Genomic DNA, 72089 nt, shown 5'->3' on the forward strand with positions numbered 1-72089 from the left:
TGCAATTCTGTTCTGGTCAACACAGCAAGTAAGATAATTTTATTGGTAGATTATTATTGCAGCTTATAGGTACATTACATTAGAGCTGTCCTTAAAAATTAGATTTACTTTGGATGGGTCTTATTTTGTTCATTAGTGGCTAAAACTAACTTATGAGAAATTGAAGGCATTACTCCATGAACTCAAGAAGAGCTTGCACAATCATTGGGAGCTACTCAAACAGTAATTTCAAAAAGTTTGCGAGCAGTAGTATTCATCCAGAAGCAGGGAAATTGTGTAACATACGAATTGAAATCAAGAGGCCTTGAAAGATGATTTTGCATGTCCGAAAAGAAAATCATTTCTGCACCGAATCATTACTTGCGATGAAAAATGGATCCATTACAATAACCCGAAGAGTAAGAGATTGTATTTGAAGTCCGGCCAACCAGCCGAATCGATACCAAAGCCAAATATGCACGTTGGTTTATTTCTTTTAAATAAACCGGATACTTTTGATTGCAAATAAAAGCCGTTTATTAGTTTGAAAATTGTAACAACTCTTTATTTATTTAAAATGTACAACAACAGAATTAAATAGTCACTCAATGTTTTTTATACACGTTTTAAATTCGCAGAAATACAGACACACTTTATAACGTACACGAATTCACTTGAAAAACACAGCACCCTTTGAGGCACTCAGTTGATGTTTATTCGAATAGCGTCTCTGATAAACCGACTAACTACTGCAACCTCTGCCACTATTGATAACACTGCCATCTGCACTCTAGATTGCTCTTTAACTGTCTAAAGCTTTCTAATACATACGCCATCTGTGGTGTACTTTCTACAATGTTCTATAACTGAATATTCGAATTCGAATATACGGTCGCAGCAAACAACGTTGCCATACTTACGATCAATGGTCAACTGAAAGCTTTTATTCAATGTTAATAATGCCCACAGATATGTTACAGTTTGCTATTACAGCACTGCTATTTGAAAGCATTCTGCTACTTTTAAATCTGCCGTTAAAATCGTTATATTTGAATTCAAGTACAATTTCATAACAATATTAAATAGCTACCGGACCCATCCAAAGCAAATCTATTTTTTAAGAACCGGTCTAATGCATACATCCATACATATGGATATGTATGAATTCATATACATGTGAAAATAATAAAAACTATACTGATATACACTACTACTACGTCTACTTAATATTAATGAAGTGATTTATTACATTTTCAAATTAAAAAAGAACGTTTGTTTTCTCTTTTTTCCCAACCACATTGTTTGATTGGCCAGTTAATTGCAATCAAGTTAAATGCAACCAGTTATTTGGACACTTGAACAACACTGCATCCCAAAAAAAAAAAAATAATGAAATATAAAATGTATTTTACTATAAATACATTGTAATTGTTTATGGCTATTTAAATTTAAAATAAATGGTCGGGTTGCATAAGTAAGAACATTTATAGATAAATTATTTATTGTATGATCATTAAACAATTTGAAAAATTGTTTCCATTGATGTAAAATAAAGAATGAATAGAAAAAGAATTTTTCAATTATTTATTTAACAGAAATATTGATTATATTCAATATTCACTAGCTAATGACAAAAACGTTAAATAGATTGTAATTTTTTATTAGTTTGTTTGTCACAGATTGAAAAATTTTGATATTTACATACATACAAAGTCATTAATTAAACTGAAAAAATTATTGTGTCCCAGAATAAGTCGCTCTTGGCTCATTATAATCTCTTACATGTTTTAAATTTCAAATCATTCTAAACTATTTTCGTGACAAAGGTCTTAGCGGAAATGAAAATGTATTTGAATATGGTTCATTGGTTTGTTCACATGATAGTCTAGTTCATTCTATTTCATATATATCGTCCTATAGATATACATCCAGGAATATGTGTGTGTCCCTTCGAAATTTCACCTACTTTTGTGGCCATTGTCAAAATTTTAATGTCGTCCTTCCAGATTTTAACTAAGTAGAGCCAAGCTGATTTTCTTGTTTTATTATCGAAATATTTGGTGTATTCACATGGTCTACTATTTGGTCATATTGTCATAATATTTTATGATAGTTTAATCAAAATTTTTTTGTGTTTCAAACAAAAAATTTCTAAACTAATAAGACTATTTGAACTATGTTTATTGTTTTGTCATAAAATATTACTTTTTTTTGTTTAAAACACAACAACAACTATTATAATATATTAGGACATTATGACAATATATTGATTTAAATGCAAATAGTAGTCAATTAGTTACTTTATACATCCCATGTAATCTAGCGTGAAGACAATTATCACGTAAATGTCTCTAAGTAATCTAGATTGTAGTCACTTTAAACTTTTATTTTGTTTGTGTTCATTCATAAAATCAATAGGTTATTTAATTTTCATAATACAATGTCTTTCTATATTATTTGCTATTATTCTCTCGCTATATAGTGAACAATTCTGATTATGGCACCCTTGAAAAATAGGATTTTTTAGAAATTTTAGACGAATTCACAAAGAAAAATAGTATCACTTCAATAATTTATATTCGTGAGTGACTTCCGGAAGTGGGCCTTATATGGGAGCTATGACCAATTATGGACCGATCACCATGAAATTAGGTCGTGTGATTTATATCTATATGAAAGTTATTTTTGTTGAATTTTGTTTCTATACCAAACATTTTTTAAGAGATTTATGCAAGTTAAAGTGATTTTCGAAAACGGGCCTATATGGGAGCTATGACTAATTATGGACCAATCGTAACAAAATTTGGTGACATGAATTTTTTATATTTAAAACTAATTTGGAGCAGAATTTGGGTAGATACATATATAAATTAAACATTTATGACCGATAAAGTCCAATTTTGGGAGGACATTTGCATGGGGGCTAGGTGAAATAATGGACCGATTTTAACCAGTTTCAATAGGGTTGGTCCATAGGCCGAAAAAATAATATGTACCAAATTTTATCGAAATATCTTCAAAATTGCGACCTGTACTTTGCCAGACGGACGGACGGACATCGTTTAATCGACTCAGAAAGGGTGAATTCCAAAACGTCTGTATGCAATGCAACCTTAAAAAGTCGAGCGATTCATAACGCAACCATTCATATCGCAAAATGTATGAAATAGTAAAGTGTTTTTAAATTTTAACTACGCGTTTGCTTGCTTTGTCTTGATAAAGATATGACTGTATTGCATACAGACGTTTTGGAATTCACACAAAGTGATTCTAAGTCGATCGGTATATTTTAAGGTGGGTGATAGACTAATATTTTTGGGCGTTACAAACATCTGCACAAACTCATTATACCCTCCCCACTATGGTGGTGGGTATATTTTGCAAATTAACCTGTGCAAAATATTGTTACGTTTTTACCTTTTAAAAAATGTGGTCTATTTCATTTAAATAAACCGTATTCTTTTAATTGCAAATAAAAGCAGTTTAAAATGTAACAACTTCAAATTTACACAACAATTTAAATAGTCACTTTCTTTCAATACACACACTTTATAATGTACAAGAATACACTGGTAATGCAGTTGATGTTAATTCTAACAGCGCCTATGATAAAACTGACTGACTGCAACTTGCTGTAGCTATTTATATACAGTGCAATCCTCTAGAAGTTTCATGAATTATCTAACTGACAAAACTAAAATGTTCTATTTCTTGAGCTTTCAACAGCTTTAACAGTTAATGTTGGCAGCACTTTTCTGTCAATTATCTACTTATGACAATGTATACAAAAGCTGTTAGATGTGGAAACCCGTGTTAAAACCGTAAAATTCAAATTGATAGTGCAATTTCGTGATAATATTAAATTTACGGATATTGTTTAAAATCTTTTTTAAAAATAAAATATTGCAAATTTTTGTCTATCAAAATAAAGTCTACACGAATTGGTTTCTTTAAATTCGGCTTTTAAAAACATTATAGTTTTTGGTTTGGCGTAAATGCACTATTATACTATTGTCTTGATGTTCTAAATAAAATGGTTCGAGGTATCATTAATCAACTATGAGTTACTTGAAATATTGGAGGTAAAAATCGGATATATCTCGCTCATTTTGCATCCTACGTGTTTAGGAGTTATTGTTTGACATGTTATTAATACATTGCAGCATAAGCCTCAGCATTATCCAAATAAACATATTATTTGCATAATATGAAACTCATTTCAATATTAAACACATCCTAATATAATGACAATATTATTTGAATACCAATCCCCCACAAATTAACAATTACCAACAGTCCCCCTTTATAAAAGGCCAGGGATGTAAGAAATTTTCTTGACAATTTTAATCCTTATTTATCTCTTCCAACAATCTTATTTATGAGTGAGAGCAACACTTCATAGTTGAAACAAATTTCCGCAATACATTTCAACAAACCTTCTCAGTATATAACACAGACATATCGCTTTTATCCTTTGAGTGCATATTCATCCTTAAGCACTTAACATCATTCTTAACACCATATTGAATATTGTTTAGTAAAGTAGTTTCCAATGATTCTGCTTACACAAACATGTTTATACACAAAATTTTAATAAATGTAACTAAAAAATACATAACATAACAAATTTACATAAAAGTACCAATACCCGCTAGGAAATATTTGTAGTCAAATTAAAAATTAATATAAATATAGTCCTAGTAAAAAATTATTTATTTTAACTGGCTTAGGGAGGGGTTTTGACTTGAAGATTGAATATTCTTCTTCTTCTTCTTTATTTACTCATCCGTTATTCGGATATTAGTAATCGTACAATTCTATGTTTATAAACATACGATGTTTCTCTTCTGCCTTTACCATGTCCTCCTTAAAATTTTCTTTTAAGAATTCGTTGTAAAATGTTGTGTTTCTTGTTTCTCAATACGTGTCCTAAAGTTTCCGTTTTTTTATTGTTGATATTAGTTGTCATTTGCCATTCATCCTTCTTAATACTTCATCATTAAAGACTCTGGCAGTCCATGGTATTTTTAGAACACGACGGTATATACTTCGAAGATCCTAATGCAGCGTTGTTCTTTCTCATTAATTCCAATAGAGGTTAGAATATCCATTAGTTTGTCATGTTTGATCGTATCGAAAGCTTTCTCATAACCGACAAAACACATGAAAATATCTTTCTGGGCATCTCGACAGTTCTGAATTAATATTTGAACACAGAATAACGCATACATTGTCTGACTCCCCTATAGCTACTTCGCATTCGTTATAAATCCTTTTGTGAATAATTTTTAGAAATATTTTTAATGCATGACTCATCAGGCTAATTAATCTGTATTTACTGCATTTCTTTGCATTACATTTCGTTGCTATGACGATGAATGTTGTTTTAAGCCAATCTTCTGGATAAAGACGCGTGTTGTATATATTATTAAATAGTTTGACTAGAATTTATACGTTATTGCTGTCTAATAGTTTCAGAACTTCAGATGAAATTTCATCTCGACCTATTGGCTTTTTGTCCTTTAATGATTTGATAGCATATTCCACTTCTTTTCTTGTTATTGGCACTCCTATCATTGGGCTATTCATAGTAAGTTCAAAATCCTATTTTCCATTATTAGTGAAATTCTTTGCTACATAATCCTTCCAAATCAGTTTTCTGCCCGCCAAATCGAATACAACCTCACTATTGTCATCGACTAGATTATTGTCGGCTTCCTTTTTTTTCCTGTGAAGGATAAAGTTGTCGTGCATATTTTGCAAAAGTTAGATTTCCTGACATTTTCGATTTAATACATCGTTCTTCGCAGCCCTTGTTGCCGCCCTTACTTCTTTGTTTATCTCCCAGTATTTCTCATAAACCTTATTCTTATATTTACTTCTTTCCTTCCGTAGCTCTCGAATCTCGACTGTAATCCATTATTCTGTTCTTGTTGGCAGTCGATTTCCTAGGTTGTTTTTCGTTGTTGTGATTATAGAGTAAGTTCGGGTAATGTGGTATACCTATTTTTTATTTGACTATAATTTCTAGAATCTTAATTCGATTGGAACAGTTTTCAGCTGGTGTTTTACTACAAGTGTTAGGTTTACATCCATGAAAGTAAAAAATTCTTTTAAGTTCAAGTTTCAGAGAAATTTGGGAAAAAGAGAAAACACCCATAAACAAACAATGTTCTTTTAATATTGTATACTAAACCGCATAACCGATACATATTATTTTAATTTGTAAATGAGTTGCGTTTTATTTAAATCATCTTTAATGGATGCGGTTAAAGTTGGCGGCTGAACAAGCTTACCAAAAGTTCCTCAATACATTCTTCGCTTATTAGGAGACATTGAATAACTGATGCGAAAAAAATTTCCATTTGTTGTTTCTAATAGCTCAGATAGCGTTCTTCAAATCTTCCGCTGCTCATTTTCATACTTCACATTTCTTTGGCATATTATTTGCTTGAAATTCGTTAGCTATACCACATTAGCCGACCACGTGGTTTAATGAAATTATTATAAAATTAAACATATACACTAAATATACTATATTGTTACATATCGATGGCTTAATATTAAAAGGCCCTAACTCGTGTTTTTTTTTTCTAAGTCCAGATTCCAGTTTATTTCGATAAATGGTCCGATCATTTGACTTCAAAATTAAATTAAAAAATTTTAAACACGTGATTGTAGAAAAAAATTAATTTTTAACAGATCACAAAAAAAGTATACCATAAGATAATGCTGATTTTTTACAACTGACTATTTCTATGACCTGCAAAAATTAAGTACACTCACCCAATGTGAATTTTCTGAGATCATAAAACTCTTATGCCCAGTTTTTGACTTGTTATTTAAATACGTATTTAGTTAATTTTAACTTAAAATTAAGTTGTATTTAAATACAGTTTGAGTTTTTCAGTGCTACATAATTTGTCTTATTTAAATAAGATAAAAGTATGGTAGCACTACTAAATATCAAAAATTTATCGATAGTTTTGCTTAAAACAGCTGTTCAACCAAAACAAAAATTGATACATTTTGCCCAATAAGAAATAAAAGTTTATTAAACAATAAAATTATTGGTAGGAAAATGCACAAAAGAAGCTCCAATTGCCCCGCATCGGAATTGTAGTTTTTGCAAGACGCTTTTTTTAGAAAGACGCTGTTGTTTGTTTTTTTTTTTACTACAATAGAGTGAAAAAAAACCAAACAACAAAAGTCAGCTGTCAAAAACATATGGTAGTTTATGAAACTTAAATAGAATTTAAATGACCAACGTCGGCCATTTAAGTATCATTTAAAAAAGCACTGAGAAACTCATTTTCGCATTTAAATAGAACTTAAATATAATTCATATTTAAATACGAAGTCAAAAACTGGCTCTTAAGCTTGGTACCGCTACTCCTATGCTCTTAGTTTTAGAGAAAAGCAGCTATACCACATTACCCAAACTTACTTATTTAACATTGTTCCACAAATTATCCATGTCATCTTCGTTTATATCTTCGAGTTGAGTTCGGTCCTGTATTTCGTTTTTAATTGTTTCTCGATATCAATTCTGGGCCGAGCACTCCTTCTCCGAATAACTGCGAATTTAGTGAGAATACTCGAAATTAAGAGATTATGATATAATGGAACATCTGCTCCGGGATATGTTGAGCATTTTGTTATACAAAAACAATATCGTTTATTTATTAATATGAAGTCAATTTGATTTCTTACAATGTTTCTCCCATTATCTTGTGGTAATTTCCATATGTACAGTCTTCTGGGGTGTAGGCGGAAAAAAGTGTTCATTGACCGATTTGGACAATTGTTCTTTAATAGTTCATCATAGTCCAACTTAGGTTTTTACGGAAATAATAATTTGCCACGACCACTTTTTTTAATTTATCTAATATTGCTAAACGGTGACACGGATTTTACTATTTTTTTTTTAATAATCGTAGTAATCCAATTTAAGTTTTTATTGAAAGAAAAATTGACCACGCCCACCCAAAAGCAGAGACATGGCTGTGATTGGAGTTAGTGCGGAAAATTCCAACGATGAAGTCACTCAATTTCAAATGGGCCGCTATGTTAGCAGTAACTATTCTTCATTTATTCGTACATCTTTAAAATGGTCAAAGAGTGTACTTTACTGAGGAGAATGTTTGGTATTAGTGAACGTTCGTTCCAATATTTGCGAACTATAAATAGTAAATTGTGTGAAACATATAGAGATGCGTGTCAACGCTTACAATTGTTAGAGAATGATACTCATTGGGAATACACCCTCGGAGATGCTGTGCTTTCGTCAAATGCTCATCAAATACGAACAATGTTTTCGATAATTATCTCAACATACTTCAGCACTCATGTTGCCATTGAACATGAACTGATCGTTTGGGATCAAGTCGGTTTGGTGGTACGATGATTATGTTGACCGATGATATTCGGCAAATATTGCCAGTTATTTCACGGTCATCACCATAGAACTTAATGTATGTTTGAAGTCGTCCGTTTTGTCATGTCAAGAAACTCTAATTGACTGTGAACATGCGTGTCGATCTGCAGAACGATCAAACTGGAGTTATTTTCCAAACAACTGCTGGACATTGGCTACGAAAATTTCAATTTCTCGTCTGCGAAATGGGAAAACAGCTTCTCACAAATCGAACGCATTTTTTTTTTAATTTGAACAGGACAACGTCGGTCGGTTCAGCTAGTTATATATAAAAAAAATTAGATTTTGTTGATACGTTGTTTTGCATTTTATATGGATCCCTTAAGCGTTAAAAGTAACACTATGTTTAGTCATTTGTCTACTTTTATACTCGCCTTATACATAGTTCCTCCATTACTCGTTTTTTATTAGATACCATTTTATCCAACTGGGTTTTTGTACACTGCATATACACAAACTCAACTTTCCAACACTTCTAATGGTAAGTGCATATTTTTTAAACTAAAAAAAAAATAAAATTATATACAGAAGCATCATATAACATTTATGTACTCCCTATTATAGACTTCATTCATTTAATGAAATATGTACGAGTAAATGTGTAGGTAGCATTATTTAAGCACTTCATGGAGCACTAGTTTCGAAAGCAAAAACTACTTCAAATAGATATTGTTTCATACATACCGTGTCCGTGTTTATGTAATTTACGAACAATAGAGTTTTCAATATTGTAGAGAAAAATGTAAACAGGATACAACCATAAACACGACAACTCCTCAAAAACAATATACGAAAAAAAAACACCAACTGGACTAAATAATAGTCAATTTAGTTTTTTTGGGGGTGGTAAGTGTAAATGCACTAAAATAACAAGAGGCACCAGTAATGGCCAACGACAACGAGTATGCAAAATTATGGTTATAAATTAGTTCTCTCTATATATTCATATAAAGTGTGAAGTATTAACAAAAATACATATCTATCTATTTATAGTATACTTAAAGTGACCAGATAGTTGCTTAATATAAAAAGCTGGGTTTCGAAAAATATGTCGAAAATGAGGTATTCTGAATATTATGTTTTGCAAGCACCTCTTTTCTAATTAGATTTTTGCTGATATCACAGCTATTTGTGGTCGATTTTCCCGATTTTAAGTAGCAACCGAACCCGATATATTGATGTATCAATCATACATGTAAGTTATGACAAACTCCTTCTCCTATCCTTTCCACTAATGTCGAAGTGAAACATAAAGTTTAAACGGAATCCCCTTTTTGAAGTTCCTTAAAAATGTGAAAAGTATGGTCACATTGAATATGATATGTAGTACACTACTTACTACACACTAAAAGCTAAAGTGCTTGGTCGATATTCAAAACAAAAAATAATAATAGCAACTACTCACAATTGTGACTGAAATAGCTGCTTTAACAGTTAAGGATACTACTTTCGGCATAATCGGAAGCCTGAATCAGAATATGTTTAAGCAGAAATTCTCGTAAGTTACCTAACAAACTCCAGGGTGGATGAATATAAAATAACGTGATCATCATTTAAGACCTTAAAATTATAATTCAGTATTTTTACAAAATATTCACATTATTTACAAAATAGTTACTTCGCAACATACGATATGAAAAACCTCCTAAACCTTGGTTGTAATATACAAATGTAGTACATGAGTACTGTTAAATGTATTGTAAAATTTGGCCATGGTTTTAGTTCTATACACATTTCCCAGCAGTTATGCAAGTAGTCAATGTAACCCTTAAAGACAGTAATTGTCACAAATGTCTTATCACTTGGCTGACTCCAATTTATATATTTTGGTCATTTGACACGTGTATGCACTTTGTAGTGCATAGATACGACAATTGGTTACTGTATACATCCCAAGTAATCTAGCGTGAAGACAATTGCCACTTAAGTGTCTCTAAGTAATCTGGAGTGTAGTCACGTTTTGTGAGTAATTCGAACAAACTGGTTTTATACAAACTGTGTTGATATAATCCTCATACAGTTTATTTTTATTTTTGCTTAAATATACTGATATCCCATCTAACATAGCATGAAGTCAATAGTCACTTTAGTGTCTCTTAGTAACCTATGGTGAAGTCACTTCAAACTTTTTTTGTACTTTATTTTACCCACCAGAAGCGTTGACTACTTTCGATCAGCTAACATATAGTCACATTGTAATCAAAAGGGTCAATTGACCCCCTGCTTAGGACATGCACGTGTTACTACTTTGTACCAGCTATTAGACAGTCCCATTGTAATCAAAAAGAGACAATTGACCTCCTGCTTAGGGCATGCTCGTGTTAAAATGACTAGTCACGTGGCTATTGAAGTAACTAGCTCCCACCTAAATGATGGGTAAAATCACTAGTTCGGTACTGTCTCCTAGAACTGCTTGTTTCTGTATGTCACATACACATACTATACATTAGGATTGTCCCATATACATAAATGTCCCATAAATATAGTTTTATTTATGATATTTCACATACAATTAATAATTCAGTAAATAAAAATTGTGTCTATTTATTCCACATTATATAGTACAACGCACATCGGACCTGTTAAAAAATAAATGAATAGAAGAAATTCTACTAAATTAATTCATTACAAATTATTTATCAACCTGTACAACCTGTTTTTTGGCTGTAATAACATATTGAGTCACCTACAATCGGTTACTATATTTTGATATCTGATACCCGATTTGAGAATTTTTGCCCTAAAGTTTTATTTTACATACAAAATAAGTGTGTTTTGGAAGGACCTGGTCCCCTCGGTAACAACAATTTTGAAATTGGTTTTCCTTTAAAATATTTTATCAAAACTTAGCTTTCAGAAAGTAGAAATTCCTTATACATCCTCTTAGAAATTTTTTGCGTTAACTTAAAAAGAAAAAAAGTTATTTTTTCCTAAAAAAATAGCGAAAAACGCTTTTTAAAATTTTTTTAAATTCAAATGCATATAACTTTGGACTTAGTCATTATTTTTAAACAGTCCTTTTTCCATTTGACACATGCATGTGTTGTTAGTCCAATAAAGGAAAACGGGAAATCGGGAAATATTTGGATACGCTGTTATCAAAAAACTGGAGTAGGGTGGGTAAAAATGTTGAAAATTTAAATTTCAAATGCGAATATCTCCTAAGCCATAATTGATAGCTACGACGAGTTTTTTTGTAGTGCTCGATGAGAAGATTCTACATGTATAATGTTTTTGAAATCGGAACTCAAACCAAGAAATAATATCGTTTTAAAAATGTAACATACCCGAGGTGTCCTACTTTGAGGGCCCTTGGTCGCGCCTGATGGGCCCATGAGGTCCACGTTCTAAACTTAAACTCGACAACACTTCTTCTTTGCGCATGTGAAATTTAATTCAAACCAATCTAACCATGTAGAAGTTACAGATTTATTTCCCTCTTTTTTTTCTATACCACTGTGTGTCGCTTACGATAAAATTAGTTTACTGTAAAATATAAACATTGACTTACGATAAAATCTTACCCCCTATATTTTTGATGTTATTAACAATTTTGATATTCTGAGAACGCTAAAACATCAGTCGGTCAATAAAATTTTAATTTCTGCAATAAAAAAAAAATTTTAAAAATGTCGCTTACGTTAATTTGGCGCTAAGGGCTCGATATTACGACTATATTTGATCACAATATGTATATTACTAAAAGTTATCGTAATTGCCCAATTCACAATTGGTGTCCTAACGTTGTATCGTTGTATGTCAGAAAACATTATTTAAGATTTTCAGATTTTTCTTTAAGAACAATGATCAGAAAAACTGAAAAAGGACCATTTCGCTCACTGCAGAACAAAAATTTGTTGCTGAGTTTTTCATGTTTTTTGGGTCAACCTAATATTTTTGTATGTATGTATATTGTATACACTTCATATAAGGTGCTTGTCAAAATTATAAGGTTCTGTTCATCTAAAAATACAAATAGTTGCGCAAACGTTGTTCATATAAATGTTTTCTAAACCAAATTAACAAAAATGTGCAAAATGTTCACCCAGAAAAAAACATGGTTGTTGTGGCAAACATAAGCTAAGAGCAACATATTATAATAGGATTTCTGATTGTAGTCCAAACATATTATGATCATTATTAGTATCAGAAAATTTCATATTATGATCAAATATAGTCGTAATGTCATTGTCAAGTAATCATATTATGATCCAAAGCAACCACAATATAACCCAAAGTAATCATATTATGATCCAAAATAATCATATTATGATCCAAAATAATCATATTATCATTAAATTATAATAATAACAATAATACAATTTAAATCAAATACAATTTATATTATGTATATCGATGGCTTAATATAAAAAGGCCCTAACTCGTGTTTTTTTTTGTAAGTCCAGATTTTCGTTTATTTCGATAAATGGTCCGATCATATATCATAATTAGCCAAAAAAAATCACGACATAAAAAAACACGAGTTAGGGCCTTTTTATATTAAGCCATCGATATGTATATATCGCTTGTTGCTATGTATTCCTATTTTAAAAAATTTCTAAAATGTTCGATCATAAGTTAGAATTTTCGAAAATTTTTTGGAAATCTTTTAAATAATTTTGCACCACACAAAACGAACGACCTAATTTTCGTATCTTCAATTGATGTGAGAATTGATTTCGCGCTAGGGTACATAGGATTTAAGTATATTTATGCAAAAAGAAAATAAGCTGCATTTATAGACGGCAATACTGAGTATTAACACTTTTCAAATTAAAAATATTATTGAAATCATTCGGTATGTCAAGAAATCGTTTCGAAAAAACATTTATTGTTTACACGATAGTATTACAAATTTTTAATTTCTTTAAATTTTTAATTATTTTTCTGCAAACTTTATTTTTATATTTGGTCTGTTCAATAACAAAAAAAAAACTATTACGAATTATTACAAATTTTCACACAAAAATTTTAAATTTGTATTGAAAAACTGGAAAATTTATAAACAATTTGTGATAATTCGTAATAGTTTTTTGTTATTGAACAGACCAATTATATTTTCTTGACAATTTTGTTTGCTTTATTTGTATTTATAAACATAGAGAACATAGAGAATATACATAGAGCGGAAACTCTCCTGTCAAAGACCTAACTCAGTTTTCAGAAACCTAAGTGGTGAGAATGTATTAGTAGAAAAAACTATGTGAAAACAAAAACAACACTCGTATGTGTGATTAATTTGAGTAATTTTTTTGAGTAATTGTGATTAATTTGAGTAATGTTTCTCTATGTAGAGAACATAGAGCGGAAACTCAAAAAAAACTCAAACAAAAAAATTACTCAAAAAAGTTACACATGCGAGTGTTGTTTTTGTTTTCACATAATTTTTTCTACTAATACATTCTCACCACTTAGGTTTCTGAAAACTGAGTTAGGTCTTTGACAGGAGAGTTTCCGCTCTATGTGTTTTCTCTATGTTTATAAATACTTACCCGATACCAAAGCGAATTTATTGTACAGGTGGCGTTGATATTACAACAAGTACAACATAGCAAAAACAACATTGTGTTTTATTGTTGCTTGAGGGGCAAATGTGTCAAAACAAAATATGTCAAACAATCAAAAATTTGTGAAAACAATCAAAAGTAATAAATTTAGTAAAAAATAAAAAAGTAATTAATCCTTGTTATAGCATTTTTAAAATGGTTTGCTGTGCAAAATAAGAGAACTCCAAGGCGGACAGCTCCAACAAGATGTGCCTCCAAAGAGGATGTGCCTAAGCCTGCGAAACGCAATGTGGTCCGAGAAAACTAGAGCTTGTCGGGAGAAGTCCAGACAGCAAATTTTGCTCCACTTAAGCAGGCGGTCATCACTTGGAATGCGAAAGAAGCTACCGTTTCCCGGTTTTTGTTTTTTTGCATATGCAGCAATTGTTGATTTTATTTTATTTTCACAAAAATAAATTTCAAATATTTTAATTTTGAAAGTAACATTTTTTTGAAATTGAAAATGTAAACAAAAAACAACTTTTGACATAAAACAAATTCGCCTGTATACAACTTTTGACAAGTCGACCCCAAGGCGAAGAAAAAAAAAGTAGATCAGCTGTGCTGTTAACGCCACCTGTAAAATAAATTCGCCTTGCCCGATACATATATATGTACGAAAATAAAAAGTTTTTGAATTGTTTTAAACAAATTTTGAAAATCTAATACAAATTGTGTTTAGACGATGAAATTGTATTATGAAACTTGAGTTTTGACAAATATTAGATGTATAAAGTAACCAATTGAATTAACTCTGCACTGTACATTGGGGCAGAATCAAAATTTTTTGGCAATAAATCTGGCATTTCTAAACGGCTGATCCGATCTGGATAAAATTTGACGCGGAGAATTCGAGTTGTAAAGTTTTTAAACACATACCATTTTTTTGATTCCTATTCGATTTCAAAGATTTTTAAATTTTTGGAAAGCGCTCGTCGCCAAGGTCTTGAAAAAACAAAATTTTGCCATAGCTTGGTCCGCTTTTTTAAAAATGTTGGTCGTACTTTTGGACTGAATGGGTTCGAATTTACGTTAGACAACTAAGTTATCAATAATACACAAACGATTTCAGAGTAATGTCGATTATAGATCCAAAAATAAACGATTTCGACTTTCTTCAATTGTACGTATAACAGTATAAAATTAATTTTATGTTTTTCTGTAAGGTATCTTTACAAAGAACATTTTGGTATAAAAAACATGCCCCTACGTTCTTCGGAATTTGACCTATTTTTTATCAAAATTTCAACTTTGGGACACAGCCGTTTAGAAATGCCAGATTTATTTCCAAAAAAATTTTGATCCTGCCCCACCGTGCACTGCAAAGAGCACTTACGTGTCAAATGAAACAAAATATATAAATTGGAGTTAGCCAGGTGGTCAGAAATTAGTGACAATTACTGTCTATAAGGGATACATACATTGACTACTTGCTTAACTGCTGGGAAGTTGTAACCTTATAATTTTGACGCGCATCTTATACTTGCATATGCTTTTAAGTATGTGTAAGATTTTATAGGTTATTAGCTTTATAACGTGAAAATACGTGTCATATGTGGTCAATGGTGGATTTCCTGTTTTTGTTTTTATCCAATTTGTTTTCTCTCAAAAAAAATATTTCACTGGTGTCCAACTAAAACCATACCCGTACACAGAATAGACTGAACCCAGCAGTTAAGCGTGTAGTCAATGTATTCTTTATAGACAGTAATTGTTACTAAAGTCCTATCACTTGGCTAACTCTAATTCATATATTTTGGGTCATTTGCCACGTATGTGCTATTTGTAGAGCAGAGAGAAGAAAATTGTCACTTAAGTTTCTCTAAGTAATCTAGAGTGAACGTTTTGTGAGTAATTCGTACAAACTGCTTTTATACAAATTGTGTTGATATATGTAATTCTCATACAGTTTATTTTTATTTTTGCTTAAATATACTGATATCCCATGTATTATAGCGTGAAGTCAATAGTCAGTTTAGTGTCTCTTAGTAACCAATAGTGAAGTCACTTTAAATGTTTATTTTGTACTGCACTTTAGAAAGTAGTAGAAGCAATCTATTGGAGAGTTGTCGAAGGAAGGTTTTGCTTACAATCACTCGTTTATAGGACTGTCTATGATATGTCCTTTTAGCTGAATATTTGAGGACAATTAGCACCTGTCCATGTTAAAATAACTAGTTATGTAGCTGGTCAAGTTACCACTTAGGTAGCTAGTAAGGTAACTACGTTGACTACTTTGAACCAGCTATTAGACAGTATCATTGTAATCAAAAAGGGTCAATTGAACCCCTGCTTAGGACATGCTAGTGTTAAAATAACTAATCACTTAGCTATTGAATTAACTAGTTCCCACCCTAAATGATGGGTAAAATCACTAGTTCGGGACTGTCTCCTAGAACTGCTGGATTTATACATAAATTGTGAAGAAGAGAGGGTCCTAATTTAAATACATAGTATGTACATGTGTATGTTTTAAAAAAGTGTGTTTAGTTTGGTTTTGTTTAACTTGGTTATGGCAGCTCCTATTATTCGGTGTTGTTGATAACAAAACCATTTAGTAGATAAAAAAAAGGTGCTAAAATTTCGGCTTATAAAAGGTGAGCATGGTTTAATGGTAAATTTTGTGTTTTTAAATTGTGTATATTGTTTGTCGTCTGTGCAACAGTCTAAAACTACTTAAGCTGAGTGCTAATGACAACAATTGTGTTCTTGTTAAAGGAATTTTGGTTATTGCATCATGTTTGTTTAAAACAAATGTATACAAAAGCGCCCATTGTGATAAAAACTCTTTTCAAAATTGGTTCATAGATAAATACACATATGTAGATCGGACACTCTCTTGTCAAAGACCTAACTCAGTTGACAAAAACCTAAGTGGTCAAATTATCACTGGAGGTTACGGGATTCCGTTCGTTTACTTTTTGTGCAAATTATCACTGGAAGTTACGGAATTCTGTTCGTTTACTTTTAAAAACTTGTAACGAGAGAGCAAGAGAGTGTTAAAAGTGACATATCGTAGAGTAAAAAATATCAACATAAAAAATATGTTTAAAACATATGGTTGCAAATCTAAATAAAACTAAAAAGTTCAAAATTAATACAATTTACAAGTTTTGTAAAGAAAAGAAGTAAAATAACACAAAACAAACGTTTTAAATTAAATAAAATACAACTTATTTTTACAAATTGTTGTTCGCGTACTTTTTTTTGTTTATTTTTCAGATTGAGAGTATTTATTTTTACTCTCTAAAATACCGTTACTGGATATTTTTTACTGGAAAGTACGCGAACACACCTAATGTATTAGTAAAAAAATTATGTGAAAACAAAAACAACACTCGTATGTGTGATTATTTTGAATAATTTTTTTGTTTGAGTTTTTTTCTGGAAAAATACGAAAAAATTTGTATGAAAAACACTCAGTTTTTAAAATTCTTTCGAATAGTTTTCATACAAATTTGTTCGACTCATTATTCTTTCGACATCGTGAAACATGCCTTCTGAAAATACTCTATGTTGGGGTTGGTATTAAAAATGGACTTAGACTACATACAAATGTCCGCCCGGAATACAGTATTTATATTTGATGTATTCGTCTGATATGCCAACTAACAATCGCACTCATACATCAACATTTGCTGATGATACTGCTATTCTAAGCATTCATGAAAACCCTCAAGAAGCGTCTCGTTACTTACAAAACCACATATTTGAATTAGAAAAATGGTTAAAACAATAGAAAATTAAAGTCAAAAATGTACACACATAACATTTACATTGCGTAGAGAATCATGCCGCCCTATTAATATCAATAACCAAACAATAATTCAACAATCGGAAGTGAAATACCTCGGAATACATCTCGATCGTCGCCTTACACGGAAAAGTCATATAGATGCAAAGTTGACTCAAATGAAATTGAAATCAATTCAAATTAATTGGCTTATTGGCAGAAACTCTACGCTTAGTTTAGATTGTAAACTTCTACTTTATAACATGATCATAAAACCGATATGGTGTTATGGCATACAGTTATGGGGCACGGCCTCAGCGTCAAATGTAGAAAAGATCCAAAGACGCCAAAACAAGTTTCTAAGAATGATCACAGTTGCCCCCTGGTATATCAAAAACGCGAATATACACAAAGATCTAAACGTGCCAATTGTAAAAACTGAAATCTCGAAAAATGTACAAAAATATTTAAAAAAAACTTGAAGTTCACCCAAACCCGCTGACCCGCAACATATTAGATAACCGTGTCCACACTCGATTAAGAAGGAGGGACACAGCAGACCTAATCTAGAAGGAAGAATGCCAATTTAACCAAAACAACCATGAACACAAAATTTTTTCGTCCGGCACTGGATGGACTAATTAAATAATAATATTAGATATAAGATTTGAACCACTTATTGTTAGTTCATTAAATAATGAAGATTCAATAAAAAAAAAAAAATACAGTATGAGTAGTCATAAATACATATGTTGATTATGTGGCAATCCAGATAAAATTTTGCACGAATTAGTTCTAAGTTCTCTGAAATTATACAGGTTATCTTTCCTGTGTTCTTTAATTCTTTTTTTATAAGATACCAATACCTTTCCACAGGCCGAAGTTTTGGACAGTTGAGTTGAGTCAAACCAAAATTACATTATTGTTTGAATACCACTCAAGGGCCTTTTTTCGATAGTGGCATGATGCCAAATCAGGCAAGAAATATTAAGGCACTCTGTTCTGTGCTGATCAGTGTTGCCACAACCTCAAAATTTTTGTAACCAAGTTTGTTTAAAAAAATAACCAAAATGCTAAAAAAGTAACCAAAAAAAATGTATTGCAAACGTCATGTTTTTATACTTCAAAATAAATTTTATGTCAAGATTTCACCATTTACAATATTATGAAAATTAGTTCTTAATCATAAAAAATTCAGAAAAATCTACCAGAATAATTTGCAATTAAATATATATATTTTTTTTTTATTTTTCTATTTTACACAATTATTATTACTGAATGTAAATCTTTTAATTTTTTAAAAATATCTGACTTGAACATCTTGCGTTTGTTGATGCCTGAGGTAATGTCGGGTTAAGGAGAAGAAAATTTTACATGATATTTTGTTGTTGGGCAAGAGATTTGCGCAACTAAATTGCCTAGTGTGAAAGGCGTCATAGCTTTTCAAATATTACACTTTTTCTGTGGTTTTGCTGAACATTTTTCATTTTAAAAATATCTGCATGCAGCTGTGGCATATGATATTGGTAATTTTCAAGAATGATAAACTAAAGATTACGCCATCACGCGCACATAATTAAATCTTTCTGCTCATGTAGAACTCAAAGAAACTGTGTTCCTATTGGTTAATAGTCAAGTAATTGTAATTCTAAGGTTGCCAACTCTGACATAATACATAAAATGTTTCGCCAGAAATTGTAATTTTCACATATGAAACAGAATGGAATATCTACGTCATTTAATGGGAAATCGTGCGCAAGGCGTAATCTTTAGTTTATTATTCTAAACAAATAGCTAAGGTTGAAGCTAGCTAACTAAATATTATATTTAAACTTTCTTGTTCACATATTTTTAATCTTATTCAATTTAAAGAATCGATCAGAGGAACAAAATTGACAAATTATTTTGGTGCAGCGAAAAATATAATTGAAAACACATATGTGGGACATTTATTTTTAAAACTTTCTTTATTTTTGGTTATTCTTCTGTTTATTCTATATGTTTCTTCTTATTGGTTAAATATTGCATAAATTGAATAAAATGTATAAATAAATCTGATACAAAAAAATAGTAGTGTAATACTGTACTCGGTTTTTTGCGAACCGGTTAATTTAAAATGTTGATTTTCGGTTAACCGGTTTATCCGGTTTTTATCACTCGGTTAACCGGTTTTTAAAATTTAGGTTTAAAATTAAGAAATCTCATGGTTTTGTGTATTTTTTTATATTCATTGTACAAACATTATTGGTCTGATTTGAAACCTAAACTGCTGATTTACAATATAAACCTATTTAGATTGATATTTTTAAGAAGTAAAATGATTCTAAATAGTAGAGGACGATGAGTTTACTTAAAAGCTTGAGTTTACATAATCAAACTATAAAAATTAAATTCCGCAGAATTCTAGAAGTTAAGCAAAATCTTAATAATGATTCATTATAAACTTAGTGATGATTTTACCAAACGTCAAGTTGAATTTGATGTGCATACCTTCTTTCAATCAATTTGACTTCATTAGTGTGTTTTGTTCTTAAAATTTTATTTTATTATTCATTTCGTTAGCTTAGTGTACAAAGTCCTTTTCAGAAATAACAACGTTCCAAAATCCATAATTTGAAATATTTTGAAATCTGATTCCATATCAGAAAAATTTAATGAATAAACCAATAATTAAAACAAGTATATTATATATTTAGTAACATATTTATACTCAATTCCATTTGACTGACATAATAATTTTGAAATTTTTACAAAATAAAATGGACTTAGCACTTTTGTATATTCATAGGTATTTAATATTAACCATTCCTGACTACTAAAAACTACAAATTTTAAAGCTGTATATACTTTATTGGACATTTTATGTTTTCTACATATATATGACGGTTAACCGGTTTAACCGGTTTTTTCGATGTCGGTTAACCGAAAAACCGGTTTTCTAAAAAAGCCCAATTTTCGGTTAACCGACAAACCGGTTTTTTAAAAAGTCGGTTTTTTATAAACACTAATCGTATATTGAAAAATCTGTCTATAACAAAATGTTTTGAAAAAAGTAACCAAAATGAAAAATAAATACACATCTACACATCAGGAATAAAAATAACCAATTTTGGTTATAAATAACCAAAACGGCAACACTGGTGCTGATTTAAGAAAGGTAGAGACTCCGTAATATATATTTCTGTGCTTATCGTGGCTGGTGTCATAAATGTTTGACTTATTTTGCCACAACTGCAAATGGCTGTCACACAAGAAATTTCTTAAATCTTTTTTTCTTCTGTTAGACCTTTTATTCTTCCTGATCCAGGTTTCCTCTCAATGTTCAAGAATTCCTTATACTGAATTCCTTATAAGTCCATATTGGATTTTTTTTTAAAGTTTTAAATATTTTTTCACATACATTTTTATAGCTGACCATTTTGACCGATATAACAGTTGAAAATTAATGATTTAGTAAAGAAATAGTTTTAAAAGTTAACGTGATTAAAAAAACAAGTAAAACAAGTAAGAGAGCTATATTTATACCCTTCACCAAATTATAATTCAAAATACAAATTTTAAATATTTTTAGGTAAACAAACTTTACTTTTTTTCCCAAAGTTGTTTTTTTTCATTTTTTTAAAAAAAAAATTTTTCCAATCATTTTAAATTTTTTAAATTTAAATTTTTTTAAAAAAAAAAATTTTTTAATTTTTTTTTTAAATTTTAAAAAAATGTTTTTTGTTTTTTGATTTTTTTTTTGGTGAAAAAAAATTCGGGTTAAAAAATATTTTTTCATTGTAGGTCCAACTTACTCAGCCATTTGTGGACCGATTTTTCTGATTTTAAACAGGAAACTTCTCAAAAGCATGTCTGACAGAATTATTGAAGATTTGGACCCCGAAGATATCTGGGGTCTTCAGAAAATTGATTTCAACAAACAGACGGACAGACAGACATACAGACGGACATGGCTTAATCGACTCTGCTATCTATAAGGATCCAGAATATATATACTTTATAGGGTCGGAAAATTATATTGTGGAAATTACAAACGGAATGACAAACTTATATATACACTTCTCTCGAAGGTGAATGGTATAATAAAAACAAATAATTTTCACATAAAATAGTCTACAGTTTAACCCCCACATTCATAATCAATGTTTGAATTTATAAAAGTCTTATAAAACAAAATTACCGTACAAAATCTGTTTTATAAACCTTTGGTAAATTTAAAAATTGATTATGAATGAGGCCTAAAATATTCCATTAAAACGAATAAATCTCTATAATAAATAAACTTCCCTAACATATATTTTCAAATTCAACGGTTTTTTCTTTATCCATTTTTTATCCAAACACTCTACTTTTTATTTTAGTAAAGACAACAACCTTACAAATATATTTTAATACTTACCCACACTTATTGTTTTACAAATATATTTTATCATTTTACAACACTCTTCAAAAGACCAGCTGTTCGACATAAACGAAAAATCTGTGGTGGTTCTGCGTCTTTAAGTGTTTTCACAATTTTGGAAATATATTTTATGTAAAAAGAATATAGTTTTGTTCGTTTCAAAAATCTTTAAAAAAAAATACAAACTAAAAGTGTTACAAATGGAGGAGACAGCATTGGAAAATGATATTATTGAAACCACCAATAAATTAAACAATGTTTCAATTGAAGACATACAATCACGACACCGCAAGGAGCGCAAAGAATTGCAGTCTAAAATTCAAGCTCTTAAGAAAAATGCACCCAAATCGGATAAGAAGAAACGCAAAGAAGTTTTGGAGGAAATAGCCAAATTGGAAACAGACCTGGAAAAGAAACAAGAAGAAGAAATTCAACAGGCGGAAAATGAAGTTAAATCAGAACAAGTAAAGTCAGCTCAAGAAGAACCGCCAAACGGTAATCACAACAATCAGACGAATAACGTGGACGAGGAGATCAATGAAGAGAAAGAGCCACAACAACGCGTAACTAAAGCACAAAAACGTAGAGACAAGAAGGCCCGTGAAGCACGCCAAAGAGAGGAAGAAATTAAAGCCTCGGAAGATGATGCCATGTTTGCGCCTAAATTTGTTGAAGCAAGCAAACTAAAATCAAAAATGAAAGAACGCGAATTAGCTCTATTCAATGTACCCTCCGATGGTGACTGTCTTTACAATGCCATACGTCATCAACTCTTGCAAAATGGTCTAGCTATTCTAACCGTTAAGGAGCTGCGCTCCGAAACTGCCAATTATATACAAGCCAACAAAGACTCTCTCATACCCTATATGACCCACCCAGAATCTGGAGATTTACTCACAGACGAAGAGTTTCAAAAATATTGTGATGATGTACGCGACACTCCTGCCTGGGGCGGTCAAATTGAACTAAAGGCTTTATCTTCTATACTCAAAGTGCCAATTGAAGTTTTGCAAGCAGATGGTTCACCCACCGTACAGGGGGCCGAATTCGGTGGTTCTCCATTGATAATTACATATCATCGTCATATGTATAGTTTGGGTGAACATTACAACTCTACAATGCCTTTGGCTGATGCACCCAATGAAGACGACAATAATGAAAATGGTGGTAATTGAATAAATTGACTAAACGGACAATTAACGAATTTATTGCATTTAACTACAAAAAACACACAAATATTTTGATATCTAAACGTAATCATAAAACTTTACAGAAAATGGGCCTACAATTTAACCATTACATAACATTACATTATAAATGCAAACAGTTTTCAACAAATAGTCAGCAATTTTAAATTGAATACATATACCTACCCTAATAAAGAGTTGCTTATTAGTTACAGGATGGTAACTAAAACAAACGGAGATAATTGGTTTTATTGTGAGTATTGTATGGTAAAATTAAAGATGAATAAAAAGAAAAAAACTGTTTTAGGAAATTTTAAAAATTTCATATCTAATTGAAAAAAAAATATTTCACATTTTGGCATGAGGAAAAAATTACCACTACGACATAACAACAAAATCAAGGCGTATTAATCAGGTGAGAGCGTCTCGACAACAAAGACAATAATCAGCTGGGCTCGTAACTTCACCTTATTTAATACACCTTGAACAAAATGTAAAAAAATTTAATTTTATTTTTAAGGTTATTTTTTAGTAGGTAATAAAAAAGTCGGCTGATTTTTTTTTTAAATATTTCAAATTTGACTTTTTCTCAACTTTTATTTTTAAGTTTTGTTTTTAGTATCTAACCCCCTGTCTATACTTGATAAATTTTTATCATGATAAACGTCAAAATCGTTGTCAAGATAAAAAATTATCAGGTATAGTCTCCATTTATTAGTATTATTGCTTCGTTATGACAAAATTGTTAGTGCTTTTGCTAAGACAACTTTGTCTTGACAACAAATGTCATTTATTGAAAAAATCGGATGATTTAATTTTTTTTAAATATTTATGGTAATATTTTTTTCTCATGACAAAGCTATCGAAAAATCGATTTCTAAAATTCTTAGTTTAATTTTTAAAATTTTATTTTATGTTAACCACTCTACTAAAGAATTTATTACGAATTCATGTACTAAACTTAGTACTTCAAGCGTATTAAATTCAATCCTTTGAGAATTCAGTCTATAAATAATTAATATCTTATAAAATCTTGCAAGTTTTCTCTTATTTAAATCCATACTAAATGGCTTAATAAAATATGATTCAGTTTTTGTTCAATTCAAATCTCTTAGAAGTATGCAATTTTTTGTAAATGATTAAAACGAAATTGAATGAAGATAAACTAGATTAATGCAATTTGGATTAAATTTGAATTAACAAAAATTTAACCATTAAAGGTCAAAAGGATTTAATTATAAATTAAATCCACAATGAATGAATACTACTACTTTGACTGATACTAAAGGATTTGTTTTGTTGAGAATGGTTTTATGGAATGAATTATAGTTTAAATTATAGTTTAAATTCTGAATTAAGATTTTAGTGAATTTAGCTTTAATTTAATCGATGCTCTTGGTATATGATGGACAACAAAAAAATATGTGATAAAAAATAGCATGACGAAAAAAGTAGGTTAGGCAGTGTTTCAAGTGATGACGAAGTCGTACTATTTAGATAAAACATGCATGATTTTCACCTTAGCGTATCATTGGAAATCAATTGTTTATGCGAGTATTTAAATATACCGCTCTTCATTGGAATGACTACGTTTTTTCTATGGTGAAACATTTATTGTCATATAAATTGCAAAAGATTTTCGAAAAAATTCAATAACAAAATTAAACAAAAGTATATTTAATTTCATATTTATTTCTAAATTAAACCAGATCTTAGCGGGGTTTTAGATCGGCTCTACGTGCGAAAAGACTTTCAAGCGGTTTCGGGTGGTTTTGTAATTCCATGATGTATTTCTCACGCATATTCTTGAACTAATCCTTAACTAACGGTACATGTAAATCCCTATGGATGTTCTCATTTCTTATGTACCATGGTGCACCCGTTATGGTCCTAAGAATTTTCGATTGGGCCCTCTATATAAGCTCAATACAGGAATTAATGGCCGTTCCCCACAATTGGATTCCACATGTCCAGACTTTTATACAAAATTACTTTAATAGTCATGGCTTAATTTTGATTGTTCATTAATTAAACAGTGAACGCTAGAGACTCTAAACTTCATGTGAAGTCTCTTGGCTTCTATATGACGAATACCAAGGTATGTAACAGTATCTGTCTGTGCAATGTTTATGTTATTTAGTGTGATAGGTGGACAGTTTGAGACACTTTATATTTACCCTACTGGGAGTAAATGTGATGTGTTTACTTTTGAGTTCATTTACTCGTATTCTCCAGTATAAAACTACGTACGGATATGCATGGGAGCTAAGTATTGCCGTATCATCAGCGAATGTTGATATGGTAAGTCTACCGCACAAAGGAAAATCAGAAGTATATATAAAATAAAGCGCTGGTCCGAGAACACTTTCCTGGGGAACACCAGGCTTAATTTCCTGTTTCATAATCTCATAATCGCAATATTTCACTCTAAAAACTCGGTCTAATATGTATGACTCCAGCAATTCATACGATGTCCAAAAAGATAGCACAGCAATATTTTTTATTTTCAAAAGATTTTCTTATCTCTCCAGTCAATCGATTAATTTGCTCAATGGTACCATGTTGTTCACGAAATCCAAATTGATGAACTGGGACAATATTTTGGATATTTAAGTATGGTAAAATTTTACATTGCAATATTTTCTCAAATAACTTTGATATACAGGGCAGTAAACTTATACGAATGTATGAAGACGGCATTGATAAATCTTTTTCTATTTGAATTCCCAGATTATCTTTAAAAACTGTTGTTGGATGATATTTGTAACTGCTTCATTGTTAACAAATTTCGGAAGATATGTATTTATAATACATTTTTTTTGCGAGGGACTGGTTAGAAAATTTGCGACCTGTCTGTATGTTGAAATCAAATTTCCGAAGTCACCAAATAACTTACATACATTATTGATACATTAATATAGTTGACATAGACCAACTTATGTTGCGATTTAAATTCGGGAAAATATAAGAAAAAAACCATGACTTTTTGACTTATTTTTAATCTATATCTGGATTACTAAATTATTAACATACTACAACTGTAATTATTGATCGAATAATTTTTTATTCTAAACTAAAAAATTGTATTCGATTATTCGAATAATTTTTATACGAATGACAACCTTTAAAACAAACTTTATAAACAAAATAACTTCTTTATTAAGTAGTAGATGTAACCCTCTGCTTAAAACAAACTTTTTTTAGAAACTAATTTTTTTATTAAGCTCTTAATAATGTGTTTAGTGTAACAAATGTAGCTGTAGTTATTTTCGGTCTTAAATATATTAATAAATTTATAATTTGTAACATAATTATATTTTTACAATTTCATTTTTAGTACTATACTATATAAAATCATAAACGTCTACTAATTTACTAAATAACAACATTATTTTATTTATGCTAAATATATAAATTTGAGTTAATTTAAAAAAATATATATATATAGTTTGTTAGTTTATTTTATTAATATTTATTGGAAGATTTATATTATTGTCGAAAATTGTTTTGCACGTATACGTATTTTTTGATTTATAAAATGGCATGCAAAAATTTTGTGCCAAAAAAAGCTTGAACTCTTTTTTTTTTTTTTTGATTTTAAAGCCAAAAAAGCATTAGTAGTGATAATAATGTTTGTGTGTATAGTTTAGTTAAATTTTAATCACGTTTTTTATTTTTTGGTGACTTGGATGGACTATCGGATTTTAGTTTAGAATATTTAGGTTCCGACGAAGAAGATGTTTTGATATCATTTGTGGGAGTGCTGGGATAAATGGCGAATAAAGCTAGTTGTATGGCACTTAGAAGTAACAAGAATAGATTTTGATACTGCAAAAGAAAAATAGAATTTAAAAAAATTATTTAGTTTTTGTTGTTTATCAAAATTACTTACCGCTACTACTTCATTTCTAATTGAAATACCATAGGCTGCCCAAGATGCGGCCACTACAGTACCAGCCAATATTATAGGGAATGGTAAACCTTCAGTGCTTTTCTTTTCAATTATTTCTCCTAGACTCAACAGTGGCATACCAACTAAAATCACCAAAATGCCAGTGATTAACATACCAAAACGGAACTCAATTTTGGCCGGATCTTCAAAGTTAGAGTAGGCCAAGCATGCCATGGTAAAGGTGGCAGCTATACCTATTTTGGACCATATTTTTGATTTAAATGGTCCCGAGGCGTACCAATAGAAGGCCAACATAAAGACGACGTTTATGGCAAAACCAATAACATTTACTTTAATCATGGCTTGATCACCCATCAGAGTGCCCATTTTTAAACTCAAAATTGTTCTGAAATGGTAAGTAATAAGAAGAATTTATATATTTACATTTAAAAATATTTTAATTTCGTTGCAATATTTATTAAAATTAAGTTTTTAATAAGAAATTAAAGAATATGTATGTAAAAACACACCATTTAAAAAACTTGTTCATTTATTTTTATGTCTGTCCTGAGGCATCTACAAAGTCGAACTTCGGATAGAAATTGCAATCGAAAATAACTCGAAAACTGATTCTAATTTAATTAACATTGAATACTGCATTTCAATTATTTCACAATTGGCTATATAAATCTCCGCTCCTATACCGCCATGCACAAATGGACCAACCGAGCTAAAGTTGCGTTGTCCGTTTCCAAAATGGCGTTATGGATGGTAACTGGGCATAATTTTCTGTTGCCAAATTGGCAACCTGTCAATGACCTAACTCAGTTGTCAAAAACTTAAGTGGTGAGTACATAGAGAATAGACATAGAGCGAAAACTTTCCTATCAAAGACCTAACTCAGTTGTCAGAAACATAAGTGGTGAGAATCTATCAGTAGAAAAAACTATGTGAAAACAAAAACAACACTCGTATATGTGAATATTTTGAGTAATTTTTTTGTTTGAGTTTTTTCTCACTAAAACATTCTTAGAATTCGTGTTTTTAAGTTAAGGTTTCCTACTCAAACCTTCTTGTCTATTTATTTTCTTTGCCTTTACCACCCACTTCTCATTTGCATTTGTTAGACCTTGCTATTGCTCAAAATTACATTCCAACGTACATTGGTACTAGTTATAACACTTTAGAAGACAAACACTTTACATGTGTCTATGACCTCTATGACTACAACTAGTTGCTATCATAGTTTTTGTTTTACCACATTTCGTCAGTCTATTATATTTTTAAATACAGTTTATTGCCTGATTTACCTGTTGCAGCAGGTTATTTTAGCTAAGTCCCCATAAATACAAGTGGATTTAGATAATATTATCTTTATATACACGCTATACATACATTTGTATGTAGGTGCAGGTGAACATAATCAGGGGTGGCTTCTTAATGTCACAATATTTGACAAAAGATTGTTTTAGCTTCCGTATCAATGTAAAGTTTTAGGTCTATACTAAAACTTTTAGCTGAAATTCGTCTATACTTTCCCAAATACCAACGAAAATTCTATAGATCTATCTACAAATATATTTAATTTAATTTTTTCACCAAACAAAGAATTTTTATTCTAAATATCAGAATAAATCACATTATTCACTTTGATGTGATTTAAACACAAGCAAGGTGGTTGTGGCCATAAAAATTAAATTAATAAATTGCTTCTTGATTCAGTTTGCAATGATATTTAATTTACACTAGTACTACATACATAAGAGTTATTTAAACAATTTTGTGCAATTCTTTACAAAATCATATTTATTAAAATTAAAAATAATTAACGTTGAGAAACTCGTTTTATATAAATTGTTACTGTTATTTAAAATTAAAAAATATATATGTATATGTAAATTTATTTATTTTATTATTGCAACAAATTGCATTTTGTTCATTAGTATTTTTTATTACATTATGCCGGTCATGACTTTTATATTTTTCTGAGCATGATATGATTTGATTACAAAATTGTTAAGAAAATTGCTACGATGAGAACTTGAAAATGTTTGAGACAAAATGTATATTGTATGCTAATTACAATTACAAAGTTTGTATATTTTTCAATTCAACCAGTTTTTTCAGTGTTACTGAATGAAGTCTTTGAATATCGAATAAAATGGTAAATAACACATATCGTAAGCTTAGTCTACAAACAATTTGGTGCTACGAACAAAGTCCCCAAACCACAAATGAATTAAAACCCCAAAATTGGGGGCTTAATTCATTATTAATTAAAACCCAAAAGTTCTAAATGAAATAAATCCCCAACCAAAATAAATTTCGTTGTTGGTTTTTTCTTTATAAAATTTTGGATCCTTAATTCATTAGCGGTTTGGGGACTTAGTTCGTAGCGCCATTCAAGTTTCATGAAAATTTAGATTTCAATACAAAACGTTAGAATAAGCGAAAATACAATGCTTGTTAAAATTAAGTTTATAATTATGTATTTCATTTTGTGGTATGCAAAAGTGCTACGTCCATTTTTATGTCAAAATTTATAAAATTATTATCTCAGTTTTGGTTTAACCACGTTATTAAATATATAATTGCTCCAAACTTGTTTTATTTATTAGTTTATTCATATAATTAACAAAACTTAAAAAAATCATATATTTTGTGATATTAAAGTAATCAGTGTTTGAAAATTTCCCACGAGACAACAAAAAGGGAAATTTAAATTAGTCTCGTATCACATCTTCTCAAGTTATTTAATAGTTAGTAAAATTGGCTTGAATCAATATTCGCAAAGATTTAAAAACCAAAATAATAAACGATTTTAGTGCTAGATTGAAGCAAAAAACTATTTGTGATAAATATTCAGTTAATAAATCAGCCGTTTCAAAAATTATAAACAAATTTCTTAAGAACTTTAAGACAACACAATTTAATAGCAAGAGAGTTTAAGAAATTCCGAAAAATTACACCCAGACATGTTATCAATTATTTAGAATTGGAAATTATTTCTCGAACCGGTGTTAGCAGGGACTGATCTATTATCCCGCGAAATTTTTAACCAAAAAACCATACTGCACGTATACAATTTGCAAAAGAACATTCTTTCTTCGGATGAATCCGATTTAAGTGGCAGTGATGGAGAAGGGCCGATGAGAAAGTACACAATTAAGAAATTACGGCAAGATACTGACCTCAAATTATACAGCGAAGAAAGCTTTATCAAATACTGTTATATGGAAATGAGAAAATATTTCAAAGGAGACGGTCAATTTTTTGGTTAATGCATCATCGCTGTAAGCAGTAATAAAAATAAACAAAAAAATTGACTCACTAAATAGACCAGATAATTTTTTTCCTAAGTTTCCATTGTTTTGACAATACCATAAAAATTCTCTTACCTCTCTTCTAGCAATTTACGTATATATAAACAAATTTAGTTCGTCCTAGAGTTGTAACGTCATTTGAACGAAATGTGCACATAACTATTTTTTCCAAAATCATTTTAAAATTTGTTTTGTGCATATATCTCGCTTATTATAATTGTCCAGTGGTTATTAGAATATTTGTATAGCATAAATTTCCTATATTAACTTAAAATCTGCGAGATAATGGTAGGGAATAATGTAATTAAAGCGTTACGCCCATTATTTTTGGGCGTATACTAATCAATTATTAAACATCTTCTGCAAAAAGCTTTTTCTACAGGCTAATATGCGATTTTGTTGAAATTTAGTCGGGATAGTCGATTTACTATTTGTATAAAATAAATAATAAAATAATCACCCCTATCGCGAATCAATATTTCACATATTTTCCATTTTCCTTATTTCTTTCATCAACTTTGTTCACGTGAAAAAATTCCCCTTGTTGTGAAATTTTTAGATGGAATTTTTTAAACAATAAACAGCTGTTACGAACAAAATCAACTATTGTGAATGTAAAGTTCACCGTGATATTCCCGATAGCAATTTTCCCCTCGAGGGAAATGGATATTTATTGGGAACAAAATTTCACATGTTATTGCCGATAGGGATGAATGTGTTTTCTAATCCTATTTCAAAATTTACAAGGTCATATATCATAATTTTGAAGCGACATTTATTTAACACAGATTGTGTGAAAAAAACATTGTTATTTGACAAAAAATTAAGACCATAAACGATCAAAAGCAGGCATAAGTAAAACTCGTTTTTATTTTTGCTCTCCTAAAAATAAATATATTCGAAAACGGTTTAGTTTTTTTTATTTATATTATTATTTAGTCAGCACAGATGGTGTGTGCTACCCCAGAGAAGGAGCTTCTAGAAATTTTGTGAGTAAATGGACGATAAATAAGGCTTTCAGATTGTGGAATAAACAAAATACAAATTTAATTTAAAAAAACATAAAAAAATTTTTGAGGTTAAATAATTTTGGAATATATTGAATATTCGTTAATCAATATCATTAACTATATTATTCTTGCTATAAATATAGTTAATGATTGTAAATTTCCGTTTCATATTTTATGAAACCATTATTTCATTTAAACATTGATCCTTTAAAATTAATTTTAACGCTGGAAAAATACCAAAACTGTTAAGCAATCGTTATATTTTTAGCATTTGGTAATTTTGTTGTGCACTATTCTATATGAAGACAAAATACTTTTGATCCAGTTTTTGTAAATAATTTTAAAATATTTTTTATTGCAAATTTAATATTCTAAAAAATAAACCACTTTTAGATTTATCCTAACATTGTTGCTAATGTTCTGTACAGTACTGTAAATAATGTAGTCTCCAAAACATTTTTTTTTTATAAATTTTAATATTTTAATATAACTCCTATTACAGTTAGTGATTTAATTATCTTATCAAGTTTTAAACATTTTTAAAACTTAAGGTGAATCAATTTTTTTGACACTTAAAATTTTGCTAAATCATTTTTGTAACTACTGATAACAAGGCTTTTGATAACATATTATATGAGAAGAATTATTTATTCCAGCAATAGAATAGATAATGAAATGGAAATATAATGCCAAAAATGCCTTCAGCAAAAACAAATTTAAATTTAGATAAGTATTTTGTTTAGTATTTTAAATTTAAAAAAAAAACGTTACTATTTTGTTTTATACGAATATGCGAGTTCTAACACGATAAAATATTATTTTAAAAGTTAAAATCTCATTAAGATTTCTAGCACAATAAAATAAAAACGATTGACAGATTAAAAAACTACAATGTCATTGATATGCCCTGTGCATAAATATAATGAACTACAGGAGTGTCTGAATTTGTATAAAAAGCACAAGCAAAAATAAATAGAATATCATGATAAATGCGAGTCGAAAAACAAAACGAATTAAAACTAAAGTTACACAATACTTATTATTAAGAGAATGTAGTAAGCATGTTTGTAGAATATAAAATAAACTGATTAAATATATGTAAAAATATCTATTTATACTAAATAGATTTATACTTACAAAACAATACCACCCAAAAATGGATCTGGTGGATAAGCATCACTGCTGCCCTTTTTGCGAATATCATTCAATAGAACAATACCGGATAAAAATTGTAAGCAAGTAACGGTACCGGCAAATTTAGCAATTTCCTCACTGTAAGGCGCTAATAAATCACCCAATGCCTCCATTTTTATATTGCGTTATGTTGTTGTTATTATTCTTGTTGCGTGATTTATTAATTTTTGATGTTGTAGTCGGTGTAGTAGTGTGTTACATGAATGTAAGTACTAAATGGAGAGGGACAGGTTCAGGGGGTTTTTTACAACGTGCAGCTTTATTTTTCTCAATATTTGAGAACAAGACGGCCCAAACAAGTTCAAGTTCACCAACTTTATTTACTCAGCCTCTTAGTTGTGTTGTTTTATTTGTGTCTTTCTTAATTTGCTTTATTTGACAACCTTTTTATACAAATTTTTTGTTACAATTGATTTTTTTATATTTTCTTAATAATTTATTAATTCATTCAAGCAAAACAGAAAAAAAAACAACTTTTTAAATTTTTAATCTGTTCATTTACCGAGTTTTTTTTCAATTAATTTCGTTTTATTAGGTTGTTTCGGCAAATGAAATAAAAATAAATAAAAGTATTAAAATTAAATCATAACACGGACAATACTAGCGAATAAAACTGTTCACTTGCTCTCTGTAGCACGATTCTCCAACAACTGACAATATAATATACTCGTAGAGTTCTAAACTATTGCAACAAAAATGTACACAGTATCCCAGCAAAAAATTAATTGAATAACCCCAATTATCACGATGTCTGGATATAAGTTAAGTTATACTGTCGGTTAAAATAATGTTTGTATACAAACTGTTAGTATAACTTTAGGTTAAAACATAACTATATATTGGTTAATAGAGGTAAGAAGAGCAGGATTTTTACATTAACCTGTTATTGGAGATTACGTATTTATGGGAGTATTCAAATATATGGATCTCCATTCGAATGGCGGAACCTATGCAAGTTTGATGAATTGACTACGTTTTTCTTTGGTGAATGTCATACATTTTCATATACATTGTGTTAGATATGTCACAATTATTTAATTGAATTGAAATATATACAGTAGCCCAAGAAAGTCTACATACAGGAAAAATTATTATGTTACTTTAATTTAAAGCAATAATAAATGTCTTATGTCGATTTTAGCAAAAAAAAATTCAAATAACGCCCAAAAGTTCACCGTTATTAGAGTTATTGATTCTGAGTAAAATAACGAAAAATTTATTCTCGGTCACGCCTACTTTTGGGTGGGCGGGACTATTAAGTTTCATAATATTTTGAACATTAAAGCCAAAAAAACCAAAAAAAAATTTCGTTTTTGACTCAGAATCATAAAATTTAATAACGGTGAAATTTTGGAAGTGATAGGAAATGTTGCTAAACCCGACTTAAGTAATGTTGTTTTAATTTTTTTTAGTGTGAATTTATTTTTTTAACAAATATATTTCACTACTTTTAACTTACAAATACAGCTTTCAACGAAAGAAATTTAATTTGAATTCCTGTATGTAGACTTTATTGGGCTACTGTACATTAGGCTGGGTCGATTTTTATGGACGATCGAAAAGTAAAAAATCGTATAGCTGAAACGCAATCTACCGAAAATTCTAAGAAATTTTCCACAAGAAACCATAGGTCTAAAATCCAATCCTATCCAATAAAAAAAAGATTCGCTGTGCCGGCATGGCTTAATCGACTCCGCTATCTATAAGGATCCAGAATATATATAATTTATACTGTCGGAAATGAAAAATGTAGAAATTACAAACGGAATGACAAACTTATATATAACCTTCTTACGAAGGTGAAGGGTATAAAAATATGTACTGAAATATTATTGGATAAAAGACAAAATGCTCAAGATAGGATTTGATTTTAGACCTATGGTTTCTTGGGGAAAATTTCTTAGAATTTTCCGTAGAATGCGTTTCTGCTATACGATTTTTCGTGAAAAAATCGACTCACCCTAATATACATATTAAAATTCTCAGATCTTATTTAAAAACAGTTTGGTGTGATATTAATCATTTCATTATTGAAAAATTTATATGAATTTATGAAGTCTTTTTAGAATTCATTGTAATGTACTAGCCACAGAGAATTATACATAGAGACGAGACACTCCGATTTGTCAAACAAAAGTACAACAAATAATATTTCTGATACAACAACAAAATACATTGACTAGCATGTACTTTGTTGTTGTAAGAGATAGGTTTTTGACAACAGACTTAGGTTATCGACAATTCCGTCTCGTCTCTATGTTACCCTATGGTACTAGCTTAAAAAGTCGTTAAAGTGAACTACTTCCAAATTTGTTTGCTGGGTCATTATAGTTTGTAATATCCCCCTTGTTTCCCTCTACACTAGTCACACTCAAATACAATAGAGCATATTCAGACGACAATTTTCATTGACTTTTATCAATTTGAATTTGTTTGGAAAAGACAAAAATTTATCATGTTTGATATACAGTGGAACAATGGAAACATTTAAAAATTTTCAATTAATAGATCAAAATCCTAAAAAAATTAATTTTATGCAATGCAATTTGTATTTTTTTAATATTTCATTAATGTATACTTTTAGTTATTTGTATTACTAACAAATTTTAACATAATTAATTAAATTATGTACACAAATAGAAATCAAACTAAAATGTATTCATTCAACTGTGTCACAGACATTAAATTCGTACGAAAATGAAAATTAAAACGTATTTAGCTTCTATAGAAAAACTAAAAATTCCATTTTCAAATAAAAATTTAAAAATATTTCATGTATACTTTTACGAGCGAAAAATATTGCGCCTTAAGGTATGTGAAGTATTTATAATAGATTTTATTCCTTACGAAAGATTTTTTAAAAAATCCAATTAATTTTCGTCCAGCTTCTAAGCAATAATCGATATTTTGATATAATTTAAATTTATTCTGTGTGGCATCTGTTAAATTTGTTACATCATCATTATTTTACAAATCACTTTCTGATATTCAATGTACAAGGGATAAATGTATTGTATTTCGGTCGGACTTTCATATAATTTAATAAACTGCCTTCTTCATCCATAAATACTATTTTTCTCGATTTAAATAATAAAAGTTAATTTAATATGTATTGGAACATATTTTAAATTAAATATATAATTAAAACTTTAAATTATGATTAAAGATTCAATTAAGTACGATTAAAATCGATTTACAATCCTTAGTGGTGACATATTTTGCTACCCCTTAACACTTTCAGTTAAGAAAACAAGTCAGCGTCTATATATCGACTTTTAACGGAATAAGCATCGAACTTTAATACTGGACTTACATAGCTTCCAATATTAAATTGAAATATTTTAAATTAACTGATATATTTATTATGAATTAAACCACAGTAAATTCATTTACTGTACTCTACAACAATCTGACAAATGTTAACAAAATTCAATAAAACATTTTATGGCTATTTTATTTCGCTGAAACATAAGACTTTTTGATATCATATTCTAATCGATCGATAGAAGTTGTAGAAAAAGAATGGGCAGATCTAGCATTAAATTACCATTATTTAACTATTTTAAGGCAACCCCTTTCGGTAATCGATTAAATGCTTACTGTCTTGCTGTAAGTTATCTTATCAGTATAGTTGACTCATGTTTTTCAAAACTTATTGAAAACTTAAATGCGTATTTGATTTTTCTTTGAAATATATCGAACCCGTGAAAAACTATATTGTTTCAACCGATTTAAATTAATAAGATTTTAATTTTTGGTCAAAAAATAAATATAATATTCGACAAAATGTTCTTATTTTAGTATCGAAAATTGCTCACGATGATTAAAATAAAACCTAACAAATAACCAAAAAGAGCATGTGTGTAAACAAAATTAAAATAGTTTTCGGTTCCAGGACCGATTCCAATTGATTACATCATGCAGTATTTTTTATCTAGCAACTTTATTAAGAATATTTAGACATCCCTATTTTATAATTGGAAATACATTTTCCTCGAATTAGCGAATCTCAAAAATAAAAATTATTTTAATGTTAAATAAAATTTAATTTTGATCAATATGATTTTGTGTTTGTTTCCCTTTAAATAGTTCATTATTTATAAAAATAATTCTTACCTCATTCATAGTTCATTTGTTTATAAAATTTAATACTTAACATCAGTAGAAAGACCATTAAGCAGTTCTTTGAAATTTTAATATTGGGTATATCCATGGCCAAATCTTATTAGAATTAAATAAACAAAATCAAAATTTTAATAATGTTTATTACCATCTAAATGACGCTAAATGCCTCTGTCTTTTGGAAATTTGTATTGAAATAAGAACATTGAAGTATTCGTTTAGAAATTATCATTCATATCAATTTATTTCATGAATTCTTGTTTTTCTCTTTAGAAAAAATTAATCCATTTAAATTTTTTACAAGTTTTTTATTAAAAAAAAGTACACTAGGTATGTTTTATTTAGTAGAATGTCAAGTATTCAGTTTGACTTACAATATGAAATATATTAAAGACTTTAAACTCGTTTAAATTACACTTCTAACACGAAAAAAAATAATAAGACATAATAACAACCAGCGTTATGATGAATAGACTTCTACCAATTTTTCTATAATCAGGGAGGAGTCTTCCATAAATGAAGACAATATAAAATTTACTTAAAATTATATAAAAAAGATGATAAAAGTCCTTTCTCGATGGTAAACAGGAGGTTGTGAGGAAAGAACCCATAACGTTCTCTCCCATAACAAAATCTCAAACATTTCTGGAGGGTTGGTTGGAGTGGGGCAAACGTGGAAAAGTTGGATTTTTCAAAAATGAAAATGTATTAATGATAAATTAAAAATGAAACGAATGTGAAAAACGTTTGAAGAAAAAAAATCTTATTGTTGTTTAACCGCCTTCTTGGGTTTAGGGCTCTGTGTTTGCTTGGGACTGCTTTGTTTGCTTGGCTTGGGTGATGTTTTGGGTGTCTTCGATTTGGGTGGAGATTTTTCTGCAAAAAAAAAGAAGAGTAAAACAAATTAGATATGAATTTTATCTGCAACCTCACTAGAACTTACGCAAAGCTCTCAAAGTCTCCTGGGGCAACCATTCGTAGTCAATGGAGTTATCGTTGGCAGTACCAGTTTCAATAGTTTTCTTGGTAGCAGTGCGCTTACGTTTGCCAGATGAGCCCAACAAGTATTGTTGGCCGACAACCAACAACAAAACAACAACACCGGCCATCAAGACATACAAGAAGAAAGTTTCACCGTCCAAACCTTCATCGACTTCAGAAATCAAAACGGTTTCATTGAATACAGATTCCATATATTGAACACCATTGGAGTCGCGATAGTTCATAGCAATGTTTAAACCGAAAGGACGGCCAGCAAATTGATCAGAGGGCATGAATGAGTAGGAAATAGTGGCTTCAAGACCAGACTTAACTTCACGATTGTAGGCAACAGCTGAGAAGTTTTGGATGTGATAGTTAAAGTCCATGGGGTAACGGAAAGAAGCTTCAACAGTTTCAACAACAAAATCGTTGGGTCCCTTGTTAGTGAAGCCAATCAAGAATTCAACGGGCTTGCCTCCGGGTAAATCCATTTGTTGACCAGGTGTGTAAGTAGGTTTGGTAAACAGCAAAATTGTGTCAGCATAGGGGGATGTTGATTGTGTTGAGTCTGAGTCTTCGTCCGCTTCGACATCTTCACCGGTTACAGCACCATCATCACCATCAGCTTCAACAATGTCTTCCTCAACGACATCTTCAGCAAAAGCTGAGAATTTGTTGGCTAAAAAGGAAAAAGAGAAATTTAGCATTTAATGAATTAGTTACTGCTTTGAGTTTCATGCCAACTCATTACTAACAATGATCTTGACCTAAATTGTAGGAAAATTTCCTTAATTCACATAATTTTCATTCAAAATTGCTTAAATCAAAGAAATAAAAACTTTCAAATATTGTTGACGATACTAGTTAGTGGTTGTCATTTCAATAACATCGTTTTTCTGTGCCACGTCAAAGTACGTCGTTTGCTGCTGCAACAACAAAGCCGACGACAACACACATTATGAAAACGTCACACATTCACTGCACTTCTTTGATTTTTACACAATTCACTTACAACAAAATTGTTTTTTTTTAAACTTACGTGCATTAAATGTGCAAATAATGGTGGGTAACACCAACAACAATATTAACATATAATTTTTCATTTTATGTTTATTTAATTTCTAATTAAAAACAGTAAATTTTAAAAAAGTATTCCGCGGCTCGTAAGCAATCTCCCCGTTTATGATGTGACGGCAGCGAAATCAGAAAAACGTATGAAAACCGAATGCGTAAAGAGAAAATACAAAACGAAGTTTAGTTGTTGTTGTTTGATTTGATACGAAATCGTATTACGTGTCAGAGACGTCAAATTGGGGTTTGTCAATTAATAATGGAAGTGTTCAGAAGTAAAATTATTCAATGGTCTTTCTCTTTTTTATGATGGAAATAAGGTGTTTCATGTATAATATATTTTTTTCATAAAAATTCAACGAACATTAGTTGTTTTGCATACTTGATAATCTATATATATAAAAATTAAATGGTCCATGTATGTAATGTCATCACGTGAGAACTGGCAGGAGCGATTTGGCTGATTTTTTTTATTCGATTCGAAAAGAAGTAAAATAACACAAAACAAACATTTTAAATTGATTTATAATAAAATACAACTTATTTTTACAAATTGTTCGCGTACTTTTTTGGATATTTTTTTAGATTGAGAGTAAATGTATTTTTACGCTCTCAATTAAAGTTACTGGATATTTTTTACTGGAAACTACGCGAACACACTTATTGTCTTTAATTGATTAATTATTAGAGGGATTCACAATCTAGAGTAATTGGTCTGACAACGCAGTAAAAGAGCACAGTTGCACAAATCAAAAAACCAAAAAAAATATTGAATATGAAGCAAATACAGTCGGTGAAATTATCAGAAGATATAAAAACGAGGATCAAATTGATTTTAAAAATCAAACTGTGCAGCCAGAAAAGCTTACCGAGATGGAAGAGCCCTCTATTGTTAGAAAAATCAAGGCTAACCCACGCATAAGTGCTAGTGAAGTTAAGGCGGAAGTTGGAAAAACAGTTTAAGCAACAATATGTCGCACCATTAAATAAAGCCTTTCGTGAATTTAAAAAACAGAAATCATTGGTTAAAATTTTCTAAGGAGCTTATAAAAAAAGATGTAAATTGGTGGGAAGACGTTATTTTTCTCGATGAAAGCAAATTGAACTTATTTGGAAGTGATGGAAAAACTATGGTGTGGCGGAAGCCGAATTAGGAGTTAAAATGAAAAAATATTTCTCTAACAGTTAAGCATGGAGGAGGAAGTGTAATGGTTTGGGGATGAATATCAGCAAAATAGGTTGGAAATGTGGTATTTATCTAAGGCATTATCAACAAAGATGTTTATTTGAACATTTTGAGAACAGTCTGCTGAAAAAATGGGAATTGGAAGAGCCCTCAGATTAGAGTATCCAAAACTGAAACCGAAAACCGGTCAACCGGTTTTTCCATCTTTGTAAACTCCATCGGTTTCCGTTTTTTTTAACATTACGGTTTTTTGACAAACCGGTTTTCGTAAGACTTAACCGGTTTTAATGAAATATATTTTCAAACATATTTATGAAAAACTTTGAAACCATTTTTAAAAATATTGATTTATTGTGTAGAAAATTATAGTATTTGTCAATATTTCGTAAAAGATATAAAATAATTGCATAAAGATAGAGCATTAAGAATTCAAAAATGCAAAATTTCCGAAGATTTAGTACACCATTCTTAACACATTTCCAATTAGCGTTCACAAATAAAAATAAATTTAAGTAGACCTACTTCATATTAAATAAAAATTTATTATAAATCGGTTAACCGGTTTTTTGAAGACAAAAACCGAAACCGGTTAACCCGTTTTTTTAAAAGACAATAATCAAATCCGGTTTTTTGAAATGTACACGTTTTCGGTTAAACCGGAAACCGGTTTTTTTGAATTTGCCAGTTTTTTGGACACTCTACCTCATATGTTCACAATAACGAGAGGATTTTCAATGAAACTGTTACAATAGCAGCTGCTCGCTTTATACCGGCTGTACGAATTCAAATTGTGATTGGATTGCTCAGCTGAACGTAGAAATTAGCAGATTGGTAAATGAGCACAAACGGAAATGTTGGTTGGATAATTTGAAGAACTGCAACTTGAACGCAGGAATTGGCAAAGCTGTGGTCAGATCTATCCCTAACCCCTCGAAGAAGGATAATAGAGCCGCGATTCAGTTTGCCGATACCACCATTTCCGACCCTAAAAAATGTCCGCGAGGTTTTAGCCGAATTTTTATTGAGCACCCAGATAGTGATAAGGCCAAAGAAAACGTTCACAACCTTCTAGTCACTGACGAACCATAACTTTTCATGCCTAACGAAGTTTCAGGCTGTTGGCCCATTTTCCATGAATGATGCTGAAAAACCTTGATGAGATGGGGGTCGAGTTTATGACGAAAATTAAAAAACGTCAAGAGCATAATTATACCTGGAAAATGGGTCGATTGATCCCTCTGTTTAAACCCTGTTATCTCTAGTCGCGAAAACACTCAAGGCTCTTCTCTCCATAACGACGCGACACATCTCAGTAGCTCATCACCTGCATGGTTTCCGGAAAAGCGCAGCCATAGCTACTCAAGTCTCACAAGGTCATGATCGCCAAAAACCTTGAGAACGTTCCGGGTGGCGCTGAATTTAACGAAGGCCGTCGATACCACCACCCTCTTGAAGGATATTTTCCAATCCTCCCTGTCGAACAACTTGAAGAGATGGATTGTGAATTAATAGAGTGGACGACAGTCGAGTTTAGAGACAATAAATGAAAACAACGAAGAATTAAACCAGCTAAATCATATGTTACACTTTTTACAACAAAGGAATTAATGCTGGAAGTAACGTTGAAGTCGATGGCGCAAGAATTCCGACAGCTATTTTTTTATATTTTAGGTGTAAGTATAGACAAGTTGGCGCCTAACAAAACTGGAAAAAAACGCAAAAAGTCATTTGAACTGTTATGTTTAAGGCGCTATTTACATTAAGACTTTTCAGACGTCTGTTTTTTCGAATTTCCTTTTGAGAATATCCAAAAAATCATGAACATTTACACGGTGATTTTTACATGAAATTATATTTGTCTTGTTTTTAACATTTAATTGTTGATTCTCTTTAGTTGTTTATTCGTAATATTTTTTTAAACGAAAACATCTTTTTTATTTATTTATTCTTTTGTCCACATTTTCAATTAAGTATTAAATATTTTTGTTTTTTTATTTCTTTCTTTGTTTATTTAAATATGTATGTATTAAAAAAATTTTCTTTTAATAGATATGATGTTTTCACTTCAACAAACGAAAAATTATAAAATATAATAAGAAGAATACGAATGAGTGTAAAGAGGAATGTCAAAAAGAAACATGAAAAACCGAAATCATGTTTCTTTTCTTACCCCCGATTCTTCTCTACCCCGCGTACAACAATCATCGACAAACATGAAAACAGACGTCTGGGCAAACATGAAAAAAAATCATCGTGTGAATGCGTGTAACTTTCAAAACACATTACTTAAATACAAACAAAACACAGATACTTAATGCCAAATATGTTGAACAAAAATTTAAATTGTCATAACATAAACAAAACACGAGTTAAGTTTTCGTTCAACTTCAGGATTGAGTTCTACAATAGGCTATTTCCATTTTTGTATACGTACATAAACATATTCATTAATAATCATATAAAAAATTAAATTTTGAAATGAATATATTTATATTATTTATAGAATATATTTAATTTAATACTTTTTTACACTATATACGTTCAGTTCGAAACACCCTGTTGCAGACAATTATGTTGTGTAAACCCAAATGCAACTCTGTGTGGTGACTACCAAATAATTGAACGAAAATCTTAACGAAACAAACAACAAATTTGCCAAAAATGAACGAAAATACGTTCTTTCTGTTTCCGGCTGTCACTTTGAGTGTGTGTCGCACGTGAATTTTTTTTACGAAAATCACAAATTTTATTAAATAAATATGGATAAACCAGTTGTTTGGGCACGTGTCATCAAAGTTTTGGGCCGTACCGGCTCCCAAGGTCAATGTACACAAGTTAAGGTTGAATTCCTTGGAGAACAAAACCGTCAAATTATCCGCAATGTTAAGGGACCCGTCCGTGAAGGTGATATTTTGACATTGTTGGAATCTGAACGTGAAGCCAGAAGACTTCGTTAAGACTTGATGTTTTAGGGGAGTGTCAAGATGAATTAAGACTTTAAATTTATTTACAAACAAGGTATTGTTAAAGAATGTGCAATTATTGTGTATATGTTTTTGACTAATTAAAGTTTGTTTTGGTTTTTTAGATATTCGCATGCAGCAAAATGACGTTTAAGGAACTTGTGCTTTGAACTTTGTGGATTATTTTTTTTTCATGTAACACATTATTTTGCAAAAAAAAACTGCTGTGAATATTTCGCAAATAAATTTAAAGCTTTATGAAGGCTTGGTAAATTAGTAAAAAAAAACAATTGAAAGTGTGTTAGTTAATTCAAGTGAAAAAATATTTTATTTTTTATTGAAATGGAATTACAATACTAATGCTCAGTTTACAATGTAACATAAACAGGATTAACATAATTATTTGTTATTGCCGGAAGGATTCTTGGTAACTCATTAAATAAGTTTTCTATGTGTCAACATCTTGCCTTAGGCCGGAGACATTTGCAGTAGGCCAAACCAACATTTAGGTATTCTTCAAAGTCTTCCGATATTTCTATCAGTTTTTTATAGTTTTCTATGCCTTCTATTTTAAATGGATCAAACTGATGTGAAGAATATCTTAGTTTTAGCAGCCAGGCATTGAAATATTTAAATATATCACTAACTAATTCTATAAAATATGATATAGGTTTGTGAAAAGCATCGCCAATTATTAGGGGACTTTCAATTTTCATGTCCAATTGGGCGCATAGGTTATCAAAAACAAGACAGGATTTCCGGAGTTCAGTTACAGAACTGCTAATGCGACAACTAGAAAATAAAAATTAATGATAACACATTAAAGGAATATTGAAACTATAATCATACTTGGAACTTCTTATTTGTTTTAATTTCTCTGTGAATTCCTGTAATAGGGTATCTTCAGCTGGACCAGTATAGATTTCCGGGTAGCGACAGCAAGGGCCCGTGCTAAAAGTATTTCCAAAAATTATACTATATTAGAGATAATTTGCTTATCATCTCCGCATGATGATACGCAAAGTAAAGATGATTTTGCTACTTTAGTGATGAAGGTTTACTTGTAGCTTAAGTCAACTTACGTCTCCAGTGCAGTATCGTTATTGTGTAAAAAATATCATTGTCGTTACCTAATTAGGTTCCGTATAGTTCTCTTTATAATTCTGAGATGGAAGCCAGATACTCACCTTTCCAGGAGAATGTATCTTTGTGATAATATCCATATTCTTGCTACCAATTCATTTTGCAATTGCATTTCATTCTTCATTAGTGCATTATGTTCGCGAAATTCTTTTTCTAATACCAATAACTGCCTTAAGGTTTCATCTTCGATTTGGTTGAGTTTTTTCTCTTCACATTGTGTATCTGTTGTCATTTTTAATTTAATTTTTTTTCTTTCTACATAAAAATATTCTAAATTATCAAAAATACAAATTGTTTGTTTGTTTTGATTGAAATTAGAGGTTATTACTTTAAGAGTGTTACCAAGTTTTATAACACTTTATGTCGAATAGGGTGTGTCAAATAAATGTGGTTTTAATTAAACGTTATTTAAATAGCTCAAATAGTACAAACTAAAAAGTATTATTATGGTATTTTTAGAAAACGATGCAAACTTATGTTTCATTTTTAGAAAAATTGTATAGCCCGTTTAGTAGCCCGTACTCAGTATTTTTTTTGAATACCCCTTGGTTTTTATTACTGCTTCTTAGCGACGATACATTGAACCAATTAAAGAAATTGGAAATATTTTGCCATTCTTTTTAACCGTACCTTAATTTTGAGTCCGTATTTTGTGATCTACAATTTCCCATAGGATTTCTATTGGTTTGAGATCTGTCTATTGTACTTCAAAACAAGTACCTCATTGAATTGTAAACACTCGGTCCATAATAGACCAATAAGTTACGAGAAATTACAAGTCAATAAAATTGCAAAAATTATTTTTCTTTGAAATTGATATGTATCACAGAAATTTATATTACTGAATATTTTACCATCAAGAACTTCCTGGTTATGTGTATATAATTCCAATCTAACATGTTTTAGGAGAATTAATACATTCCTTTCGTTTTGAACGCAAACATGAGCAATTATTTAAATTTTCCATTAAATCGCATTCCTTGTTTGATTTAATCAAATTCATATAATCTTCTATGGACACAGAATCTCCAGGGTCTAAAAGTTGGGACCAACATTTCAGTTTGCATAAATTGCTATAAAAGTAGTGGAATAAATCAGCCAAAATGTTTCGAATGTAAAATAAAGATTTCAACGAACAGGAGCCTTTCATAAATGGACTTTCGACTGTAGTATCTAGCTGTTCGCAGCGGCGGTTTAATTCAGTTTGGCAAGTTCGTATATTTTCCATAGACAATGCTAAAAGACAACTAGTAAGATAAATTGGATTAAATTTCAAGTATGTTTAAGGTACATTTAAGTTATTCTACTTTGATTCATTGATTTTTCTTAAATTTGTATGAAATCTGCATAAGGCCCTGTTTTCAGTGGGCAAGGATACAATTTCAGGGAAGGGTTTGACACATACTCCACTACATAGTTTAAAAATAAAATAATATTAATTTTAAATTAGTACAGGCATCAACAAAATAATGCGATTTATAAAAAATTATACCTTGTTAAAATTAAATATCTTTGAGATTGTATCCACATGTCATTTATAAGTTCTTTTTGCATTTCCATTTCTTGTTTTACCAGTTTTTGGTGGTCTTTTAAAAGTTTCTCTAATTTAAGTATATATTCATGCACCCACTGCTCCAGGTAATAATCACATTTGGTATATAAAGTTTTGCAATGTTCATATTTTTGTATTTGTTTCTCAACCATATTTTCATGTTTCGCATATAATTTACAATATTTTGAATTTTTTAGTTCTACATTTTGTTGTAGTTGCGAAGAATTATTTTGCCAGCAAAATACACAATCCATATTTGTATTGAAATATAAATTTAATAATAATTTAAAATAATTTTCTCGTGTTATTTGTGTTTGAAAATAACTGTCATTTGTTTCATAAGTTTAATTAGACAACACTTATTGCGAAAAGTGCTGCCAATTCTTATTTTAACGGACTATGCTATGAACAGAATTAAGTCGTATGTCGTAAATGCATTGTAAATATGCTCCATATACCTGAAGATTTCATCGCAAGTACAAATTTTTTATTTTGTTTGCAAATGTGTTATAAAATATTGGTCTCTTAAAATTAAATATATTTTAATTAAAATATAGGAATTGTTTTAAACATTTTAATTCCGAGATGAAATACACTAATCTTAAGACATAAGTAATTGTTAAGTATACCTATTTTAAATACTAATTGTAACGATCTCGGAAGTTTTATCAGATTTTCTTTTGTTCGCTATCAATCAGACATGTCTAAAGTTCTTTTGAAATTTACATCAGAACTGGAACAGAATTTTGCCCGGCAAGTCTGGAAAATGTACGAATTTCCCCAAAGTATAATGTATTACCGACATCAGATACAAAATCTACAACTTGAGCAGACTGTCGAAACGATTTCTGATCGAATTCGGAAACAATTGTTTAGGGGATATTTTCTAATTTGAGCACATAAATACTATTTTTTTCGTACTATTTTTGCGGTTTTACGCCGCAATTCTGTTCACCTGGTACTGACTGTCGTTTGTTTACTATCCAGCAGGAGATTAGAGTACGTGCATTTTGCTACAACAAATTGTGTAATTTTGCCAACTTTTGCGTAATTAACCAATCAAGATATTTAATACAGGTATTGCTTCAAAATGGTTTTTAAATGCCAGGAGGATAGTTTTTTAAAACAGGTAATACAAATTAATTTATTGAATTAAAAATAAATACACAAATAATTTACGTATGTATTTTCAGTTTACGACAAAAGTAGTATCATGTGAATTTGGTTTACTTAAATGGTGCCCACCCGGCTCAAACGAAACTAAAGAACTGCAAGGTTATAATGTTATTTGTGAGGATACTATACTATTTCCCGAGGGTGGTGGCCAGCCATGTGATTACGGCACTATCAATGATTTACCCGTACGTAGTGTGATTCGTAAAGGCAACGATGCTGTTCACTTTATAGAATCTGAAACGGGCTTTGAAAAGGGTACTGTTGTTAAACAATGCATAGATTGGGATAGACGCCTTGACCACATGCAGCAACATTCAGGGCAACATTTGATTACAGAATTATTTGACAAAGAATTTAATTATGATACTACTTCGTGGTGGTTAGGAACTGAGACATCCTATATAGAACTTAATACCAAACATTTAATTAGCCGTGAGTCATTGGATTTAATCGAGGAAAAGGCTAATAACATAATAAGAGAGGGAAAGGAAGTTAACGTTGTGGTATTGGATCCTGAGACTTTATTAGAGGTTTGTATACAAAAATATGTACATACATCGGTAAAAACAAAATATTTAGTTTATGAATGTTTATCAACTTTTAGGTTGTATAAAATCATCATAAGAAAGTTCGTCAAAAATATGTATGTTTGTGCTAGTAACAATAATTTCAGCAAGTGCGATGAGAATGTTAAAATAATTTAAATTATCTTACTTTTTTAAGATGGATGGTGTAAGAGCTCCACGTGGTTTACCCAAAGATTGGCAAGGTCCCGTACGTGTAATATGCATCGAAGGTCAACGTAATAACATGTGTTGCGGTACCCATGTTAGCAATTTATTTCAATTGCAAGGCGTTAAACTATTATATGCCGAGAAAAACAAGAACAGTGTTATTGTTCACTTTGTAGTGGGACAACGTGTTCTAAAACGTTTAGGTGAATCGTTCCAAAGAGAGCAACAACTTAATTTGGTTTTAAAGTAAGTATATTTTGTAAACACATACCCTTTCGAGTCCTTTGGATATTTCCATTTATATTTTTTTATTTCGAAAAACTCGCGATTTAATTCACGATTAATTTTTTTTAACCAGCAAATTTACGTAGACTATAACTTGAAATACTTGTATTTTAAAACCCTAGTCGAATTGTATTAATATAAAATGCATTTGAAAGATAATTATGTTCAGTTTAGACTACATAATAAAAAAATTGTTCTCAAAAATTAATTATTTTGCGATCTACAATTTCCCATACTCGGTTACAACCTTAGAGGTGTACTTTGGTCATATTTTCCTCAGCCTAGGGATACATATCGTCCCCTTAATAAAACAATAGTGTATAATTTTTTTGCCATTTCGAAATAATTGAGTTTAAAATGTTTCTGTTAGTAGACATCTAGAACAAAAGTAATATTTCAATTGATCTTTTGACCCACTTTGTGGAAGTAGAATTTCAATATTGTTATATGAGTTATTACTCAATCGCCATCCAGTAGAAAGTAATAAGGTGACGACGGTATTCAAAAAATAAAGTCCTTAGTTTTTTGATCAGTGTATGACAAATTTAGACAAAAGCCAAGGTTAAAAATTAATATAATTATACTTCGTTTAAGACATATGCCCTAACTAACAAAAGATTTAGCTAAATTCAAAAACAATCTTAAAAACATTTCATCTATTCCAAAAATTGAAGATTATCATCCTTATTCATAATCAATTTTTAATTTTATACAAGGTTTATAAAATAAAATTTACATACAAAAAATTGTTTTATAAACCTGTAATAAATTTAAAATTTTATTATGAATAAGGCCTTAGTTATTTTGATTTCAATTATTCAAACTAACGGAAATCACAATACTTTATAGAGTTAAAAATGCCATTAACTTATCATTTGAATCATGACACAACAATATAAGGTATACTCATTAGAAAATACATTCACAATTATACCATGACACAACAATATAGAAAATACATTCTAAATTATACAATTATTGTAAAGTCAAACAAAAGAAAATATGAAAAATAAATACGAAAAATAAAAAAATTATTACTAGTTTAAAAAAAAACGTGTTAAATCGCGAAAACAAAATAAAACAAATTATTTAAAATCATAGTTTGACGTAGCAGGGGTAAATATTGAAAACTATAACTAATGATTCAACCTTCTACAATTATTGTATCATGACTTGAATTAATTTGAATTTTTTTATATTTTTAAAACGGCGATTAATTTTGGGCCCAATACGTCCAATTTGTTTATAGTACTTAAAATTATTAAATTTATTGTAGTTGTTAATTAATATTTTTTCTTTTTATTTCGAATCACTTAGGGGTGGCCCTCAACAACATTTGGAGCTAATACAAAAAATACAAAATAATGTGAAAGCCGTCAAAAAATCGTTTCAAAAGCTCTTGAAAGATTTCGCTACTGCAGAGGCTGAAAAATTGATAAATATGCCTAAACCATTGCCGAAATATTACACTCTACATCGCAGAGATGGTGTAGAACCAGATTTTATCAACACTTTCCTAAGACATGCTCCCGTAGAAATATCACTTTATTTTGTTACTGTATCCGAACCAGATATTGGTAGTCAACCTGGCAAGGGGCATATGGTGTTGCGAGGAGATGCTGAGTTGGTGCAAAATTTTGGACCCAAGTTTTTAACTATCTTAGATGGTAAAGGCAATGGTAAGGAGGGAAATTTCCAGGGCAAAATATGCGATATCGATAAAATACCAGAGTGTGATGCCATGTTAGAGGAATACTTTAAAACCCACAAACCGAAGGTGGTTGATAAGGAAGCTATGCGTGAGAAATTCAAGGGTGAATTTATTCACAACAAAAAAGGCAGCAAACTGAATTAACTTTGCTGAAACGAATTGCAAATTATTGCTGGTAGAAATGTATTGTTAATTTGTTGATATATTACTTTTATTTCATCTTCTACTATATATATTTATATTTATCTTCTATATTTATATTATTATTTATATTATTACTGGTAGAAATATTTTGTTATTTCTTTTTGATATTAAATAACTTTTATTAAATCTTCAACTATCTGTATTCAACTTTATCTTCTATATTTTTTATCGCTACTAACTTGTTTGTGTGAAAATTTCTAAAAGGAAAACAGCAGCCAGTTAAAATATAAAATTTAATATGAAGATGACTCTTAATGCAAGATTTAAACTTAAAGATTTAAAAGGAAAATTAAGTTTATATTAGATATATTTTACGTTTTGAAACGCTTTTTTGTACATCTCTTTAAAAAATTTTAAAATTATGATACTAGAATTCAACAAACCGACCAGCAAGTTTTTTAAAACAAATTTTATTTATTTAAACAAATTTATTAGCTTCTATGTTCTCGTCCAAACTTATCACAAATAATTAACATCGAAATTGTAGAACTCATATTTTAAGCGCCAGAATTGATTCCAAAATCCTATATCCACAATCTGTTCATGGAAATTCCAAAAGTTTACTTGTGTATATTCACATTGTGCTGGGTAAGTACAATCGTCTTGATCGTATAAATCCTCCCATAAAATAGTGCATATACCCAGGGATAAAAATCTTAAACGGTTTTGATTTAAATCGCCTTGCAAACGTCTAATATATGCGGCTGACTTAGGATTTTGTAAAGAAGGGTTTACCATTATCAAATCATTGCTAGCTGTACGGAATTGTTTGTGGAAATCTTCTTCATCGGGGTTGCGTTTGCCACATTGATATAAGCCATAACCAGTAATGGCATAAAATGCGGCTTTTCGTGGTTTCTCTCTTGTCTCTTTTACTACACCCATCACTACTTCTTTATAATCACTGAGAAGACCTTTCCAATAGCTGGCCCATTTTTCAACCATCGTTCCTTTGAAACGTTCTGGCACGGCTAATGTGTTGTTTACTTTTGTGCTCATGTTGGCTACACGCATACCAAATGGTAATAGACGCATCTTGGTAAATATTATGTTATAAATAAAACTACTTTTAATTAATATATTTTAAAATTTTACGAATTATTTAACATTTCTCGCAATTTCAACTAACGAAAACACACTGCTAAACAGCTGACGATGCTTAGGTAAACTTGGTAGCACTTTTTGAAATTCCAGAGCTGACGAACTTCTTTACATTTGTAAATCCGATAAAAAATTGAAAATGTTGAAATTTATCAAAAAAATGTTAATAATAATAAAAAAAAACATACGAGCCAGACGAAATTTTTTTTCTATCAGAGAAAAAAAAATTAAGAACTTTTTAGCATAAAACGTACAAAATTTGATGTATTTTAGATGTTCCAAATTTGGAAGCGTTAAACATTTTATAGCAGCTTTTAGAATATTTAAAACAGATATTTAAAAAAATACGACTCTAACTAAATAACAGCTTGGATCTTTTATATATATTATTTGAAATTTTAGAGTATATAAAACTGATATTTTTAAAAAAATTCTGAAGTCGAAAAAAAAATTTCCAACATACTAAAATGGATAACCAATATATGTAAGTATATATAAAATTTCTTGATATTCGGATAAGAACTGAATTTTTAGTGATATTTTTTAAATTTTGGAGAGCAACATAATTGAATAATTTCAAAATAGCTTCTAAACCACTGTGCTTTCTGAAATACACATACTGTAGCAGATTTGGTAGTTTTTAATCATAAATTTGGCAGGAAAAGTATTGTTTGTCTGGCAACGCTTTGAAATATAATAACACATGCAATAAAAGTGTAGTCAATTTAGTGATTTTTGGTTTTAGAATCTAAATTTTTTTTATCTATGTCGTTTTATGTATTTGTGTATAAGAAAATATAAAAAAATATTTCTAGAATTATTTAATAAATAAAATGATACAATCCAAGTATATACTAGGGACTTTTGGTTAAACAAAGAAAAGCTCATTTAAGTTGTAAATGTGAGCGTTTTGCTTAAAACATACATGGCATCACTGGGCAGATATTTGTAAACAATTATTTGTTTGAACATTAATTTTTAGTTTTTTTTTAAGTTTAGTTTAAAAATTTACTTAAAAAAATGCCTAAACGAGTGTTAAGACATCATTTGGACAACGCCGCCAAGATTCGAAGAAAATCTATGTTTCTTGATGATCCTTCACAGTTGTCAGCTAACCTAGAGGATGGAAATGAAGACGATGAAGAACTGGTCCAGAAACCGACAAAACAAATGCAATATTTAAAATTAAATCGAAATAATGAAGTTGAACGTTTACTTCTGCACAATAGTAAAATATTAGTCTATCATGTGGAACATAGTGTATTTCCAGCATTTAATGTGGGCATGTGGCCACTGGAAAATAATGAGATGTTAACCAATTATCCTTCCTGTGCTGTTTCTGTGCCGCGGCCCATATTTGTTGCCAATAAGCAATGTGAAAAAATAGATCTTTGTTATAAAAGACCGATGAATGCTGAATTCTTTATGAAACGTATAAAACACACCAGAACTTCATATCAAACGGCATTGAAGAGTAAGTAAGATTGGTTTGTTTTTTACAATAGGAATACATATATATATTTTTTTTAATAGGTAATAAAGCTATTAGAAGTAGTAGAAAAGATGGAATATACCATTCCTCGGTATATGATATGGCTGAACGTATTTATTTGCAGCCGGATCCTTACTTTCATGGCAGTTACGATTATTATTTTACGGGTGGTAATTTAAGCGTTTTACCAAATCAAGGAAATATCATACACGCAGGGGGCGAGCATTTACTAGAAATGTGTAAGTATTCTTTGAATGTCCCAAATAAGTATAAGAATTTTGTTATACTATGAAAGAAAATCCTATTTTAGACATGATATTAAAATGTTTTCTAAATTTATATGTAAAATTGAAATTAAATTAATTGAAACTTAATCCCAATTGTGTATATGTATACAGTACCAAAACATGCAATAACTGAAGTCATTCATTATAGTAGATTTTTGTTTCTTAACCAAGTGGATGTCAGATCTCCATATAGCGACGGAATTTGCCAAAAATTTTTAATTTATTTGATTTAATACATCGTTAGCTTAGTGCGCAAAAGTGCTAAGTAAAAATACAATATTTGCGTAAACCAAATTTACAATTATTTCCCATTTTCTTGTTGTTATACTGTGGTATGATGCAAAATTCTAAGTCCATTTTTAAAAATTCTAAATTCAAACTTTTAAATTTATTCATTTACTGCCTGTTCCACGATGTCGAAACAATTTATATGAAAAACACTCAGTTTTTAAAATTCTTTCGAATAGTTTTCATACAAATTTGCTTGAATCATTTTTCTTTCGACATCGTGAAACAGGTAGTTAATTACAACTAAAAAAACGTAAATAATAATAATTTTAATAATATTTTATCATTTGGAAATTTATTATCATTACAATATCAAAAACGATGCTCTACTCCCTTTTGAGAACAACTTTAGTGACAATAGAAACTTTTAATAATTGAACAGAGTTAAAATTCAAGAATAAAGAAAAATAGTTGTAAAAAAATGTGCAAAGTCCACTAAAAAATCCAAAATTAGTAATATAAAATGTGCTTAGCCCCAAAAAAGGACTTATAAGTTGCTAATGCACTTCTTCTAAACTGTGATTAATTTTATTATAAATCATACTAAATAAGTAATAAACTCTGCATTTAAAACGGGTAGTTGCTGCGTTTACAGTTTTTGGCCGAGTGAACTCAATGTATTTGCATCAAAGGTCACGATATGAAGTTCCTTATACAAAATCAAGGCTACACTTTTAAAATAAAAGTTGTAGTTCATTTTAAAATTTTGGAAATGATAGACGTGGGGTTGTGGCGCTTTTTCTAAGTTTTCTCTTTATTTCCGTGTTGACAGAATCTTTGGACAACCTTATCGTATCAGATTTATGGCATTTTGGCTATTTATATTACAGAAGAACATTTATTAAACATTTCTGATAAATAAATAATGATTCCAACTTTATTTTGGGAATATAAAATATATGTTTCTTTTGAATAATTAGGTTAATGGTAAAAAAACTAAATTCGTATACTTATAAGAGACACTGTATGCAGCTTAACGTTTTATAAAATATTTTATTTATCAATTTAGCGGTTAGTGAATTTCCCCTAGAAGATGGCAGTGATTCCAATTCCCTGCATAAGATAGCCTCACATAAAACTACCGAAAACAGTGAAATATTTGAAGTACGCCCACTCAGAACATCCCTAGACAATAGTCAGCAAAACTGTTTTATAGCGCGCCAACGTAATCTTGTATCTTTTAATTACCTCAAGGAAAGTAGACAAATTAAAACTGTAACACAATTTCGCACAAAGTCCACACCATTTATAAGTTTTGCCCAATCGGAGCGTGATATTAATACGTTTATTATAACAACAATGAAACAGCATGTACGTTTGTACGATTTGAATTGTAGTGTACCGGCATTGGTGAAACTATTTGAAATTTCACCTCATACACCGAGTATTTCATGGAACACGGTTAAGCCATGGCGAGAAAATACATTCCTTTATGCTAATGAGAAACAATTCTTTTTGCTCGATACACGTACCTCACCGGAACAGTGGTTGGGTGAAGTTACCTCTGCTACGGATAGTATGATGTGTGATCATATTTCAGCCGTACTGCCAAGTGACTTCAATAATTTATTTTATGTAGCTACCAATCACAAGCTGCATTGTATGGATATAAGACATCTGAAGAAATTTTCCTTTAGTGACACTAATGGAGCCATTTGTCGTTGGACCCATCAGCTACGTTATGCTCCTCTAATGATGGATACATTCCGTTTACCTCAAACTGAATATATAGCTTTGTCCTCGCCTTTAGCTGGTGATTTACATATTTGCCAATTGTCCAGAGAACGCAATGAACAGGAAATTAGTATGGAATCATCAATGCGTGCTCCGAAACATATTTACAGTTCACCATGTTTACCTTATCAACCAACCACTCTTCTGGAAGTTTATGAACATGCTAGAGTATCGGGAAAATGTCTAAGGCCCGAAGCTAACTTGGAAGCGCGTCTTAAATGTTGTACAACCGGTATGAAATTTATAAAATCATCTTTAAGCAATTCAGAATCTGGAATAGGGCTGCTATTAACTTCAAATTCGAATGGTGACGTTTTTGCACATACTCTAAGTAAACGTGAGAAAGATGAAAATGAAGAACGTTGCAATAGACAAAGTGATGAAATCATGACTGAATTTGAGCAGAAAATATATGAACAAACCCAACAACCTCTAAGCTATACAGAAATAAAAAACATGAAGGGTAAGAAAAATTAACAATTTTTAAATTTATCAAAGGTTTATAAAACAAAAAAAATTAAGAAATTCATTTAATTATGTATATCCTGAATTCCACAAAAGAGCACTGAAAAAAAGACGAGTGTTTGAAACACATACCATTACGAGTCCTTGGACATTTCTATTTTTATTTTTCAAAATTTCAAAAAACTCGCGATTTTATTCACGATTTAAAATGGAAATGTCCAAATGACTCTGAGTTTATCGAATATTATCAAAACTTTTAGATCCAAGGTCAATTTGTTTGTGATGTCAAATGAAATTCATGATATTGTTAACATTGTAGGGTTTACACAAAGTTTTAAGGGAATTTAATATTTATTGTAATTATTTATATTGCTTACATTTTTTAGGTTTACGCAAAGTTTTTCTTTGCAAGCCATTATCCTCAGTTAAAAAATATGATTTTGATGCCATGGATAATGAATATGACGATGATGCTGTTGTACCAGCCAACAATGTAACAAATCCTCCAGTAAATGTTCGCCCTAAACGTCTACATTTGGGTCGCTGGCAGAAACCATTATCCACTCTACACTCCTACAAAGATGCTCTAGTTGCCGATCTATTATCCATTTGGGATATAGACATTGAAGAAGAAAAACACATACGTTTGGGCAACATACGTAATGCCAAACCCGATCCGGCTGTAAAAGTTGAAGATTGGCTTAAAACTAATATTAATTCAAATCCTCCTCCTATGTTATCAATACCCACACAAGAAGTTTCACACTACAGTGAAATTGATACATCACATATTTTGGATAGTACTATCAATATTTCTCAAACTCAAAATACAACAATAGATTTTGAAAATGCCGTACATTCGACTCAAATCATGGATAACACTTTGAAAAATTTCGATACCTCTGCTCTTGAGATACAAATAAATAATGAGACAACAACGACTGTGGTAGAAAAGCTTAAAAACAAAAAGAAAAATAAGAAATATATAAAAGGTTTTTAAGAAAATTGCATTGGTGGTTGCATTTATTTTATAGTTAAATATACATAATAAAAACTTGTTGAATTTCTAATATGATAAAAAGAATTTTTAATTATTTTATGGAGTATTAGTTTTTAAAATTCTTTCGAACGGTTTGTAATACAAATGTTTTCGACATCGACGAACTGGTAGATAATTTAATGGCCGTATGTATTAAAAATCTCCAAGCATTTAATTTGGGGAAACTTCATTGTTCCAACACTTTTCTTATCTTTCAAGAAATCGCGATTTCTCTACGGCTTTCTTCAATTGAGCGAAATTTTTAAAATTTAAAATTTTTAAATATGTTCCTCTGCCTCTAGTACCTCAATAACATCGCACATCATACAAAAGTCCTGTGCGCCCACTTATCAATGACTTCCAATTGAGCAGTGACCGGTTATCACTGAGTATGTATTCTGGTTGCCCTGCAATCTGTCCTACTACACCAGAATTGGTTCGTAGAGTCCTGGAATATTTCGAAGATCAACATATAATAGTGGCATCATAGATGGGGGTAGTGCACTAATTTTGCAGTTTGCACTAATACTTAGTGATAGTGCAAAATTAGTGCAATCATTTTGTTCATATTTAGTGCTGAGTTATTAGCAGCCTCACTAAACATTAGTGATAGTAAGTTAAAAAATTTTGCACTCAAAATTAAATTAGTTGATTTAAAAAAATGCAATCTTCAGTTTATTGCAACTTTTTTGTATGCACTAATTTGAGTGCAACTTCAAATTGTGCACTAAATTTTTAAGTTCAAAATGGTTTAAGTTTATTCCTGTACACTAATTTAAAACTTAAGACTAATAGATCATTAAAAATAACAAAAAATATTTAAAATTTTTATTTTTCGAATTTGAATTCAACAATTTCATGACTACTCATTTTAGAAAATTTAGTGATAGTATGTTTAATGCAGCCTTTTTTTGATTGCAGGTTAAAATGTTGCACTAATTAATTGTAGTGCAGATTCTTTGAAAAATATAAAAAAAAAATTACTTTCAAATTGAGCTAAAAACAATGCTAATTTGTGAACATTATTTTAACAAGCATGAGTTGGAGCTATCTAAACTATTTGGGACATATTTTGCTAAGAACAATAGGCAATAAGTTACTTGCATAAGAAAAAACACCTGCTTGGCCAAAATGTCAAATTTTAGAGGGGGTAACTCAGAGAGTTCTCGACCGATCTTGTCTTGTAGAACTAACCTTGGTGCAAATTTCATGCCAATAGGAGGACATCGATTTCAAAAGTTGGTTCACTTGACATGAAATCTCCCATATATATTTTTTACTTTACAATAAATTTATAAATAAATTAAATAAAACTACTATGTCACCCTTACCTGCATTCTATACTCCCCGCACATACCCAAACGTGATCAAGGCTTCGTACCGCCGATCTACCACACCGCTATGAGGCATCAATGATATCGGTAGAGATCAATTAGTTTTAATTTTGTTTACAAGATTTAAATACTTACTGTTAGGCTTAAAAAATATGGCAGATTCAATAAATAAATTTAAAAAAGTTTAAAAAGTGTATTTCAACCTATGAAATTTGAATGTATGACAGTTATTCAATTGGTTTTACACTTGAATTCCGGCCAAAATGCTAATTGGAATTTTAGTAACATAGTAATGGTATTCACGTTAGTATTTTTATCATTGCAGTCCTCCTAGATTTTACATATGAAGTTTAATGACAATAAAACCAAACATTAACTAAAAAAATTTGTTAAATTGTCTTCTAAATGTCAGTTATTATATTTGTTTAACCAAGCACACAAAATGTGCTTACAACAGCAGGATAAATACGTTAAAAAACACATAAAACTAACTAACAAATGTTGAAACATCTGTCACAGTAATTTATTGTTTTTGTATTTGTCGTTTTGTCATTCTCTTTTTTTTAACATCCTTTTTGGACATTTTTTTTAGTACATTTGACATAAATGAGAACAAATTCTCTACTCTAGTAGATTCATCAACAGTTTTATAACAGACGTCGTGGTAAACGCTTGTATAGTGGCTTAGAAGAGAAGGAAAAAAAAATTAGAAACAAATAATTAATAAAAAAATTTATTAATTAAAAATCTGTATAATAAAATAGTGAAAATGTTAAAAAGTTTATATTAAATGAAATTTAATAAAAAAGAAATAATAATCATATAACTTGTTTAAGGTTTAAATAAAATGGAAAAAGTGTTACAAAAAAGTAATGAAATTTAAGAAAAATTTGAAAGAAAATTGCTTAAAGTGTTACGCAAAAGTTATTTTTATATATTAAGTTTGTCTGATACCACCAGCACCTACCAACTCCCACCCCCCCAAAAAAAATAACAACAATAACACACTTTTAAATAGACCACCCAAATTGTTAATAAATTTTCCAAGTAGTCTACCCCAAACACGAAAAAAGCTGCTATTGTTTTGTTGTACAATTTAAACGCCCCCAATACAACAATAAAGCCAAAAATGTCCTGACTCTTCACTGCGGCCTACATGCATAAAGTAACTGTCGTCTAAGTTGTTCGTGAGTTCGTTGCTTTCGTGTTATTAACCGTTTTTCTTACTCTTCTTTGGTTTTAGTACAAATTCTCTGGTTCTCTTTTAATGTGAGTGAGAGAGAGTGAAAATGTGTTTGTGTCCTCGTAGAATCGTTTAACAGTTTGTTTTTGTGTTAAAATTTGAGCACAAAGCGAAATGTACTAAAAAGTGAAAGTGTTCACAGTGTCAACAAAATAAATAAACAAACAAAAATAAAAAAGAAGGATCCTAGTTAAAGAAGGAAGCAAAAGTTTAAAGAAATTTAATAAAATTAATGTAAATGTCTATCGAATTACTTATATAAACATACTCACACATCAATACATTAAAGTAAACAGCACATACTTACATGTGTAAAATTGTTATTGTGAGCGCTTTTTGTTTTTGTGCTGCTTCAACACTGCTTACTCTTTTTTCCAGTAACAACTGCTGATGCTGTTATATAAGCTGCCATTTTGTGTGCGGCCCATTAAAAAGAACCCACTTAATTAACAAAATAGTCTTCAATTACTTGTTTGTATCAGCGGCATTAAGGAGTAGTTAAGTAAATCAAAAGGAGTTTATTTTGGAATAAAAATGTTTTAAATATAAAAAAAAGGTACATACATCCTGAATACTTTTGTATGTATGTATAAATGCATGTAAGCCTATGTATTAATATGTATGTAGGTGTTTGTTTATATACCAACATACTGATAAGTTAGTATATGTATGTATATATTTTAGTTAATGTTTGTTAATTTATTGATTAAATTTTGAGTTTTCTTTACAAAAGTTTTTTAAAGTTCTGAAAATATTGTTCTTCCTATGAAGTTAATCGATACGTATGAGTAATAATTTTTTATTAAAGCGAATTACATATTGTGTATACGTTACGTGATCATATTAGCAATTTTACTTAAGCGAAATTTAATGGAAAATACATGCGGAAAATAAATTAAAATTTTGAATATTAAATTTAACAGTAATAAAGGGCAGTCAAATTAGTTATTTCAGATATGTAATGCGTACAAATAATAATGAATATTAATAAAAAATTCACCAGAACATTAAATTTATTGATTGAAAATTTTAAAAACTGGTTAACCGAAAATCAACTTTTTAAATTAACCGGTTCACAAACCCGGTATTTAGGATAACCGGTTTATTAACAAAAGCTATGTATGTTTCGACCAAACGCAATTCTGAAATGCTCTCCTATATGGGCAAAACATAATTTTGCTTAACAACGTAAACAAATACGATTATATTACTATAAATTATACCGTTTTACTTTAGCTTAAGAATTAAAATCAAACTATCTGGTCTTCTATATTACTTGCATTCTAAAAAAATTAATTCCGATATATACGAATTTTAAAAGAGATAAATGGGTTTTTAAAGTATTTTAGAATTAAGCTGAATAAATATAAGCTAAAAAATATTCCACAGTGCGGCGGAATCAAAATTTGTTGAAAATAAATCTGGCATTTCTAAACGGCTGGTCCGATCAGAATAAAATTTGACGTGTGCGTAGCCAAGAAAAAAATATTTTTGACAGACTGAGTTTTAAAAGTGTCGTATTTTTAAACCTAATTGAGATATTGACTTGAAATTTCTTTTGTAAGAACACAAATTAACTTATCTAAATAAAAAAATTAGTTCGGAATAAATGTGGATCAAATTGGTCCTAATATTATTAAATTTGTCATTCTAAATAATAAACTGTAAAAAAAATTGTCAAAAGGTCAAACGGCATCCCGCAATTCCTAAAAATTGGAGCGAAAATCCCAAAAAGGTATTTTTACAATTTTGCCCATAGGATCGACATTTCCTTCGGGGCTCGGAAAATGCTTTGGGGATGAATAGGAAACATATAAAGGTTTCCGAAGCAGCTTTCCGTTTTCTGATCCCTGCTTTGGGATTTTAGAACATGTGGCCCATTGTTGGAATTTTGATAAAAAATAGGTCAATTTCCGAAGAACGTAAGAATAGAATATATTTTATATATCAAAATGTTCTCCGTAAAGATAGATTACCTTATAGAAAAACATAAAATTTGTATAAGTTCTTAAAGAAAGTTAAGTCACCTTTTCGCCAAAAAAAAGGGCAAAAATTTTATATTTTTGGAATTTTTAATATTTTCATAACTGATATTGCTCTGAAATCTTTTGTATATTATTTGTAATTTAGCTGTCTAACTAACAAATTCGACTCCATTCGGTCCAAAAGTACGCCCTATATTTTAAAAAAAGCGGACCAAGGAATGCAAAATTTTAAAATTTAAATTTTGAAATGCCTATAGCTTGGAAATTATAAATAAGGCCTAGCCGAACGCTTTCCAAAAATATAAAAATCTTTGAAATCGGATGGGAAGCAAAAAAATGGCACGTGTTTAAACATTTTACATGTCGAAGCTACCCTACATTGAGCACCCATAGCGCCGCCCCTGGAGAATTTGTATACTTAAACTGTTCAGTTTTAAAAACTTTCGTGAATGATCTTGTCCCTCAGCAAAATGTGTTGGGATAAAAGTATTTCGTTTCCGCATACAAACATATATTAAAATAATTTTTAAATTCTATCACTTCAGAAAGTTGCCACAACTATCAGTCAACTATTATGTACAAGTTATGTACCAATTTTAATAATTCCTCTTAAACCCCCGCCAAGTTTGAAATTTCCAAGTAAATTCCTGATTCCAGGTTCAATATTATAGAAAATTAAAAAATTACCATTTGAAGAACGAAAAAGTAGCATAATACCATTAAGTCCCCTATCCTTGATTTTTTCTTTATTTAGAAGTATATGAGCCAACTATTATGTACATACAGTGGTCGACATAAGTCTACGTACGACCACAGTTTTTGCAACTTTATTAGAGAAAACCCGGTAAATAAAAAAATAATAATGCAGTTTTGTTTCAAATCTATTTTTATTACTTAAACTTCTGTAAACTTTCAAAATTATTCATAAAAAACAATAAAAAAAACATTGACAAAAGTCTACAGAAAAGAATACTAACAGATAAGCATACAATTTATTAAGTCTACAGTTCAAACAATATTCAGTAACTTTGAAAACACTGGTAGAGTTAAAAACAAGTTGCGAAGTGGTCGCCTAAAAAACTACATCGTACAGATGTAGTTTCAACAACAAGATCAGAAGTTATTGTTCATCCACGAACAATTCAAAGAACCTTAAATAATAATGGTAATTAAAGCAGAACTCGTCGTAAATTAGCGAACGGATCGCAAATTTCGTTTGGAATCCGCCCAAAAGCACTTTGAAAAGGACACGGAATTCTGGAAGCGAGTTTTGTTTACTGATGATTTGAAGTATAACATATTTGGAAGAGATGGGAGAGATAAAGTATGGCGCAAAACAATTACCGCAATGGATCCGAAAAACTTACTCGCTACAGTTAAGCATGGTGGTGGCAGTGTGATGGTTTGGTTTACTGTCGCTGCTTCTGGAGTAGGAAGTTTGTGATTATTGAGGGTAATATGGATCGTTATCAGTACAAATCCATTTTGGATCAAAATTTGAGAGCAGCGGTTGATATTTTAACTCTTGGTTAAAGTTGGATTTTTCAGCAAGATAACGATCCGAAACATATGCCCACGACAATTGTATATACCACCTCAAAGCCCGGACTTAAATGTTATTGAGTACGTGTGGGAAATTCTACAACGAAAGATCCGAAAACATCTTATTACTAGTGCACCAATGTTAAAGGAGAAGCTTCCAGAAGAATGGCATAATATAGCGTCCGCAGAACTGGAAAATTCGATGCCCAGACGCTTGTAGATGCCAGTGGTGGCCCAACGAAATATTGAATTTAATGAAAATTTGTATTCGCTGAAAAATGTTTATTTAGTGTACAGATCGAATAAAAGTTAAATTAATTGTAAATTTAGCGATATTTTTTTGTTATATTACTAAAAATGCATTTGAAATAAAACTGCATCATTACTTTTACTTATTATGGTTTAGAAGTCCGCGAGTTACGAAAATAATGGTCGTATGTAGACTTTTGTCGGTCACTGTATATAAAAAAGAATATGAGAAGAAAATGTACCAATTTTGTTTTTCCTTCTTGAACAGTCGTCAAGTTGAAGTTCAAAGTACTCAATTCTGAAAAAATAGGTTTTGTCCAGTCGACACACTCGCGTTCCAAATAAAAGCATGTTAGTTAATTTCAGTTTAACACTTTGTTTTTAAATTGCATTAGTAATTTTTACTAATGTTCGGTACCAAATTCAATTTGGTATTTTTTGATAATTAAATTGATTTAAAATATACATAGGGTCAAAAAAATTTACCAAAAACAAAAAGGTTCGAATTTCAAAAAATATCCTTCTTACAGGATCTACATAGGGAGAGGAACCCTTCCAAATTTCCAAATTTCATGTCTCTACCTTTTGGCGTTTGGACTGGACTATGAATCAGTCAGTAACTTTACTATTTTATATATATAAAGAGTGCGTAAAAAAACCTATTCACACTATCCCCGTCAAAACTTATCCTTGGTCCAACAAATTATTATTTTTTTAATCACATTAGCTTTTCAAAATTATTAATTTACAACTGTTATTTCGGTCAAAATAATCAACGAAAAAAAAAGTACGTGAAAAAAAATTAAAACTTTTAAAAAAAAATCCAATATGGACTTTAAAAAAAATAGCAAAGTTGTTTACTTTTGTTTGTCAGAAATTAGTTTTGCCTTTGAAACACAAAAAGATCTGTAAAAATCGGCCGATTTTCAAAAGGGCTATTCTGTTTGAAAGGTAAGACATACATACATATGTATAACTTTTAAATAAATGAAACAATTTTAAAATCAATTTCGAAACAATATAGTATGATTTCTTTAATTTTTTACATTAAGAATATCATCATGTCACTACATTTGCTATAATAAAAAAGTACTAAACAAAGGGATCGAGAAAAAACTATAAGTATATTCGAACTCTATGGACTCATATGCATATTTTTGGTGTAGCATAGCACAGTGGGGCAGAATCGAACTTTTTTGGAAATTAATCTGGCATTTCTAAACGGCTGGTCCGTTTTGAGTTGGGTGTAGGCAAGGAGTATTCGAGTTTATGTTATTAAAATGGGCCCTACAAATAATCCAGGGGCGGCGCTATGGGGGCTCAAAGTATTTTTAAACACGTGCCATTTTTTTGTTTCCCATCCGATTTCAAAGACTTTTAGATAGATCTTGAAAAAACTTGCTTGCGTGTGCTATTTATCTCTTATAATTTCCTAGTTATAGGCATTTCAAAATTGAAATTTTAAAATTTTGCCATACCTTGGTCCGCTTTTTTAAAAATATAGGGCGCACTTTTGGACCGAATGTTAGTTAGACAACTAAATTACCAACAACATACAAAAGATTTCAGAGCAATATCAATTACGAATCCAGAAATAACAGATTTTCGATTTAAAAATTCAAAAAATAGTATATTTTTGCTGTTTTTTGGACAAAAAGGTGACATAACTCTTTTTTTATTAAAAAACTTTCTTTAAGAACATATAACAATTTTATGTTTTTCTCGGTTTTTGGACCGAATGTTAGTTAGACAACTAAATTACCAACAACATACAAAAGATTTCAGAGCAATATCAATTACGAATCCAGAAATAACAGATTTTCAATTTAAAAATTCAAAAAATAGTATATTTTTGCTGTTTTTTGGACAAAAAGGTGACATAACTCTTTTTTTATTAAAAAACTTTCTTTAAGAACATATAACAATTTTATGTTTTTCTATAAAGTTTCTTTGCGGAGAACATTTTGGTATAAAAAACATGTCCTATTTTTCGAACATGTCGGCCCTACGCCCTTTGGAAATTGACCTATTTTTTATCAAAATTTCAACTTTGGCCCACATGTTCTAAAATCCAAAAGCTGGGATCAGAAAACGGAAAGCAGTTTTGGAAACCCTGATGTGTTCCCTATTTGTCCCTAAAGTATTTTCCCAGCCCCGAAGGAAATGTGGACCCTATAGACAAAATTATAAAAAATACCATTTTTGGAATTTTCGCTCCAATTTTTAGGAATTACGGGATTCCCTTTGACCTTTTGACAAGTTTTTTTACACATTGTTATTTAGAATGAGAAACTTAAAAAAAGCTGAAAATTTCATTGAGTTTCGTTAATAAATAAAGATTTTATTACATATTACATATTCATTGAGTTTCTAAAACTAAAATTTATATTAAAATTTTAATAGGATTGCAAATATTAGGAACAATTTGATCCATATTTTTTCCGAGCTATATTTTTTTGTTTAGATAAGTTAATTTTTGATCTTACAAAAAAAATGTCAAGTCAATATCTCAATTAGATTCAAAAATATGCCACTTTAAAACTCCGTCCTTCAAAAATATTGCACTTTTTCATATCGGATGGGAAACAAAAAAATGGCACGTGTTTAAAAATTTTACATGTCGAAGGTACCCTACTTTGAGACCATAGCGCTGTCCCTGGATAATTTGTAGGGCCCATTTTAATAACTTAAACTTGAATACTCCTTGGCTACGCCCAATTCAAATTTTATCCCGATCGGACCAGCCGTTTAGAAATGCCAGATTTATTTCCAAAAAATTTCGATTCTGCCCCACTGTGCATAGTGTAATTTACATTGAGTAATCTTACTCTATAAATATTCTATTTTCTATTTAAAAAAATGTATTACATAAATTACAAGTAAAATAGAGCAATCACATAACGGTGTTAACAAATGTTTACCTGTGTTTGAAAATGTTAAATAAACAATTTATTTTTGTATTGCTATTTTATGTAATAAACTTTAATTAAGTTTTTTTTATTAAATATTTTCAATTTATTTTAAATGAGTTTTAAAAGCCAACATAAATTACATAAAATTCACTATCACACAATATTTTAATTAGTTTAATTGATTTTATGACATTATAATCCAATGTTGTGCAAACTTTTGACTCATTTATAATTCCCATGCTTAAAATAACACCTCACACATTACAAACTAAATATTTATGTGAATATTTACCCAAGTGAAATAGATTTTTATCATTTAATTTGCTGTGCGTTACAATATTTGTAGTGTGTGTGTTTTATAATTTGTAATTTGTTTGGTAAACTGTCATAAATGAGTAAATTACACGCTACTTTGTTTGTTTTTGTGTTTGTTTAACTCTTAGCAAAACAACATATTTATGTATGTATGTACATTAGGGTGGCAACTAGGTCAAAGTTTAAGTTTTACAAAATTATGAATTTTAACTAAGAGTTGTTTGTAGCGCCTAAAAAAATTAGTTAAATGTATACCGATTCATTCATCAGTTTGCAATTTTGAAGATTTGTCAGAATGCTTTACAAGAAATTGAAAATATCGATAATTTCATGCCAAAAAATATATATTTTTGTCAATTAAAATTCAAGAATCTATATTTTTTCGAAAATTGAACATTGACTTCATTGAAACATGGCTTAGAAATTTTGTTCAAATTCCCAGCATGTAATTTTTAGGCTAAGTGAGACAATAATCCCGCCAAATATCCTTCTAATTGGAAAAAAAAATCATACATCTCATTGCCACCCTAATGTATATATATTTAATGTAATAATAACGACAATGGGAACCACAACAATAGTTATACATACTAGGATGATCGATTCTTCGACATTTTTTATAAACCGGTTTTTGGTTTCTTTGGAAAATTGCAATTTAATATAAAACGGTTTCGGTTTATATTAAACCGGTTTTTTGGCAAAATATTAAAACTCTTAGAAATAAGAAGAAAAAAGTTTTATTTATTAAAATAATAGTGATTAAAACAATTTTGATTACTTCTTTTAAACTTCTAATTTGATCCATTTCGAAATTAATATTTAATTTTTTCTAAAAGTGAGTGGTTGATATTTTATGAATTTTATTTAATTTCAAATGTGCACAAATTGGCAAAAAACAAGTAAGCAAGTATGGTCGGTCAAGCCCGATCATATAATACCCTACACTAAGTAAAAGAGAAAAAACATTTTTCTTTTAAAATTTCAATAATTTATATTTTTGAGTGATTTTCGGAAGTGGGCCTTTTATGGGGGCTATGACCAATTATGGACCGATCACCATGAAATTAGGTAGTGTGATTTCTGTCTATATGAAAGTTTACTATGTTGAATTTTGTATACCAACATTTTTAAGCGATTTATTCACGTTAAAGTGATTTTCGGAAGCGGGTCTATATGGGAGCTATGACTAATTATGGACCGATCGTAACAAAATTTGGTGACATGAATTTTGTATATATAAAACTTATTTGGAGCGCAATTTGTGGAGATACATTTATAAATTAAATATTTATGACCGATAAAGTCCAATTTCGGAAGGACATTTCTATGGGGGCTAGGTGAAATAATGGACCGATTTCAGCCAGTTTCAATAGGCTAATATGTACCAAATTTGATCGAAATATCTTCAATATTGCGACCTGTACGCTGCGCACAAGGTTTACATGGACAGCCAGCCAGCCAGCCGACCAGACGGACGGACGGACATCGTTAAATCGACTCAGAAAGTGATTCTAAGTCGATCGGTATACTTTAAGGTGGGTGTTAGACTAATATTTTTGGGCGTTCTAAACATCTGCACAAACGCATAATACCCTCCCCACTATAGTGGTGTAGGGTATAAAAATGGCAAAAAAATCTATTTTCTATTTAGGTGAAATTTGACCAAAAGATCGATAGCGTCAGTAAATTTGAAGACTTTATGAAGGTAAATAATCTCTTAGGAATCAAACACAGTTTAAATGCTTTGGAGTATATCGATTTTTTTCTTTTATTTTTATAAAACTAGACATCTTTCTAGATCTTTCACTCAGTGTACTTGTAGGACATATAGATAACAAAGCATTGAGTAAGTTTTCTGGCTTTCCGGATGAATTGTGACATTTGTCTAAATATAAAAAGTCTTCTAAAATATTTGGAGTATTTGTTTTAAAAAAGTTTTTTGGATTTTGCATATTTTTTAAAAAATTTTAATACACTAAAACTCATAAAAACACACTTTTAGAATAATAGCCGGTTTATTCTAAAAGTGTGTTTCGAAAAGAGAAAAACCCGGTTTCTTCGATATTCGAAATATGAGCTTTTCAAAAAAACCGGTTATTGAAAACCGAGCCGATCACCCTAATACATATGTACGTATAAATAGTAAAATACCTTTAGATTTATAATGTTTTATATCACGGAATACCACAATCAAACAAATGTCTGCTGTAGTCACTGATGCGTATAAGTGATATTGATATTTAATTATGTCTCATACGTCATGGTGGGTAAATTATAAAATGTGGCAAAAAGGAACATACACGCAGAGAAAAAATATAGTTGTACATGTTTACTGTAATCATTTACAAGATTGAGGTAACCATAATAAGATTGTGGTAACCATAATATGGTAATTTACGATTCACATTATTGTATCAACCATATACATATATTGTTACAGTAAACAAGTACAGTACGGGCTCGATTTGCGCAACCGAAAGGAAATCGAGGTTGTTGCGATATTCGAAATGTTGCAATAATCAACCACTATATACGCTATTATTTTTTATTCTTTTTTTAACAAAAACATGCAATTTAATTAACTAAAAGTAATTAATTCATTTATTAAACAAAACAAAGTAAAAATAAATGGTGTAAATAAATGTGTACTCGAATAAATAAAAAAATATTTTAATAAAAAATAACTGAATAAACAGCCAAAATTCTTTATGAGAGCAGTGTCGTCGTGAAAGTATTTTTTAGGTGCCTATGATTTGGCAAATAGTTTTGAATTACGCTTCTGATTAAAAAAACAACCAGAATAAATAGAGAAGAAATAGAATAACTTCTGAATAATATTACATATGAAAAAAATATAAAGTTGCACTTATCGCGTCTGTTTTTTGAAAAAAGTTGCAGTTATAAAGACTCTAATGTTAAAAAATAGGCTGTTGCCCGTACTGTATATGTTTGTGACAACCATATTTATGATGAATAATTTTATCATAATGTGTTGTTCTCAGATTATGATACCCATGATATGGTAAGTCCTTCATCATATAAATGATTGTCACAAACATGTACTTGTTTACTGTAACTATATACATATATGGTTGATACAATCATGCGAATCGTAAATTACCATATTATGGTTACCACAATCTTGTAAATAGTTACTATACAGTAATGTCTTTAGTTTTGTTTATTACCATGTCGTCCTCCGACACAATAGGACAAAGATCATCATAGAAGATTCTTGTAAAAATGTCATTACCAAATTCCTTAGTTTCAGTTTTCGTACTATACTTCCAGAACCTATTGAATGTTCACGAGTTAAGAAATAAAATTTGTGTGTTTAAAACTATATTTCTATATAAAGTGCAAAAAAAAAAATTTCGGTTAATCGGTTTATTTGTTATTTGAAAATCGTCAATTTCGAACAGTTAACTACCAAAACTAATTGGTTAACCGAATAACGGTTAATCGATTGAATACCGTAGTATGTACTAAAGACATTCAGCAGCACAGCAGTTACTTCAGATCGTTGGGCATTTATATACAAAACGAATGAGTGATAATGAGGAACAATAACAAGCAACGAATTACAAAACAACAGAGTATAGAATGACAATGAGAGCAAATATACACCGAGTTAATGGTATATGATTTCAGGTCACAAGGAAGCACTTTATATCGATTTTTTTTTTAATGAGAAATACGAAGAAAATACATTCATAGAAAATTTCATTCAATTTTAAATTTTTTGTATATTATGCAATATATGTTTTAAGTGAAGTCTCACATTTGTAGAACGATTTAAAAATTTTAAACAATTATGGAGAGGCAAAGAATTAAGCTTTCACAATATTTATATTGATACGTTTTAATCTTTTCAAAACGCTGGTTTATTTCCTTTAAATAAACCGGATACTTTTGATTGCAAATAAAAGCCGTTTAATAGTTTAAAAATTGTAACAACTCTTTATTAATTCAAAATGTACAACAACCACAGAATTAAATAACCACTCAATGTCTTTTATACACGTTTATAAATTCTCAGAAATACAGACACAATTTATAATGTACACGAATTTACTTGAAAAACACAACACACTTTAAGGCACTCAGTTGATGTTTATTCGAAAAGCGTCTCTGATAAAACTCACTCACGACTGCAACCTCTGCCACTATTTATAACACTGCATAACCATCTAGAAAGCTCTATTTCTACAATGTTCTTTAACTGAATATTCGAATTCGAATACAGCGCTGCCAACTTACGATCAATGGTCAACTGAAAGCTTTTATTTAAAAATGTTTCGATTTTTTATAGTTTTATTCGTAATTTTTCAAATTAAACAATAGTTATTTTAATTTTTTTCTATGGAATTCAATTTTTCTTTGCACAGTGTTTAAATTCTATTATATATAGCAAAAAACAAGACATTACTTGTTAAAATCGTACAATTTGTAATGTACTCTGAAAGTACAAAGACTCACGCTAGGTAGTTTTCCAAGTTTTGTTTTCAATGTAGCCCCGAGTTATTTTTTTCATTATCCTAAAAAAAATAATGAAATCAGTAAAATTTTCAGCTTTATTTTTCTTATGATTTATTAATTCTTTATTTTAACAGACATTTTTATAAAAGTAGACCTTTATCATATTAAATAAAAATTTAATATAAAGTCGGTTTTATAATGACAAAAACGGATACCGGTTTTTTTAAAAAAACACACTTGTTCGGTTGAACCGGACAATCCTCTACTCTAGCTTTTTTCATTCGGTCACTCAATATATATTGAATATTATATTGAATATTATGGTTAAATTTGTTCAATACTTACTTTTAACTTTTAACAAATCGAGTCAAAAATTCGCATAAATAACAAGTAAGAAAGTACGGTCGGTCAAGCCCTACCATATACATAATACCCTACACTAAGTAAATGTGTAAAAACATTTTTCTTTCAAAATATCAATAATTTATATTCGTAACTGATTTTCGGAAGTGGCCTTTATATGGGAGCTATGATCAGTTATGGACCGATTACCATGAAATTAGGTCATGTGATTTATGTCTATGTGGAAGTTATTAATGTTGAATTTTGTATGTAAACCAGCATTTTTAAGAGATTTATGCACGTTAAAGTGATTTTCGGAAGCGGATCTATATGGGAGCTACGACTAATTATCGTAACAAAATTTGGTGACATGAATTTTGTATATATAAAACTTATTTGGAGCGCAATTTGTGGAGATACATTTATAAATTAAACATTTATGACCGATAAAGTCCAATTTCGGGAGGACATTTGTATGGGGGCTAGGTGAAATAATGGACCGATTTCAGCCAGTTTCAATAGGCTTGGTCCTTGGGCCGAAAAAATAATATGTACCAAATATTATCGAAATGTACTCTGCGCACAAGGTTTACATGGACAGCCAGCCAGCCAGCCGACCAGACGGACGGACGGACATCGTTTAATCGACTCAGAAAGTGATTCTAAGTCGATCGGTATACTTTAAGGTGGGTGTTAGACTAATATCTTTGAGCGTTACAAACATCTGCACAAACGCATTATACCCTACACCACCTTAGTGAGTGTAGCGAAATAAGCCAACATACCGTTGCCGCTAAGTCAGCGTTACCGAAATAATTCATATAAACGTTACTTTTTTTTTATCATTTTGAATCGGTAGCCAACCTTGATTAAAATGTATATAAAAATTCCCAGTAAATTTTTGAGTTTTAAATGGAATCTCGCTAAACATTGGCAAATATAAAATTGGTAGAGAAAGTCGATCATGCCCCAAAACTGTGGCAGCAGTTTTAAAAATATTTGTTCTACTTTATGCCGCTGGAAATAAGACCAGACTTTAATAGAAAACCCATTCACAGTTGCTCATTTTGCAACACTACCATTTTATAATTTTCCTTTAACGCAAGAGTGAAAACTCCTTGTAAGCAAAAATCTTTTAATTTTATCTTTTCTTATATCAATGTCACTAACATAATAAAAAAAATCTTCTCATATACCTGTGTTAGTAAAGGATAAAATACAAAAAGATTTGAGGAAATTAAATTTTACTAAAAGTTTCTCACCCTGTTTGTGTAGCAAAGTAAATAAATAAAAGGTCAGAATATTTTATTTATTTAATTAAGGGGGATTCAAACATGACATCCTTTCGTAGTTGTATGCGTAGCTTAACTCAAATAAACCTTTTCACTTCATTAAAATTCGAAATAGTTGGCAAACTTTAAAAAGTTGACAAATGAAGGTCTTTAGGGGTT

At 30.0% G+C, this 72089-nt stretch overlaps 9 protein-coding genes across 9 annotated transcripts; 4 read left to right on the top strand and 5 right to left on the bottom strand.

Annotated features, from left to right (window-relative positions):
- Positions 1–22161: 22161 nt before the first annotated feature.
- Positions 22162–23526, top strand: LOC135957664 (deubiquitinase OTUD6B). The gene has a single exon (XM_065508447.1). It carries the CDS (start codon positions 22298–22300, stop codon positions 23270–23272), a length of 975 nt encoding a protein of 324 aa, XP_065364519.1. The 5' UTR covers positions 22162–22297; the 3' UTR covers positions 23273–23526.
- A 2953-nt stretch (positions 23527–26479) lies between these two features.
- LOC135956849 (sugar transporter SWEET1) lies at positions 26480–33345 on the bottom strand. The gene is made up of 3 exons (XM_065507444.1): positions 32647–33345; positions 27177–27582; positions 26480–27112 (listed from the first exon to the last, which is right to left on the bottom strand). Exons 1-3 carry the CDS (start codon positions 32814–32816, stop codon positions 26942–26944), a joined length of 747 nt encoding a protein of 248 aa, XP_065363516.1. The 5' UTR covers positions 32817–33345; the 3' UTR covers positions 26480–26941.
- Positions 33346–37038: 3693 nt separating this feature from the next.
- l(1)G0320 (signal sequence receptor subunit 1 l(1)G0320) lies at positions 37039–39024 on the bottom strand. Its single transcript, XM_065510136.1, has 3 exons — positions 38846–39024; positions 37769–38485; positions 37039–37701 (listed from the first exon to the last, which is right to left on the bottom strand). Exons 1-3 carry the CDS (start codon positions 38907–38909, stop codon positions 37589–37591), a joined length of 894 nt encoding a protein of 297 aa, XP_065366208.1. The 5' UTR covers positions 38910–39024; the 3' UTR covers positions 37039–37588.
- A 3704-nt stretch (positions 39025–42728) lies between these two features.
- On the top strand, positions 42729–43316 carry RpS28b (Ribosomal protein S28b). The gene is made up of 2 exons (XM_065510139.1): positions 42729–43081; positions 43152–43316. The coding sequence occupies exon 1, from the start codon at positions 42823–42825 to the stop codon at positions 43018–43020; it is 198 nt and encodes a 65-aa protein (XP_065366211.1). The 5' UTR covers positions 42729–42822; the 3' UTR covers positions 43021–43081; positions 43152–43316.
- Positions 43317–43323: 7 nt separating this feature from the next.
- LOC135959111 (uncharacterized) lies at positions 43324–44439 on the bottom strand. The gene is made up of 3 exons (XM_065510138.1): positions 44214–44439; positions 43876–43977; positions 43324–43818 (listed from the first exon to the last, which is right to left on the bottom strand). Exons 1-3 carry the CDS (start codon positions 44399–44401, stop codon positions 43482–43484), a joined length of 627 nt encoding a protein of 208 aa, XP_065366210.1. The 5' UTR covers positions 44402–44439; the 3' UTR covers positions 43324–43481.
- A 602-nt stretch (positions 44440–45041) lies between these two features.
- LOC135959140 (uncharacterized) lies at positions 45042–46034 on the bottom strand. Its single transcript, XM_065510184.1, has 3 exons — positions 45662–46034; positions 45477–45578; positions 45042–45416 (listed from the first exon to the last, which is right to left on the bottom strand). The coding sequence occupies exons 1-3, from the start codon at positions 45973–45975 to the stop codon at positions 45062–45064; spliced, it is 771 nt and encodes a 256-aa protein (XP_065366256.1). The 5' UTR covers positions 45976–46034; the 3' UTR covers positions 45042–45061.
- A 672-nt stretch (positions 46035–46706) lies between these two features.
- On the top strand, positions 46707–49964 carry LOC135957870 (alanyl-tRNA editing protein Aarsd1-B). The gene is made up of 4 exons (XM_065508685.1): positions 46707–46850; positions 46915–47427; positions 47621–47877; positions 49234–49964. Exons 1-4 carry the CDS (start codon positions 46812–46814, stop codon positions 49769–49771), a joined length of 1347 nt encoding a protein of 448 aa, XP_065364757.1. The 5' UTR covers positions 46707–46811; the 3' UTR covers positions 49772–49964.
- A 261-nt stretch (positions 49965–50225) lies between these two features.
- LOC135957370 (mitochondrial import inner membrane translocase subunit Tim29) lies at positions 50226–50982 on the bottom strand. The gene has a single exon (XM_065508104.1). The coding sequence runs from the start codon at positions 50864–50866 to the stop codon at positions 50291–50293; it is 576 nt and encodes a 191-aa protein (XP_065364176.1). The 5' UTR covers positions 50867–50982; the 3' UTR covers positions 50226–50290.
- A 940-nt stretch (positions 50983–51922) lies between these two features.
- TAF1C-like (TATA box-binding protein-associated factor RNA polymerase I subunit C-like) lies at positions 51923–56256 on the top strand. Its single transcript, XM_065507699.1, has 4 exons — positions 51923–52406; positions 52466–52663; positions 54009–55196; positions 55585–56256. Exons 1-4 carry the CDS (start codon positions 51953–51955, stop codon positions 56196–56198), a joined length of 2454 nt encoding a protein of 817 aa, XP_065363771.1. The 5' UTR covers positions 51923–51952; the 3' UTR covers positions 56199–56256.
- The last annotated feature ends 15833 nt before the right edge of the window (positions 56257–72089 follow it).

This window comes from Calliphora vicina, chromosome 4, assembly GCF_958450345.1.
Source record: "Calliphora vicina chromosome 4, idCalVici1.1, whole genome shotgun sequence".
Lineage (NCBI taxonomy): Eukaryota > Metazoa > Arthropoda > Insecta > Diptera > Calliphoridae > Calliphora > Calliphora vicina.

What these genes read in the sequence shown, in the direction of transcription:
- LOC135957664 (XM_065508447.1), top strand. Translation starts at nt 22,298, where the DNA reads ATGGAGGAGACAGCATTGGAAAATGATATTATTGAAACCACCAATAAA.
- LOC135956849 (XM_065507444.1), bottom strand. Translation starts at nt 32,816, where the DNA reads ATGGAGGCATTGGGTGATTTATTAGCGCCTTACAGTGAGGAAATTGCT. An exon ending in TTTTTGGGTGGTATTGTTTT is followed by an intron (nt 27,583 to 32,646) that starts GTAAGTATAAAT and finishes TTACCATTTCAG; the next exon opens with AACAATTTTGAGTTTAAAAA. An exon ending in TTAGAAATGAAGTAGTAGCG is followed by an intron (nt 27,113 to 27,176) that starts GTAAGTAATTTT and finishes TTTCTTTTGCAG; the next exon opens with TATCAAAATCTATTCTTGTT.
- RpS28b (XM_065510139.1), top strand. Translation starts at nt 42,823, where the DNA reads ATGGATAAACCAGTTGTTTGGGCACGTGTCATCAAAGTTTTGGGCCGT.
- LOC135959111 (XM_065510138.1), bottom strand. Translation starts at nt 44,401, where the DNA reads ATGACAACAGATACACAATGTGAAGAGAAAAAACTCAACCAAATCGAA. An exon ending in AGATACATTCTCCTGGAAAG is followed by an intron (nt 43,978 to 44,213) that starts GTGAGTATCTGG and finishes AAATACTTTTAG; the next exon opens with CACGGGCCCTTGCTGTCGCT. An exon ending in AAACAAATAAGAAGTTCCAA is followed by an intron (nt 43,819 to 43,875) that starts GTATGATTATAG and finishes TTTATTTTCTAG; the next exon opens with TTGTCGCATTAGCAGTTCTG.
- LOC135959140 (XM_065510184.1), bottom strand. Translation starts at nt 45,975, where the DNA reads ATGGATTGTGTATTTTGCTGGCAAAATAATTCTTCGCAACTACAACAA. An exon ending in AGATATTTAATTTTAACAAG is followed by an intron (nt 45,579 to 45,661) that starts GTATAATTTTTT and finishes TAAACTATGTAG; the next exon opens with TGGAGTATGTGTCAAACCCT. An exon ending in AGAAAAATCAATGAATCAAA is followed by an intron (nt 45,417 to 45,476) that starts GTAGAATAACTT and finishes TTATCTTACTAG; the next exon opens with TTGTCTTTTAGCATTGTCTA.
- LOC135957870 (XM_065508685.1), top strand. Translation starts at nt 46,812, where the DNA reads ATGGTTTTTAAATGCCAGGAGGATAGTTTTTTAAAACAG. An exon ending in ATCCTGAGACTTTATTAGAG is followed by an intron (nt 47,428 to 47,620) that starts GTTTGTATACAA and finishes TACTTTTTTAAG; the next exon opens with ATGGATGGTGTAAGAGCTCC. An exon ending in CAACTTAATTTGGTTTTAAA is followed by an intron (nt 47,878 to 49,233) that starts GTAAGTATATTT and finishes CGAATCACTTAG; the next exon opens with GGGTGGCCCTCAACAACATT.
- LOC135957370 (XM_065508104.1), bottom strand. Translation starts at nt 50,866, where the DNA reads ATGCGTCTATTACCATTTGGTATGCGTGTAGCCAACATGAGCACAAAA.
- TAF1C-like (XM_065507699.1), top strand. Translation starts at nt 51,953, where the DNA reads ATGCCTAAACGAGTGTTAAGACATCATTTGGACAACGCCGCCAAGATT. An exon ending in ATATCAAACGGCATTGAAGA is followed by an intron (nt 52,407 to 52,465) that starts GTAAGTAAGATT and finishes TTTTTTTAATAG; the next exon opens with GTAATAAAGCTATTAGAAGT. An exon ending in CGAGCATTTACTAGAAATGT is followed by an intron (nt 52,664 to 54,008) that starts GTAAGTATTCTT and finishes TTATCAATTTAG; the next exon opens with CGGTTAGTGAATTTCCCCTA.